Source organism: Theobroma cacao, chromosome 1, assembly GCF_053813885.1.
Source record: "Theobroma cacao isolate CCN51 chromosome 1, ASM5381388v1, whole genome shotgun sequence".
NCBI classification, from domain to species: Eukaryota; Viridiplantae; Streptophyta; class Magnoliopsida; order Malvales; family Malvaceae; genus Theobroma; species Theobroma cacao.
In genome coordinates, this window is record NC_142639.1 from 32,025,194 (window position 1) to 32,086,141 (window position 60,948).

The window sequence follows — 60,948 nt, forward strand, 5'->3', positions numbered from 1 at the left end:
TTCCCATTCACCTTTCATTTGGCATATCACTAAAGTCGAATCTCCGTAAACGTCTATCGCGTCAGCCTTCATCTCAATTGCTGCTTGTAATCCCATTACCAACGCCTCATACTCCGTCATATTGTTAGTACAATTGAAATTCAATCTTGCCGTGGCTGGATAGTACTTCCCATTTGGAGAAATCAACACTGCCCCAATTCCGTGCCCCAAAGCATTGGATGCCCCATCAAAATATACCTTCCATGGATTAAGTTCATTGGGACCAACCTCTTCTACATGCAAGACGGCCATCAAATCTTCATCTGGAAAATTGAAACTTACAGATTCATAATCTTCATTAGCTCGATCTGCAAGAAAATCGGCGATGACGCTCCCTTTGATTGATTTTTGGGACACATACACAATGTCATACTCAGACAATAGCACTTGCCATCGAGCTATTCTTCCGGACAGGCAGGGTTTTTCAAAAATATACTTGATGGGATCTAATTTCGCCACCAACCATGTTGTGTGATACAACATATACTGTCGGAGCCTCTGAGCGGTCCATGCTAGTGCACAACACATCTTTTCGAGCGCAGAATATTTGGACTCATACTCCATGAATTTCTTGCTCAAGTAATATACGGCTCGTTCTTTCTTCCCAGTTTCATCATGTTGTCCCAATACACATCCCATAGAATTCTTGTTCACAGTCAAATACAAAATGAGAGGTTTTCCGACCGTCAGTGGCACCAACACCGGTGGATTTGTGAGATATTCTTTGATTTTATCAAAGGCTATTTGACATTCTTCATTCCACTCTCCTGGGTCTCGTTTCCGAAGCAGCTTGAAGATTGGATCACATTTGCAGGTGAGCTGGGATATAAATCGAGCAATGTAATTCAGCCTCCCTAAAAATCCTCTCACTTCTTTTTGCGTTTTGGGAGGTGGTAGCTCTTGAATAGCTCGTATTTTATCCGGGTCCACTTCAATTCCTTTTTCACTGACTATGAACCCCAACAATTTCCCAGAGATTACACCGAAAGTGCATTTTGCAGGATTCAACTTGAGCTGGAACTTCCGTAATCTCTCGAACAGTTTCTTGAGATTGACAGTATGATCCCTTTCTGTATGAGATTTTGCAATCATGTCATCCACGTACACCTCTATCTCTTTATGCATCATATCGTGGAATAAAGCTACCATTGCCCTTTGGTAAGTGGCGCCTGCATTCTTCAATCCAAATGGCATTACTTTGTAACAAAACGTTCCCCACATGGTCACGAACGTTGTTTTTTCCATATCTTCGGGTGCCATCTTAATCTGATTGTAACCAGAAAAGCCATCCATGAATGAAAACAAAGCATGTTTTGCCGTGTTGTCCACAAGAGTATCAATATGTGGCAAAGGAAAGCTATCCTTCGGACTTGCTCTGTTCAAATCCCTATAATCGACGCACATTCGAACTTTTCCATCCTTCTTAGGAACTGGGACTATATTAGCTACCCATTCAGGGTACTTAGCCACCTCTAAAAATCCAGCATCGAATTGCCTTTTTACTTCCTCTTTAATCTTCAGCAACATCTCTGGCTTCATCCTTCTCAACTTCTGTTTAATAGGCTTGCAATCTGGTTCCAAAGGTAACTTGTGAACAACCATGTCAGTATTAAGACCTGGCATGTCCTGATATGACCAAGCAAACACGTCCACATATTCACGGAGCAATTCTTCCAGCTTCTGCCGTTCATCGGATGACAGCGAGGTGCCAACCTTAACCTCTTTCTTCTCTTCCCCATTTCCGAGGTTAATCATTTTTGTGAGTTCCTGATGAGGTAAAATCTCCTTCTCTTCCTGTTCCAACATTCTCGACAAATCAGGGGGTAAGCTGTAGTCATCCACCTCCTCTTCATTTTTCAATTCATCAATGTTCGGAATTATCTCAAAATCGATATTCAAATCGTTGTCTAGATTGTCTTCGTGTTCATTATTTAAAGACCTGCAAACAGGTAAAGTTGGACGGGTGTATGGGCAAGTATTTATTGGCTAACAGAATAGATGAAAGGAAATATGCAAAAAGATTGATGAATTATGAAACACATTATGCATTGTCATTTATTCAAATGATGAAGGTAACAGAAAGCCCTACTTAAGCAGGAAATTAATCTTAACACCCTTGGGCATAGGCATTTAGATAAAATTGTTCATTACATTTTGGAAGACTTAAAGATGATGGGCAGTTCCGTGGCTGTCCAATTGCTTAGCTCCTCTCCTGGCAGCACTGGATACACCACAAGGATCTTCCCATCAGGTTCTTCATATCTGATCATATGGATTGATAGCTCATCAAATATCCGTAGAACCTGATTGACCTTTGGTGGCGCTTCGGGATGAATGAAACCTGTAGAGCGAAAAGTCTCATATAGGTGTGGGATTGTCCGTTCCCCGAATTCTTCTTCCTTTCCCTCAAGTTGAGCCATCCTTTTAATCTTCTTTTGAGCTGTCAGTTTCCTTCTCTCTTCTTTGGTAGGCTTGTACCCCAAACCAAACCTTTCTTCGTTCTTCATTGGAGTAAGAGGACGGTTAATTCCTTATAAATTCTTTTCTAACCCCAAACCAGCACGGCATCCTTTACCCACAGTCTGCTTAACTCTCATTTTAGTGGCTACTGACAAACGAGGGGTCGGTATCACTTTTCTTTCTCCCACATAAGTAGCATTAACAAATTCAAAAGATCTGAAAGAGTACTCTGGGACTTCTTCTGTTGCTTCTACATAGGGAGCAGATGATGGTTGAATAGCCAGTATGTCTTCCTCCGCACATACACTGATCAGTTGGCCTTCAGCTATGAATTTAACTTTTTGATGAAGGGAAGATGGTATGGCTCCAGCCATATGAATCCATGGACGCCCCAACAAGCAATTGTATGACGGGGCAATGTCCATGACTTGAAATTGGACCTCAAAAATGCAAGGGCCAATTTTTATCGGTAGTTCAATGTCCCCTACCACCTCCCTTGTGGTCCCGTCGAAAGCCCTTACAACCATGCGGCTGGTTCTCATATATGACACATCTACTGGCAACTTGGTTAAAGTAGAGCGAGGCATGACATTTAAAGCTGAACCATTATCGACCAAAACCCTAGGTACGGCATGGTCCTTGCATTTGATGGTAATGTACAGCGCTTTGTTACTTCCTCGACCACCCGATGGTATTTCTTCATCATTAAAGGCAATGGAGTTCCCCACTGTAATGTTCCCCACGATGTGGTCTAACTTTTCCACTAATATATCTTGTGCCACATAAGCTTGGTTCAAGACTTTGAGCAGTGCGTCCCTGTGTGCTTCCGAATTCAACAGTAAGGACAGCAACGAGATGCGAGCGGGCATCTTGGTTAATTGTTCTACCACGCTGTATTCATTGTGTTTAATAAACTTGAGAAATTCACCCGCTTCTTTCTTGGTAACAGGATTTTTGACCTCATTATTCGGAGCCACTACAGATTCGTCAACTTGGTCCTTGGAAAAGGTATCTGCTTTCTTTAGGCCTCCCTCTCCCTGTGCTGGTTTCCCTTTTCCAACTCTTTCTGCTACCTCTGGGGAATAACATCGCCCACTTCGCGTTATATCCCCCACACCAGTTAGGTCTTCAAAAGATGCTTGGGGGGCGGATGAAGCTGTGCCCAAAATATTACACTCATAATTCCATGGGACAGCCTTATCGCTCTTGTAAGGGAATGGGCTGGGGACTTCGATGGTGATACCACTTCTGATCATAGTTGGGGATGTGTCATTCATCGGGCTTCTGTTTTCTTCATAGAAGATGGTGAGAGGTTTAGGTTTGTTTGCCCCGAATGAACTTGATGCCATTTCAGCTGGGGTGTCTCCATTTATGGTTCCGACCAAATTCTCTTCAGCTCCTTCATAAAACTCAATTACCGATGAATCCATCAATTCTTGCAACTTACGACGAAAGCCATCATAATTTTGAATGGAATGCCCAATTGCCCCCATATGAAATTTGCAAGAATAAGTGAGATCATGCCCCAATTCCTTTGTGTCGATGGGTTCTGGAGTGACGGCATTTATCTTGGACAACGCCTCAAACACTTTATCCATCGGCGTTTGAATCTCATCAATACCCTTTTTCACCATTCGAATCATTCCTTCATGTATGGCATTCACAGTCGGTCTTCCATGATTAGGTAATGGGTTCCCATCAACACCCGAACTGTCTTTTTTGGTAAAATTTAAAAGTCCTGCCTTAATGAGCACTTGAACTTTATGTTTTAAAGCAGTACAATTCTCGGTGGAGTGCCCTTGAATTCCAAAATGGTAATCACAATGCGCATTCGGGTCATACCATTTCGGGAAAGATGGTCGGAGTGGTTCTAAAGGGGTTCGAGCAAGGAGTCGATTTTCTATGAGTTGTGGCAGCAATGTAGTGTAAGGGACTGGAATAGGATCAAATTTTGGTCTTTCTAGGGTAGTTTTAGGTCCTCTTTGACCATTGCCAGGATTATTGGTTGAAGCTACCGGTCTTGGTGGTGGAGTTTGTGGAAGAACATTGGTTTGGAATGTTGGTTGCGGGATAGGTTGGTACACATATGGGTTTTGTGTGATGCTGCCTATGTGCGGATAGAAGGGTTGGTATGGAGGGTACGGGTAATATGGGTTAAAGTTGTGGGCTTGTTGGCTGTCGTGAGCGACTGCTTGCACATCCCCTTCTTTCTTCTTGGGCGTACTCCCTTTCTTTGAGCTGGCAACTTCATGCCCTTCAATTTTTTCGCTTTTGATAGCTCATTCTATTATTTCTCCCGATAAGACCAAATCTGCAAAATTTTTCGTGGCATTGCCGATCAAGCGCTAATAGAATGGAGCTCGGAGTGTATTTATGAACAAAACAGTCATCTCCTTATCAGTGAGAGGTGGCTGAACTTGCGCTGCTGTATCTCTCCACCTTTGGGCATATTCCTTGAAGTTCTCGCTTTGCTTCTTCTCCATAGTTTGTAATGACAACCGATCAGGGGCTAATTCAGCCACATGCTTGTACTGAGCTATGAAGGCTCTTGCTAAGTCTTTCCAAGTCTTAATACGGTTTTGATCTAGTTGTACGTACCACCGAGCAGCTGACCCAGTCAAGCTGTCTTGGAAAAAATGGATCAGTAACTTATCATCATGAGATTGTGCAGCCATCTTCCGACAATACATGGTAATATGTGCCATGGGACATTTTGTTCCGTCATATTTTTCAAATTTTGGAACCTTGAACTTGGCAGGGATCAATACATCCGGCACTAAGCATAGCTCAGTTGCGTCCATGGTACCAAACCTATCAACTCCTTCGATAGCACGAAGACGTTCTTCCAACAGATCATACTTTTTCTGGTCTTTTTCATTTTCTCCTGTTTGTGACGAGTCCTTTCTTAGTTTTTCTTGCTCTTTTGGATCGTCTAAATCTGGGACATTTATTGGTTCAGCAGGATTTATCCCAGGGTATGGCCCAAATTGCCCATGAGTCGGTTGATGGCCTAGCGGGGGTGGTGCATTGTAATAGATAGATGGCATCACTTGAGGGTGGACCCTTTGAAAGGTTTGGGCATGTGGTGGAGTGAACCCTGGGGGATAGGATGGATCATCCCTTTGGTTTCCACTGTCTTGTGCTGGTGGGTTTTCTGACGGAGCTGGCTCTTCTATCGCTCTTTTTCCTTTACTGAGACTCATCATCAATTCCATCATCTTTGCTAACTGTTCTCTCATTTCTTCCTGAGCTCTTTCCATTCTGTCTATTCGCTCTCCTTGTTCTTCTTCCATGATCCTTGCTCGCTGACGCGTATTATGAACACGTTGGTCACTTGGCTTAGGTGGTCGAGCTATTTTGGAACCTTATTATTGATCATAAACATGAATTAGATGCGTATTTGATGCATGAATGAACCCATTATCTTTATTTTTAGATGCAAATACTCATTGTCATGAAATGATGATTTATGCATGTATGAATGATTATGTACTAAAAGTATTCGTCACATGACACCCAACAACAAAGTCATCCATTGCATAAGATATTTGTCTTTGATTACAACTCAGAAGCCATCTAGAAATATTCGTCAATCTTATTATAATGGCTATACACCTCATCTAAATGCTTGATCAACTGTTGTTCTTGTTTTCCAACTGGAAAGATCTGGCTTCTTAATATGTCCGTCTCCCAAGCCATGCTTCTCGCCTTGTAAGCCACCTCCCTCATTTGCCAAACCAAGTAATCCATCTGATCGTATTTCTCTGTATAGGCTTGTCTGTAAGATTCACCCCATTTTTGAATTCTGGTGCTCTGTTGCTTGAGGCTTTCATATTCCTGTTGATAAGTCGTCATGACCCCTTCGAGCTCTTCATACTCCTGTCTTAGTATTTGGATGGACTCTTGTTGGAATCGCACTTGCCTTCTTAGCCCATCATTGTGCGTTTGAAGTTCATTGCCTCGATTTTCTTTCACCTGTATTTCCCTTTGAAGTTCACTGGTTGTGGCCGAAAACTTATCATTCAGGCTCTCATACTTCCCTTCCATTTTCTGGACTTTCTTTCTTTGCTGACTTACTTCTCTTTTCATTTTCTCACACTCTTTTTGGAGGTCTTCATACCGTTGCTTCCAACTGGCATTTTCAGCTTCGGACTTCTTTCGAGCCAACTCACTTTCGAGCAAAGCGTCTCGTGGTTCTGGATCAACTGGGCCACGTATTGCATCTTCTTTCGGATATACCACATCCTTAACTCGTTGGTCATGCCACATCTGATATCCGGTAGTCACTTCGTCGGTGTACCTCCCTTGATCCACTCGGCTGGTTTTCTTCCAAGCTTGCGCAATCTCTTCAATCCTTTTTAGAAAACCCGGCTCTCCATAAGCAAACTCCAAAGTATTAAGTCGGTGTGTCATTGGCACAAACTGCTCTGACCCAAATTGTCTTCTCACCATAATTGGGGCGTAACTGATGGCTCCCCATGGCCCCATTAACGGTACCCAAGGTTCATTTTCGCATTTGTATAAGACAGGGTGATGCGGCATCCACGGGGCTCTCCATGTTACTTCCACACTCATGAGTTTCCGAAATCTAGAGATCCATTGCTCTTTAGTCCTATTTTCTGGCCATTCACTCTCACAAAATTCTCTGATAGGGGCGGTTTGCAGATGAAATGGCTTTCTGAACTTATCGATCTTGCATTCAAAGTGGCTCACTATCCAGATGGAAAGAAGCTGTGCACATCCCACAAATCGTCCCTCACCTTTTCTTCGACAGTAATTCAGTGATCTGAGAGTTTCCGCTAGAATAGAAGGCGAAGGATTGGCCTTGTTGACGACTTGCTCGAAGAAGTCTATAATTCCGACTTCTATATGTCCCAAGATTTTAGGAAAGATGACTAGCCCATAAATTCCCAAGGCCATCACAAGTTGTGCTTGCTCAGTGTCCCGATGCTTCATGATATAGCTACGTAGAAAACTCCACGGGATGCATTCATTGTCCCCTTTTTTCCTTAGGTTATGATCGATTTCCGCCGAAGTAATACCCATCATCTTGGCTAACTTTCGCCTGTGTCCGGTCTTCTGTCCTCTCCAATATATCTTGTCCGGATTATCGAGATCGATTTGCAGGAGAGCCGAGTATTCTTCGATCGTGGGGACCATATCCACCTTATTGAACACGAAGCATCTATACGACGGATCCCAAAATTGCACAATGGCCTTCAACAAATGTTCATCTATCTGGACCTTGAGGAGTCGAGCTATGTGGCCATATTTCCTATCAAAATTTGCCTGAGTGGTAGCCCCCCACTTATCCCATATGTTGAGCAAATCGGTGAAGTCGTTCTGTTTGAGATCAAGGTGGACCCTATCAGGTAGTGATGAGAAGTGATCCTTTGACAAGCAATCTCCTTCACTTTGTTGGGTACTCGCCATATGCTGAGTCACTTGATAAATTCCATCGTAACTTGAGGATGGCCATGATGACTCCATGTATGCAACTGGATCTACTCTGTTAATGGTTGTCAGGTGACAAATACTTTTCCTATTATGATGCAAATATGCATATGACAAAAAATTCAAGTTAGCACTATAAACAAAAATTCCAAAAGATGAATGAAAGTAATTAGTAACCTGATACCTTTATTTTTTGCGGAGAAGAGTTTAGAACAAGGGGATTATGAAAATTCCTTCGTGTGTACCTAGTCAAAAGGTATATTCTCACGGGTGAAGCTCTACCTAAGCAAAGGCGACTCTCGGTATTCTACATGCTGAGTTTGGGTTGAAAATAGAGCTAAAGGTTCCCAAATCGCTCCTCACTGTCGTCCACACGGACTAGTAAGGCACCCCGATCCTCACCCATTACAGGCTTCAAACGGACTAGGTTCGATTTGAGTGGGAGTCTTCACTAGCCCGTGCGGAGGTTATCACCTCACGAGAGCGTAGCTACTTAACTCCCTCCTAATTAAGGACAAAGCCCGGGTGGAAGGCTTATGCATGAATGCAAGATGTGTAGTGTGTGAGAAGGAATATACCGACCTTGGACCAATGATTTCACATTCCCCTTATCCTAAATTTCCCACAATTATTAAAAATAGTGAAGTAATGATAACAAAATAAATGAATACATTAAACAAAAATATGCAAAATTGACGCTAGGGAAAACAGTAAATTATTTAAGGCTTTAAGATAACTTATGATTAATTAATGGCTTGACTCTCGAAGTCCCCAGTGGAGTCGCCATCTGTCGTAACGTGCGGGTTCGGGAACCCGTCCGCCAGACGCGAGCGAAAATTAAAAAATCTCAAGGTGTGGGAGTCGCCACCAATCTTTTTTTTATCTAAGGTGTGATTGGTCACCTATTAACCCGATTCTTAATCGACGGAGTCCTAAATTAATTTTAGGTCTGTCGAAAGAACGAGAACTGGTCCACGTTTTTTTTAGAGATGGGTTCGGGAGTGCGGTTACTCACGGAGAAGGGTTAGCACCTCCGTGACGCCCGTTCTACGAACGGTACCATTTAATCTTAAGTTATCTTAATATGGTCTTTTCTTAGTTTAATCCCTATTTTATTAATTATATTTTTTTATTAAATTGTCAGACTGAGTTTTTCACTTGGTCTTACGTATGCATATGATGCAAGCGTAGAATGATGTCGTGACTTGTTTATTTTAAATGATGGAGTCGGTAATCTTTTATTGGAAAATTATTCGAAGACTATCCCAACGCTTTGGTGAAGTCTCGAAATCCTCCTCACCTAGAGATATCCCCGGAAGAACTCGTCTCTACAAGCTCCTCGGGGAAATCCCATCATCGAGATTCCCGCGCCATTTGCAAAATAAGAGTGGCATGCAATGACAGTATAAAATGATGATATCTACATGCACGCGTTTATTGTTTTTAGGTGTTTAAAAAAATTTGGATTATTTATTATTTATTTATATTTATATATATTTTATTTTTTGGTTTTCTATTTAAATCCGTATTTGTTGTTGGCCAATTTTTTACTTGGTTACAAAGCTTATCTAATAAATAATTAATTAATTTTTAAACGATTGGATTATTTAGTAATATTTATTTAAATTAATTCGAATGTAACAAAATTTTCTTACCTATATTATTTTTTAGCAATAACTATTTGACTTATCGGGTATTGGAGTTTAGAGTTCAGATTTATCCCGACGTTTCGGTGAAAATCCGTCTCGAACTTTGCACCCAAAAAATTCACTTAAAAAAAAGCAACTCTTTGCCTTTCTTACGTGAAAATTTTTTTTCAATAATCATTTCATTTTTTCATTCATTTTTTTTTTATATATATATATATATTTATATTCGTATCATGTATTTTTGTATGTATATTATATTTACAACTATCTAAATATATTTATAATATAAATATTTTTTATTCACTTGTCATTGTTATTATTTACATATATATTTATTTTTATTTTTATGAATTTTTTTATTTATTTACTTATTTGATATATATGTTCTTTTAGACTATGCATTTTTACCATTATTTTTTATTACTATCATTATTTTTTTTATTTTTGATTTTTAATATTAAATATAAGTGTCCATATTATATAAATATTTCTTTCCTAAAAAAAATGCATTTTAATTAAAATGGGCTAGACCCAACACTAAGAAACCCAAGCAAAACAAAATCCAGGGTTATACCTTGTTGGGCTGCGATTGGCCCAACTCGGTGGCCCGCGGGAGCCCGAGTCTAACACCCCGGCCTGCTTCTGGAAGCCCACGAGGTAGGACCCAAAACACACCGTTTGATGCCTGCAAAGTCACTCAAAACGACGCTGTTTGGCCTGGACCTTCCAGCTTCTGCTTGCCTCTCTGAAACGACGCCGTTTTGCCCTCCTTCCCCTGGGTATAAAAGCTCTTTTTTAGCCTTTTTTATTCATTTTCTTATTTCTTTTTCTCTCTCTAGCCGCACCCTCTCCCTTCTCTCTAAAAGGTTTTCTTCCTTCTCTTTGCCGGCGCCGGCGTCTTCCTCTCTCTTCCCGTTGGCTTCTCTCTCTCTTCTCTCTCTTCTCTCTCTCCCGACGGATCTTTTCGCCTGGTGTCGGCCGATCCTTATCTTTCGTCGGCCTCTCTCTCTCTCCTCTCAGATCTCACCCCCCTCTCATTTTTTGTTTTTTTTTCTGTTTTGTTTCTTTCTTTTGTTTTTCCTTTTTTGTGGCTAACTGCTGGTAGATCTCCCCTTGTTTCCTTTTTGCAGGTTCTTTAAAGAGCCGGGTTGTCCAAAAATTTGGACAACCCGGCGAGGGGGTTCTGGCACCCCCTGGAGTTGGTGGCCAGAACCTCCATCACGTGTAATGGGTGGGGGATGGGATCCCCATTTTTTTTTAATTATTTTATTTAATTTTATTAAAATTTTTTATTTAGGTGTCTACACAACTTAACTCAATTTTTTTAATTGCGGGATAGATTTTCCCTCTAGAAGCAAGTTTGAAACTAGTAATAGGTTTAATCCTCTTTCTCTCATTTCAAAGAAGAATTTGGAAATTTAAAGTTCAAAGGTAAAAAAATAAAGCTCTTATTTATATGTAAAAATCTTATTATTTTTTAGTAAAAATATAATTGAAAATTTAAAACTGTTACTTTTGATTATAGAAATACACAAGGTTATTTTAATTGATCCTATTGGACCAAATATAGCCACCCTTACCATTGATAACTCTTTTACATTGGAACCCCACACCCCACTTGAAATATGAAAAGAGTAAAAGGAAATAGCTTCACTTATTTTTTTATCTCTATTATCGTACATACTACTCTTAACTCAAATCAAATTTTAATTTTTTTTGTTTATATCAAAAAATTCTCTTAATGAAAAATAAAAATATAATATCTAAAAAAATTATTGTAACTATTTAGTGTTGTGTTTTGTTTGATAGATGATATGTATGAAAGCAGAGCAAGTGAAAGATAGTTTATGGAGTCACAGAAGCTTAATATTTATGATGTGCATTGACATAGATTTAATACAAAGCAAAGCTTAACTTGTCAGCTTAAATCAATACAAGGCACAAGAATACATGTTAATCATTGTATAAGTTTTTCACTAGATGCATAGCTATCATAATAAGATAGGAATCTAACTGTCTTAATACAAAATGATCACATATGATCTTAAGGTTAATAGCATGCATTGATGTGGTTTTCAATGCAAGTCCTATTTCAACATTTAGAGAAATTCAAATAAACTTTTATGATTAACGATTGATTAAATGTTGTTAGTCAAAATATTACTTGTCATTCTATATCATATGATACTGACGTGACATGTTAACATAAACATGTGACATTTGTCACCTTTCATATCAATACCTCCTAAGTGTTACGTAAATATAAAATAATAAGTAATATTTTGATTAATGACAATTAATCAATTATTACTACTTAGAGCATATTTGATGCAAAATAAAAATATAGACTTAATTGAATCCAATAGTAAAATAAAGACTTATTTAAATTTTTTGAATAGTTTAAAAACTTTTTAAAAACATTATGCCTAAAGTAAACAACCTATAAAACAATTATGCAATCAAAGACAGAATTTAAGTGAAGAATTTTAGATAAAGTTTGCGAAACTAATTTATAATCATATTAATTATCAATTTCTTTAATTATAGTGTAAAACTTCTGTGATTGATGTATAAAACAATTTTACTAATATCTTTTCCTACACTATAAGAGGAAGAAACAAGGAAAAGAAGTTGTCATTTTATTGCTATTGGAATTACAAAATATATAAGAAACATATAAAAAAAATACAAGATTGGGAAGAGTTTGGAGAAAAGTTGTTATGATTTACAGAGAAGCAGAATTGGCATAGGGCTGTTATCTGAATGGCTCAACAGGCGCTGACTCTTCAAGAATGGCAGCAGCCTCAAAACATTCAGCCGCTTCTTCAAGTGACGATGCAGTGTCTTCTGCTTTGTGAAGCAGACCAAGATTATACCATGCAGATGGGTTCATCCTATCAACTCGGAGAGCATTCATCAGCATGCTTTTTATAATTGCAATGGATTGGCTCCCAAGTTGTCTGAGCACACCAGCTGCAGATGTCAAGCTTGGCACGTGATTGGGATCCATATCCAAAGCATTCCGATAAGCCTTCAGAGCTTCTTTTAGGAGCCCTTTTCTCTCATAAAGTACACCTGCAAAATAATATATATATTTTGGTTGAGGAGTGGGGAGAGAAGGAATAAGAGAAATCTAAGACATTACCCATCAGAGGAATTTGTTAAACAAAATTATGAAGAATATAAGAAGTACTATGTATTGACAATAACATAAACCAAAGGAAGAATAAACTTACCAGTTGCATGATTTCTAACAGCAGAGTAAGAACTGATGGCGGCGGATTTTGAAAGACAAATCTCAGCATCTCGCCACTGTGACAAGCTTATGTAGAGATAAGCTAGATCATGCCATATTTCCTGTTCAAAACTCCTAGAAGAATATCCACAGTCCTGTGAACAATTAATCAAAAAGATAAGCCCCTTTAAAAGTTGTTCCCTGAAAAATATTTTCTCCAGGAAAATGACACAAGAAAGTGCATCAAACACTCCAACTGCAAATGATATCATGTTCTAAGGGGAAAGAGAGCTTTTGTTAAGTTTTGAGTGGATAGTAATCACATCCAAAACTGGCAACCAAAACTTCCCTCAATCATACTCTAAAAGGCCATTTACAACCTACCATTCTCACAGTACGCCTCAAATCTGTACCATGCACAGGTACCCAAGTGATGGCAAGTCACATAGTCAAATACAAAACATTAAAAAGGATGATTTCGTGGGATAATTTCTGCAAATCTACCTTCTAACCTATCTACCTATCTAATTCCAAAAACCAATGCATGACCTAAAGTCAACTTGGTTGGAGAACCATTTCAGTTTCTTCCAAGAAAATAGAAATCAATTAAACAACATAGGTAATGAATAGGAACACTAAACAACTAACAGACCTTATGAAGCTTCTTGCCAGAACCAAAACTTTTACTCTGTACTTGAAGAACAGCAAGAAGCTGAGTATATGTCTCAATGGCACTTTTCAGCCGCCCCTGTGCAATTTGAAGTTTAGCTTTGGTGCGCAATAATTCTCCCTGATCCCATTTGCCAGTTTGATCCAAGGCAGCATTGAGAACAATTTCACCATCCATAAAACGTTTTTGTGCTGACAATATGCGAGCCAACAACAACCACCCCCTAATGTTCGAGCCACCTTCTAGTTTTAGCGAAGACTTTGCATAATAGAGTGCAGCTTCCAACTTCCTCTGCTCAGCATTTCCTAGGCTGAGATAATAAAGAAAATTTGGGTCTTTCATACTTGTAATTTTCCCAGCACTTCCCAAGGCCTGAAGGGCCTCAGACTGTCTTGCAAACCTCTCAGAATTGGATGGGGCTGACTTGGAATGTCCTAAAAGAGCCACACCCAGTAAAAAGTTACCAGTACCTTCCAACTCACTGCATTCATCGTCCAAGCTTTCAAGGGCTCTACGAGCAAAACTAATCCCTTCTTCTGCAAAATTTAGTTTTTCCCCACAAATTCTTGATGCCATTAACAAAGCTTGAACACAATCTGGATCCTCTCTACTACTCAACAATTTCCGCAATAGATTCAAAGCAACCAAATCTTCACCTGCTCCATAATAACAGAGAGCTAGAATGTGGTATCTTTCTTTGCGATTAATAATCCCTGGAAGCAGCTCTTCTATTTGGTTAGCCAAAGCCCTCAAATCCCCAGACATGGAGAGAGCAAATGACAGATGATCCAAAATTGATGGATCCCATTCAATTCTCTTCAGAGAAACTTTTCTTAATAGTATCATTAACAGGAGTATAGCTTCTTCTATGTTATTTCTAGGGACAAATGAACTATCCATTAGGGAGCGGAGGTTTGGGGGGCTTGCTTCGCCTCCACAATACAGAAGAAAAATGGCAAACTGTTTTTGAATCCTTGCGGTAGTTTCCGCATCAAGGTTCCACTGATGGAGAAGAGCCCTGCGGTAGGACAAAATTGCTTCACGTGAAGAATCACTAAATTTCCATAATTCTGGAAGCAGCTCGACAGCCTTATTAAGAGTCTCCTGCAATTTACAGTCAGCACCAAAGTTTTCAGGCAAGCCTTCTGGTAATGAAGATTCAACAATGTCCAGAATGACTTTGCAAGTTTTAGCAGCTTCTGCAAGAATGAATGGAAATATACATTAGCCATAAACTGATGATTAAATTGTTGTGTGTAGCTCTTTCTTCTTTATTTATTTTTTTGAGGAGAAAGAGTGTCATGAAGATGAGAAACATGAAGGGCATCTGATAACAATGAAACCCACCAAGAAATACTTGACAAACCCCATCCCAAATAGTAAAGAAGCTTGCCAAGAAAATAAAATAAAAAGAGCATCAAAGCTAGGATATCATAACAGTGTTCTAGTTTAAATGTTGTTGGATTCTTGGAAAGATGCCAAATGCCAAGAATGGTAACAGAGAAGGTTGAAAAGCTTTTGAACTAGAGAATTGTAACCATTAGAGGCATTTCACTTTGATAATGAAAATAAATACATATATACCACTAATAATACTAATATTATGAATTACTCACAAATACTAATGATCATGTTAGTCATACTTACCAATTATTGAAGGAAAGCATACTAATATTTATAAGATAGTAAGGGGAAGGGATATGGAAAAAAATGCAATATATCTTATTAGAAACTAGTATCCTGACAGCTTGATTCATGAAATCCCATCCAAATTAGCGACATAACTAAAGCAACTTTTTAAAGGAATTCATGACAATTAATAACATAGAAATCAGTCCCACTTAGTCATCATCAGAAGGAATAAATTTAGAATATAAAATAAAATGAAATTTAGAGTGTAAGTCTAAAAGCACTTAACTATAACTTACTACATCCATACAATTACAGAGTTGATATAAGATCTATATACTACTACATATAACAAGTACCTTTAAACCTCTGGAGATGCTGCAATGATTTTGCTTTGAGAAAGATTGCTTCTAGCAGTAAACTGACAGCATGGATAGACATTGGTGGAGGAGCATAGTCATGAGATCGTCTCTTACGACGTTCTACTCTTCTGGAAAGGGTGAGTTTCATTTTGGGAGTTATTGCAGCGATATCTATTCCTTCAAACACATGTAGTGCAGCTTCTATATTTCCTTTCTGATATTCAATTCTTCCCAGCAGTGCTCTTGCTTCCTGCAAATTGCAGACACCTTAGCCAAAAGAAAGCAAATAAAAGCGCTTATAGAATTAATGCAACTAATTTCCATACACTAGATTAGTTAAACTGGGAATGCTAGGATTGACAAGTGGCAAACAAAGAAGGAAAAGGAAATGCACAAAAAAGAATTAATAGACAGTGCAAATGACTGCAAATTCCTGACAAATATACTATGATCACTTTCTCGCAAACAGTGTTGACAAGAGTAAGGATAAGCGAGAAGCCACAGGTGGAAGGTACCATGAAAAGTAACAAATGGTCTAGTAGTGCAAGAAGCAACATTATGGCATGGACACAATAGTGAATTGTCTAAAAGAAGAAGTAGCCTTAATTAAAGCAGTGTTAACCAGTTACTCATCAAAAAGTTGTAAAAATGACAACTTCTGGCTGTAATTAGAGCAAACTGACCAAGTAGAATCTGCATAAGTTTTAGGGTTTATATTGTCAAAGAGAAAAATATATGGCTTTTAAAGTTAAACTGATAACTTCAAGCCTATACCATAGCAGAGTAAACAAGAGGCATCACCGTATCAGCATATTTTGCTGAACTAAGTTGAATAAAAATCTCAAGCAAGGTAGGATAACCAGATGTCATAGAAATATCCTTACTAAGTTGAACTTAAAATGACAAAAACTTTAATTACTAGTACAGAATAAAGATTCCTATTGATGAATGAAAAGATCGAGAAAACTCCTAAATGGAGGCTTGAATAGACATAAACAAGCCAGATTTGAAAAGTTATCAGGTTTATTCTTAAAATGGGTAGGAAATTTAGGAAAACCAATGTGCCACCACAAATTATCACTACAATAATATGGACCCCAATGACAGCAAGGACAAACAAATACTCCAGAAAGAATCAACTTGAAAGTTGGAAGAACGAAGAAGCAAACCTCATAATTCAGCGAACTACTTTCACGCAGAGACAATTCAGCTTCTTCTATATTCCTGGAATCTGGCTTTTTTTCACTGTCACTAACTTTAGAAGAATAACCACTCAATGAATAATCTTTGGTAGCAAGGGATTCGGATGAAGGTATCATCTTGTCTACTTTTGTTATTGGCTCTCCGGTGCATAAACACTTCATTATCTGTCCCAAATCCTCCCTAAGTCCACCACTTCTCGGCTTCTTAATCCTTATTTTACCCTTCATATTGTTTCACCACTCTCCAAAATCTTCAATCAAAAAGAAGAAAAAAACAGGAATAACAACAACATATTAGCACTCAAATAGAAGATCTAGATCAAAAGGATACATGTCATAACTAATAGATATACAATATGATGACCAATGCAATCATACTAATCCATAAACAGTAAAGTTCTAACTTTTGTTACATAAAACAGATTACAAGAATCAAATTTTGAGAATTCAAGACATCTGAAACTGAAATCCAACGGTAAGTTATGAATAGAATAATTTAAGAAACCAGATAAATTTTATTTTAATATAATTTGAGCTTAAAACCCAGAATTCAAAAACCCCAAAATTACTGATCAAGACCAAAAACAGACCAATATTTCACCAACCCCACTTCAAAATTCTCACCAAACATCTAATCAAGTTCCTAAATTATAAATTAAAAAAACAAAATAGACACAAATTTTACCAAGAAAAAAAATATCTATCTCAATTCAAGTAATCGAGAATCCAAAAACTCTACAGAAACTGACAGTTCAATCAAGTCCACATTAAATAAATAAAGCAAATAAAAAAGAAAAAGGAAAAAAGAGCAGCTCACCTTTTGTTTTTCCAAAGAGAAAGGGAGCAAAGAGACCACAGGACATCAACAGCAACACCACCCATCTGTTTTTGAAGATTGCCCCTTCCAATCCAAACAAAGCCCTCCTTTATTAAAAGATTGTAACTTTGAAAAATAAAAACTAATCAATCAAGCAAGCATCCAAAGCCAATGCCTTCAAGAACCTTTTGTTTTCTTCTTTTCTTTGCTTCTTTTTATCCTTTTCTATTCTTTTGAAATTTCTTTTCCTCCTTTTGGCCCCTCCTCTGTTTTTACTTATAAATAAAAATTTTGGGGTTCAAAAACAAAATAACAAAAACAAGGGATGGAATGGAATGGCATGGAATAGAATGTGAATTGGATCGTGAGAGAGCAGATTTGGAATTTCAAAGAAGAAAAAAAATATTAATAAAAATGAAAAAAAAGCATTAAATAAGGTAGGTTATTATTGTCAGAAAGCGGGATTCTGGGGTCCACTAACGACGGTGGGCGAGTCTAGTTCTGCGCCACGTGGGATGCCTTTCATATGTTTTAGTGCTGGATTTTGACGGTTATTAACGAGATTGATTGACATTTGTGTATTAACCTTTTTCTTTTATATTTTTCTTTTTTTTTCTTTGAGAGGTTCAAACAAGTAATTGGTAAGGAGTATTAATTAAGTTGATATAATACTTGAATAAGTTTTTAAATTATTTAAAAGTTTTTAAAGTAAATTTTTATTTTTTATTATTTTTAATAACTTTATATAAATTTTTATTTTTTTATTATTTTAATTAACTTCATATAATTTTTTTTAATTAAATAGACTCTTCTAATTAACTATTAATTGATTATCATTAGTTAAAATTTCACTTGTTATTTTATATTCATAAAACGTCAACATAAAAAGTGAAAATGCAATATGATCATATAATCGCGTTACAATAATATATCATGTCATCATCTATTATAACATGTCAGTATCTTGCGATACAAATAGTATGTTGATTAATAACAATTAGTCAACTATGAATTATAAAAGTTTATTTGATTTACAATAAAAGTATAATGATTTGATTGAACATAATAAATGAATAAAAATCAATTTAGATTTTTTAAAATAGTTTAAAATTTTTTTAAGTATTATGCCAATATTTAAGTTCTAAATCACAGCTTGATTTTATTAAATTTTGATCACTGTTAACTGAAAATGGATCTAGCTTCGAGTTGAAGTTGCATAATTATAAGTATAAAATTGAAGGATAAAATTGCACATATAAAAAGTAATCCTCTGTCGACATATTTTCTATTAGTTTGACACCTAGCATTCAAAACAACCAATACTAATAAACTTTTTAAATAGAAATTACGCCTCTTTGATGTTTTGGGAAATGAAATTCCAAACAATAATTAAGATTTAAATGTGAAATCTCTTCTGTAAAATATAAACGTACTTACAAATCAGATTATTATGGCTTGACCAAATTAAAATTCAACTATTACAATTTAATCAAAGAAATTAATAAATATATTATATAAGTGAGAGTGAGACACTTCATGTTTTTAATCCATGCTTAAACAAATTAGATTGTTAGTGATCATATCATGAGCAGTTCCTTTTAGCAAGAAAACAAATGCATCTAGCATGGCTGGGTTACATGCATACATATATAAGCAGTGAAGAAAAGGCAATCCCTTAATGATGACAACCATATTGCATATTCTGCAATAATGGGGTTCAAAAAGACACGGTTTTGGTTTAAGTTTAAGGAAGAGGAGGATTAATTAAAGCCTGCCTAACATCTGCCATGAGTGCTAAGGGAATTGACTGCTAGTGGGTGTTTGGTGGCTGAATTAAAGACCTTTTACAGCTGTGGGCTTAATCCTTTTATTTTCGTGGGGAGTTATTATACTTCATGAGGTTGATATTAAAGCTTGGGGAATTAATTACTAATAAATAAGTTTTGGAGCATGGGGTTGATTTTAGTTGGGCATGTGTTTTTAATGCATGACTTAGTGGATGGAACCCTGACCTGTCCGAATTCCAAATCTTTTTATACTTTTTGTTCAATTTTGACATTGATTTAGGCAGCTAATCCAACTACTTTTTATTTTTCCAAGACCAAAAAGAAAAAGAAGAAGAAGAAGAAAAAACATAGGACAATGTGAATATAAAATTATTTTATATCACTACAAGATGCTATCAGTTTTAAACTTATAAATTAGAGTTTTGAAAACAAAAGTGTCTATGTTGATATTTGATAAATTTCTTTTGTGTATCATTTTTCGTCAAGAAGGACAAATGCTTTTACTAGAAATAATTACTTTTCTGTTATTTTTTTCTTTAATAATTCATCATGTCCACGATAATATTGGCATTTAAGAAAAAATAAAAATACTATAACTAGGGTTCAATTGTTAAGATATAGGACAGATGTCTGTTTTCCACCAAAAGTCCACCTTGTTGAAAATATTGGATGCTCGCATGCGATGCTCCTCTCTCTATATATATATATATATTGTCCCATTTCATCAAAAATGGCTGTCTGCGGCCATTGTCAGTCATCAGAATATTCCTCTTTTTGGTCATTATGCCAAAATCATCATTACGACCCACAGCAATCACCTTCAGGAAGTTGAGAACTTGGTCGTCTATGTTTATTCAATGATGCATGCACCAGAGAGCTTACCAACGCAATCCCGCTCCAAAACCAGCATGGTAGATGACATGACATACTTGTTTTGTATTTTGAGGGCTTCCAGCTCTTTTTCTTTTTCTTTTTTTTATTTGAAAATACATCTATCTATTATTAAATTTTATATATTTGTGAAAATAATTCGACAGTTTCGATACATATAACAATTTTACTAGGTTCATTCCATAACGCAACAATTAGTATTACAACTGGCTGATCAAGACCAGATTACTTTGTTCAAGAAATTGATCTGCTTCTTATAAGATCAAAAAGCAGATATCCCAAGTACATGCACAAACAGAAAGAATGGCAAGGGGCAATGCATCACGTTGGTGACGTAAACATTATATATATATATATATATCCATCTTGTTCGGGTTCAATGCATCCATTGGATTATTGATCACTGATAAGTGGTAACAATTTACAAATCAAAGCTCATTATTAACCTAATTCCTTACTAGAAACAATTGTTTACCCAAAGCTAAGTCATTGGAGTTGTAATCGAGCTGAAAATGAAGGCTTTCTCCAGAGCAAAGTCAGAATGACCAAACAGGTTGGGTAGGTACAACGCAAACGAGGTCTGATAGTTTGGTTGGGCATGTGTTCTGTCTTTGAAGCTAGGAAGAAGACTTGATAGGCGTTGCACTTCATGCCTGGCCTTGTCCCATAAAAAGCATGCAAATTGCATGTCAATATAAAGATGTGCCAAAACCTTATATAGTTTTTTTAATTAACCATGTGTCAAACAAACCTTAGTATTTGGCTTCTTGCAACACTACACATCTTTCAAGGGCGCACAAATTTGACGTTCATTTTTCTTTCCTTTTCTTTATTTTTTTTAAATAAAAAAAAACCCATAAAGAAGATTTATCATTTGTCATGTTAATTATTTAATACAAGACAAACGTTGCATCCAAGTATACTGAGACCAAGGGGCGAAAAGATATGGTAACTAATTCCTCATGTGAGCTGCCTAGTCATCATGATCCAACTTTAATTAAGGCTGGCCGTTTAAGCCGTAAGCCTGTTCTGAGCAAATTCTAAACACCAGCCTTGACTACATCTTAATAAAAAAAATGAATACAACCCAATGACTAATTGATTTAATTGGTAAGATGTTTAGTCTCAATCTTAATAGTTTTGGTTTAACTTATATCATATTTATATTTTTTTTCCCTTTGTGTTAGTTAATGTTTGCAGAGTTGGCTTGTCAGCAAGATGCTCCAGCATCAAATCTTTTTAACTTTGGACAAATATCAGGACTTGATTGTTGAGACCAATGCCAGCAAGAGAGATGAGCAGCTGACCCAAAGGTTCAAGTTATTTTTTATGGAAATGTGCTTAGAATTTTATTAAATGTAATTATGAGATTTGACTGGGAAAAAAAATTCAAGAAAGAGTATAAATAGATTTTTACCATACATAATAAAAGCTACTACTGGAATAACATCTGGACAACCATATATATACCAACCTGCATGAACCACCTATCCTTGGCTTCTTTTGCTGCCCGCCTGTATTAGTATGTTCATATATATAATCTTGAGTTATCAATGTGAAATTAGTGTCTTGTATCTCATAATGACAAATCTCTTCTTATCTGTTAAGATATCCTAATTGAGATAATTAATTACATTTTATCAAATAAAAAGGGTATTTTGAAAATTTGAAAAAATTAATATAATTTTTATTTTTTCTGCAAATTGTCTAAAATATCTACTAAATTAAAATCTAATTGATAAGATATAATAAATATCTTTTAATCAGATATGACAAAGGTAACTCACAATCGGATTTATTATGGATATGGATCGCAAGTTTATTACCTGTATGATGTTTGAGTAAAGTACAATATCACCCCTTGAATTCCCATAAAAATCTATTATATTATTATTTTATATTAACTATATAAATAATGAAAAAAAAAAGTACAAGTTAAATGTCAGCCGTATAAGAGGCAAGGGAGAAGTTTGTCAAAATATTATTCTATTCTACAAAAATCAAATGCGTGATCTACGATAAAGATGTTAACGTATCGTCAGTTGGACAGCGTTGAAGGGGATGGGGCTAGTGCTGGGGCTGGGACCTCTTCATTAAATCAATAATGCTGAATTTGATTGAGACATGCCAAGTATATTGGGATTCATTTTCTCTCTCTTTTTTTTTCTTTTTTGACTTTATAATATAATGTGCATCGACTTCTCCATACCATTTTCTTCAAACCATATGTAGCCCAGTGTAACTCATCCAAGTGGATGATCCTAAATTTAAGTAAAGAAAAATAGTATATTAAATTTTTAATTAATGTAAATAGTTAGATTTTAGTATACTTTCATCGTTATCAACTTTAAAGAATTGAAAAAAAAATTTAAGACATGTTTGATTCGGGAAATAAAATGAAAAGTAAAAATAGAATAAAAATATTATTATATTATTTGGTTAATGGAATGAAATAAAATAAAAATTATTATTATAATTTATTGCAATATATAGTTGATAAAAATAATTTTAGAATAATAAAAAGACAACAATGCCTTTTAATATAATATATGATTATTTTATTTTTTAAATATTTATATTTTATTTATAATTTTATCGTAAATATTTTAAAATATTAATATTTTATTTATAATTTAAATACTATTAGGGTCAAGATATTAATAATTTTAATTAATTTTTAAATTTAAAGTATTATTTTTATAATATTTAATCAAAAACTTAAACTCTTTATTATAAGAAGATTTATTTTTATCAAAAACAAAATTTCTCTTTATATAATTTAGTCAAATTTACATCGAAAGACAAAATGAAGTGAATTTTTTCTTTTTTAATAATTTAATTTTATTTTTATTAAAACTTTAAAATTTTAATAGTTTAATAATTTATTATTAAAATATTACTATGATTTTCTATTTTTTAATTTTTCTCTATTTGCATTTTTAATTTTTTAATTTTTATTTTCATTTAATAATTTAAACATTACTATTTTAAAATAGGAATATTTTATTTAAAATTTAAATATTATTATGATTAAAATATTAATATTTTTATTTTTAATTTAAAATATTAATTTTGTAGGTTTAGGTTTAAAATTTGTTAATGTAAGGACATTTTAATCCAAAATGTTTTGGACTCTATTCTTATGAGTACGGAACAATTAATACCATAGGGGGGCGATGATAATAACCATTCCAAAATTTTACAAGGTTTCGAGAAATAATTATTTAAAATAAAAAACAAACCAAATGAAGAGAGAAAATTTTTTGAGGATTAGAGGGGAATCAAGCATGCCATTACATTTATGGAAAATTAAGGCTACCCCTAATTATAGACTGATTTTATCTTTTCTTTTTTATTTTACTTATGGTTGGAAAGAGATTGGTTGCACTTTCGCACGTTACCCTTGAAAGAAGCAAGTGATGAATCTCGAAAGCTGTACTTATCAACACTTTCTCTTTTTATAAGCAGTTATTAATTTTCCATTTGGAGTTATTTAGCTATTGTGATAAGCTTAACCACAATAACATAAAAAGGGTAACAGTTTATTGCTAATTGCATTTGCTTTTAAGTCTTTGATTTAAAGATAAATACATAATCAATATTTTTGTCATCTTAGTTTAAAAATTGAGAATTTTTGAATTGAAGATTATGAAAGGGATTAATAACTAACATTTAGTAAATTTCATCATATAACATAAAAGATTAATTCAATATTACTTTAAGCATGTAACATAGTAATCTAACATAAATTTTAATTTGAGGGTTGATATCTTCTTTTAAGTTTCAAACATAAGTCACTAAGAGAGTATTGAGTTTCAAACCTTTTCAACTTAGAATTTCATTCATACCCTATCTCAACAAATGTTGGAGTTAAACTTTTAAAAAAGTTTAATCTTTGAGGTTTTATTTTTTTTACCATCTTAAACCTAAACATCTTCTTTCTTTTTTAAACAAACACAACTTCATACAGGATATCAATGGGTACCTTATAATCGAGTACCTTACATTACTTGACTCGATTAAAGAAGATTATAATATTTTATAATCTGGTTCGAATAGTAAAACTACCATCTATCACAAGCTTGGGTAAGGTCGTTTAGTGGTATTAGGTATTTACTATGTGAATCTGGTTATAAATAGTGATTTTTTATATTAAATTTTAGTTTTATTTGTTATTTATAAATTTTTTATAATTAATGTAATATTTATTAAAATTCATTATTATAAATATGATTTTAAAGTTTAATTTATTTTTTGAACTAACTTTAATTTATTAACTTAATTTTCATTAATAATATACATACAAATTGATTTTTAAATTTATTTTAATTAGGTATTTAATAAGTAATATCCAAAATATTTAGGTATGGATTCAAGTAATAATTTAAAAAATTAATTGAATATTTATATGATTTGACATTTGAGTACTCTATCAAATAATCAAGTTTGGGTTAGAACACTTGAAAAATAATAAATACTCTATTTCTTGAAACCTCTAACCTCACGTTTGTCACTAATAATTTGAAGTCGTATTTATTGCATTAACATATTTATTTTTCTTAAGGATTAATTGTTGAAGGATTAAGTCGCTCACGGTTGACAATATAAACTAATGAGATTCTTTTTTTTAGAATTTAAATTCAATTTTTTGAATAAATACATATTGTTATTAAACTAATTACTCACATGCTTAACTATTGGAACTTTCACAATAAGGGTAAGGGAAAGAAACCCCTGAATTGTGGATATTTTTGAGACCCTCATTTATAAACCCTGAGGCAGGTTTAATTATTGACAATGGTTTAATCATTGACAATGACATGGGAGAAACTTGGGCTTGTTGACGAGGATATTTTTATTATATATATATATATATATATATTTTAAGTTCATAGAACATCTTATTGATTAACCTTGAATTAGATACGAGTTAATAAACGTATCAAAGGTTACATCATATATGACTTATGGCAGAGACATAAAGCTTGATAATAATCATATTGCGTCTTTCAAGAAATAGAAAAACGTTACAAATTAAAAAAAGAAAATAAAAATAGTTATAAAATTAGAGAAAATTACTAAGGAAATCTAAAAAACAAGTTTCTTGCATAAAAACCCTATATCAAGATTTCAAATTAGAAGTACCTCAGAGCTCATATGACATATAAAAAACACTTAGGTAGCGTTTGATATTTTACAATGCAATGCGATTACAAGTAAAATGATTGTAAGTAATATGATTGCAAGCAATGTGATTATAAAAAAAATAATATTATAGTGTTTAGTATATAAATAAAATAATGATTAATATACATGGAAGATAATATTGCAGCATTTGGTTTACAAGTTTTTTGCTAGGAAAGTAATGTTAATTTTTAAAATTACCCTTATTTATTAAATACAAGTTTAATATATTTGTATTTTTTTATTATTAATTTTTATATAATATCATCTCTTAAATATATTTTTAATATCATATATTTTATTTTCATTTTTATTATAATATTATATATTTTATTTTCATTTCTTTAATATAATTTTTTATATTATATATTTTATTTTCATTTTTTAACTAAATTATATAAAATTTAATTTTTTATATTATATTTTATTTTAATTTCTAATTCTTATATCATATATTTTATTTTAATTATAACAGTATAAAATATTTTTAATAGAGTAATAAAGTTGAAGAGTAAAAATATCTTTAATAACATTGCATAGTGTAATATAATGTGATTACAATAATGTGATTATATTGATTTTGGATTGTAATCACATTACATTTCTTAATTGTAATATGATTGCATTGTAATTTTATATTACAGTAGTCTATTACAAAACAAATACTACGATATAATTTAATTAGACACATTACAGGAAATGTGCTCTCACTTCTTTCATAACAAACATTAGCTTAGGTTCGGGCCCAAACTCAACCTACTCATTTAAGTTATTTTTATTATTAAAATATAAATAATATTTTAAATAATTATAAATATTATAATAGTCTTAGGAACTGAAATACTACAAGCGTTAGATAAACCTTTGCTTGTTTTATTTTATTATATTAAACAAGTTTTACTCAATAAGATAAATAATCTCCTTATTTATTACAAACACAAACACTGCATGGTTAAAATATATTTATTTTTAAGTACATTCAAATATTTTATAAGTAAATTTTGATAATTAGTAATTGATAAATTATGATGCACAAATTTGATCATAGGTAGCTCGTTTGTCAGCCCAATGATAAAGTGCATGTATTCTCAAGTCTAAACATTAAATTCGATTTTTTTTCAAAAATCTTAATTTATAAAAAAACCAAATAAATTTGAATTAGGCTGGTTAAGATATCTAATCTTTACATGATTTGTATATTTTAATTCTGATCAACATAGATTCCAATCCATATAAATATGCAGATAGACTTGGTAACTGAAATTTACCGTGTAATTTATTTCTGTTATACGATAACCGACGGCGCTTATAAATATTACACTGCTTGTAGAGCTTGCGAAACGAAAACCAGAAAGAACAGAAATTAGGGAAAAAGGCCCATGGATCCTATTCTTTGTGGCTAAACAGGAATCTTGCCCCCACCTTTTTTTTTTTTTTTTTTCCAAAAATTGCAAGCTTGTTGGCACGGTAATCCGCCAAAAAGGCAGGAGGAGTGATTAAAACATAAAAAACATGAGACAAGGGGGAGGGTAGTTTCGTCATTCAATCTCTTGTGGCAATCCCCGTAATTTCCATCAACCGCAGGAGCAAATTCTTAATCCCTTCCCTATAAATACATACAACCCCACCATCTTTTCATTCTCCTTGCTCCCATATAATTTTCTTTTCCCTCTCAACGTTCTCTCTCTCCTTCGTTCACTCTTTGTCTCCCTCTACTCTCTCTCTCCCCTCCTATTCATAAATCACTTTCAAACGGCAATTTTAAAAGCCAGATTCCGGCCACTGCATATCTGGTTTTTTTTTTTTTTTTTACTTTTTTTACCCCTCCTCTTTCTCTCTCTCTCTCTCTTTTTACCCTCTCCTCTTCTTAAATATTTTTACCACAGATTTTTACTTTCCTACTTTTTACTGTTTAACCTTTTAACCCTACAATATTTTTACCGCTCTTTGGTTTACCAAACAACCCCGTTTCTTGAAAGAAAGGGAGTGAAAACAGAGGGTCCCCTTTGGGGATCTGTCCTTTTTTTTTTTTTTCTTTATATTCGCGTTTTATACACAGTATATATTTGGCACTGACGTGGCATGCACCAAATAGGGCGCAACAATGAACACCAAAACGATGCGTCTCCCGCCCCGTCGGGTTTCCATGCCCAACAACAAGCGAAAAGAGAGAGACGATTTTGACCTCAAACACTTAAACCCTCCAACCACAAAATTACTTAAGCCAGCTGCCCCATTAGCCGGCTCCGACAAAGCCGCCCACCCGGTTCACTCCAACCAGCTCCTGGCTGGTTACTTGGCCCACGAGTTCCTCACTCGTGGGACGCTGTTCGGCCAACCGCAACTAACGGCCGCTGAATCCAGGAAGGGAATCAGAGAAGAAGCCGAGCCAAGCGAGAGATCTAGAGCAGGCGACGCCGAGCCGAAGCCGAAGGAGGAGAAGCATCAAAGGTACGTGGAGGTGGCGAGTCTGCTGAAGACAGATGGGGCCCACATACCGGGCATCGTCAACCCGAGCCAGCTAGCTCGCTTCCTACAGATGTGAGGTTGTTTTCTCACACGTGGAGACACCTCATTGGCCAGTGTTTTCCTTTCACTAGAAAAACAACAACGAGAAGAAAAGGAAAACGAAACAGAAAAAGGATGCTTTGTTTTTTTTTTTAGAGAGCATATTATATTTTTCTTCTCCGGCTTTCCAGTGGAGAAGTTCTCTGTGGAGTACGTAGCCTTAGCTCAATAGCTATTATTTTTTCTTTTTGTTTGTTGTTTGTTGAATGTATGCATGGGAGATGCATGCATGCATGTACATTTGATTAGCGTATGATCTGAATAATATTATAAGTATAAGAGTTCCAAATTTATTGTTTTTCTTTCCATTTGCTTGTGATAATGTTAACGTTTAAATGTCGATTTGCATGCAAATATTTCTGTAGAGGAAGAAACGAGCACAACTTCAGTGGATAGAATGTTCCTTTGAGGGAACAAGTGGGTGTTAAAGGTTGATTTGAATCTGTGAATGAAGTCACGTATCCCTTGTTTGATGAGAATAATTGGAAACCAGCTCCATGAACCTTCTGTATGTATGCTTTAAATCTTACGATGCACCCATAATGAAAGGATATCGGAATCGGAGTCAACATTGATTTCGGGTCAGTTCCAACATACAAACGATAGGATTAGGCTCCGGTTCTAAAAATTCTGGAATGAAGGCTAACAGTTTTCTGTAGCGGTTGATATTGGAAATGACTTTTGCAATGGTAAGATGAGCAAATATTAATTCATTGCTGATTATAAAAGTTTCATTTCTTTGACAAATTTGGAAGTCAATCATATTTATTTTTCCATGAGTTTACATCTTCCGTGTTTAGAGAATACAGTTTTCAACAAGTTGATGATATAAGAAACAGAAACCCATTAATAACCCTTTGACATTTGAATTTGAATTTGAATTTAAATGCCTTTTTGGCTGCTTTGTTGTACTGTCTTTAACAGTCAAACCCCACACTCCACTGGAAAATTGAAAATACTCGGGTAAAAATAACTGCCTCACTTTTTTTTTTTTTTTACTCTATGCATAGTACTTTAATTCAAAACAAATTCTAATTTTTGGATATAAAGGTACTTTAATTCAAAATAAATCCTAATTTTTGTCATTTATATCAGTAAATGTTTTATTTTTTATTTTACCAAATATTGTAATGTAATTTTAAGATTCAGTTACAGAGAATGTAACCTACTTTTCAATAAAATCTGGAATTTTTTTTTAAGCAAGGCAAAATAGGCACCGGCTTGGCAGTTATGTGATCGTGGTACCCGTTCTCAGTCAAAAGTTCCTAAATAATTGAAGAGAATTATTAATTATTAATGCTATTTTTATTTTAAATAGTCCTCTCTCTTCCTTCCGCTTACCTAACCCTAACCCTAACCCAATAACACTGAAAAAAAAAAAGAAAAAACAAATCGTTGTTTTCCCTCTCTCTCATTCGTCATTTCCTTTCCACGCCGTTTCTTTCTTCCTTTCTGTGATCTTTCCCGTTCTCTCGTTTGCTCTCCAGCCGTTTCCACGGTGGCCATACCATCGTCGGCCCCGTAATCTCGATGTGACTGAAACTACGACGTACTTTCTCTCAGTTTAATGTTTTAGAGATTTTAGCTAGGTCCGGCTTCGGATCCGAAAATTGGTTAAAAAATTTTCAGCTAATTAGGGGGATTTGCGTAGTTGCTGGTTTGGAAATTTAATTGGGAATTTTGATGGCTAAAGTTGGTAGTTTAAGTGATTTTGATTTCTTGCCAAAGATTTAATTGAGGAGTCAATCACAATTCAAAGATTACTCCTCCTTTACGTGGAGCGTCCTCTGCCAAAAAAGCTAAGAATGGTACTTGGTTCTTTACAAAATGCAAGAAATTTTTTTTTCAGAAATTCTACAAGGAAAATGGCTAAAGGCTGTGCTTTGGCGAAATAAAAGTTTAAAAAGAGCGCATTTATAAATAATTAAAAATAAATTTACTCTTAAGGGCTCTAGGAATTTAAAATAAATTTTATATATTATTTGTAAGTTTAAATATTATTATTTTATTAATAAATAAATTTTAAATTTTAAAATATTTGTTTATAAATTTTAATATATTTTCTGATTAACTATAGTGCATAAATTTTTTTAAAAATTATTTTTTAATGAAATGACAACATATGATTTATTTAACATTTCACTTGTAATTAATTATTCAATTATAATAAAAAAATTCATCATTTATAGGTGTGAGTTTTAATAATAGTTTGATCAATCTTACATATTTAAAATTGTGATTAATTAATTATAACATAACAACTACTTATCAAAAAATTATAATATAATAATTATAAAAAGTATGTTCCTGACGATGACTAAAGTTATTATATTAAAAATATATCAAATATATATATAATAAAAGAAAAATATCTCATTCAAAGGAAAAATGGAAGTTATTACTAACTCGTTTTCCTTAGATGGAAGAGAAAATGTGAGGAAAGATAAAATGAGAGAGAAAGAAAAGTAGTTTTTTCTTAATAAAATTAGAGAAAGGTAAAATTATAAAATAAAAGAGTGTTTTTTTATTTTGATGGATTAGATTTAATCTAAAAAGTAAAAAAAATGCAAATTCATTTATTTCTTTTATTTTCCTTTTACTAATTGAAGAAAAAAATGAAAAAAGAATACTATTTCCCTTCAATTTTTTTTATTTCTCTTTTTCTTCCGCCGAAAATAAATGTAGTGTTAAGGATTAAAAAAAAGAAAAAGAAGAAGATAAAATAAAAGAAAATAGAAAAGCAGACGGGTCGTTTTGGCAGGATGAAACGGCACCGTTTTAATTGGATAAGGAAAAAGGCCGCGAGATTTTGGGTCTCGTTAACTGGTCAGCTCAGGTCCCCATTGCTCATTCTTGCTTCTCTATTTTCAGGGTGATGACTTTGAGAGATCAAATTTCTTGAAATCCCTTGAAGTCCTAACACCAAGCCTCTCCAGAAATCTGAGGTAGTCAACGGTTTTTTATTTTTTAAAGTTTCCCGTTCTCTCTGCTTGTTTTTTCTATCGTAAAGTTAAATTTCATTAGATATATTCATTAAAAAGAGAATTATTGTATCTAGAAATGGGTAAACAAATGATTTTCGTATAAGCATGCTGGATGATTGATGTGGTTAAAAAGCTAAGCAATTCGTTGATGATGAATTGCCCTTTACTTATTTTGTTTTCTTATTGCTTATTGTGATAGGCTTTCTATTGGAAAGAGTATAGTATCTCAGCAGGAGTGTTGGGCATTTTCGGATTAACAAAATCAATGTACTAGAAGCAAAATTTTGTAAAATAGACTCTCCTTGGTTAGGATAGGTTCAGTATTCATTTGCCAATTTCTATCTTCCATTTGCTTGGAATTACTTTGTTGCTGAGAGAATGTTGTCCCTTCAAATTAGTATTGCTCCAAAATCCTTTTTGCCTCTTTGTGCAGTGAACATTGATCATAATTCCTGCCCCTTGCTGCCTATTTCTAATTTTATTCCCGGTACTCTTAGTCATTCATACCAAATCTTGCCCTCCTGTACACACCATAGCCGCGTTTTTAAAACTTTCCCTATCTTCGCTATTTCAAGCAGATCAGATTCCAATCCTGACCCTGACCCTGACCCTGACCCTGATCCTGATCCTGAAGCTGGCTTGAAGCCTAAATCTAAGGCTAAAACACAAAGCCGCAACAACAAATCTATATTTTCCCAGAACAAAGATGAAAATCAGGATAAAAGCTTCCCAACAACCCTTCCTAAGAAGCCAAGACGTGGCCGTAGGAGTGAAGCTGTAGCCGTTGAGCATTTTATACGCGACTCACTTGAACGGACATTTGAATCAATCCGACACCAGAGTCCGGAAGTTTTTGAGAATAAGGTAAATGTGGTGAAGGATAGACTTGACAATGATTTTGAATCTGAGAGTAGTAGCGATAAGGATCAGGATGAGGAGGGTAGTGAAGTTGGTTTTAGAAGGGGAAAGAAGATGGTGGTCGAAGAGGATGATCCAGATTGGCCTTTGGATGCAGATGTTGGATGGGGAATTAGGGCATCAGAGTACTTTGAGCAGCACCCAATTAAGAATGTAGTGGGCGAAGATGGTGTTGAGATTGACTGGGAAGGAGAGATTGATGATAGCTGGGTAAAGGAGATCAACTGTCTGGAGTGGGAGAGCTTTGCTTTCCATCCAAGCCCTCTAATTGTTCTTGTATTTGAGAGATATAATAGGTAACTCTTTTCCTCTCAAATTTGTTGTGTTACTGTCTGTCTCTTTCTAATGGTCGTAGCTCCAATTTTTGAATATTGAGGCATATGACCCAGAATCTCAGCCACTTACACAGTGCTTATGAATGCATTTGTTGCAATTAATTTTGCCTGTGTTTGGCAAGAGCATTCAGACAATAAAGTTGCTCAAGATTCATTTTGGTATTTCCTCATGATGCATGATGTTTAATGCCTAATTAAGTATTTATATTATGTTCTTATATCTTTGTACTAATTATTGATGTTTATACACCAAATATCTGTCATAAAAAATATATTTCAATATTTATCCCTATGTGTTATAAGGAAAACATCCATTCTTCATTTTGTCAACAGGGCAACCAACAATTGGAAGACTTTGAAAGAGCTGGAGAAGGCGATCCAGGTATATTGGAATGCCAAGGACCGATTACCTCCTCGGGTATAAATCTTTGCTTTATTCTTGAGTTTTAAACCTCAACTTTGACTGAGAACACTTTGTTGGTAAAAGATAAATTACACTCCACAAACTTAATGACTCTCAATTTGGTTGCACTTAAAAAACTATGCTCAGTGCATGTATTATTAATGCACTCCATTTGGTTGCATGAGAAAGCAGAGTGTGTGTTACTTTGTTAGGGACAGGTCTAAATTTTCTTGAATTTGTTTTGCCATGTTTATCTGCCAATAATAACGCCTTGAAATGTTCCTGGAGACAGGCAGTGAAGCTGGACATCAATATTGAGAGAGATTTGGCATATGCTCTTAAAGTCAGGGAATGCCCGCAGATTTTATTTTTACGCGGAAACCGGATTGTTTACAGGGAGAAAGGTAGGTTGTACGGTTACACTTTTAAGAGTTATACAAAGAATCGGTCTTTCAAATTGCTGTGAACTCCTTGTGTGATGTGTCACTTTAATGAGGGTCTTTGCAGAGTTTCGCATGGCTGATGAATTGGTCCAAATGATTGCTTATTTCTACTATAATGCTAAGAAGCCTTCCTGGATTGATGAGGCAGCTATATGTCATCCTTATTAGGTCAGGATGTGATAAACAATCTGAACCTACAGTCAACAATATGCTTTTCTCATAATCTTTTCTTGATTGTGTTAGTTTTCTGTTTTTCCTTGGGGATTATGATTTGTCATCCTTCTGACCAGGGTTTCCTACGCTTCAATGCAGGCAATCCCAAGCTTTTTCCTTGCTGAACATAATAGGACCTTATCTTATTCCCTTAATGTGCAAAGCAGAAAATGGCTTAAGGAAAACATGACAAAGTGATGAATCATCTTTTCTGAGACCAATTTGATGTATTATTGTTGAAAATTTTAGTCCTATCACCTTCTGGACAAGTGCATTGTAAATAAACTCCATGGATTACATATCTTGCCCAATTTTGCTGAATTACAATAGTGATAGTGTTGCTGCAGTAGTGTTTTTTTCTTCTTTTTAGTTTTAAGTTTTTCATGAATTGCCTTGGGAAATCAAGGGTTTCTGGAGGGATGCTTTATGTGGATCATAATGAATCGAGAACAAGTAAAAGAGACACCAGGTTCTGGCCCTTTCAGCACAAGAAGTTGATCAGAATCCAAGTAGAGTTTCCACTTTCAGGACCCAAATATCTCCCTGCAAGTTTATGCTGTGTACTGATCCAAATGAGAGATAAAACTCAATGATGTAGTTCCAACCAACATCCATGTTTTCCAGGAATATTAAATGTGAAAGAGAAATAACAGCTCCTCAAAATAAAGATGAAGATACAGATTGTTGAAGTGGGTATCAGAAACTAAACATCAGCTTCTCAACAACATTGCCTGAGGTTGACTTTCCAGTTCAAAGATGTTCACCCACAATTTTCTTCCCAACATTCTGCCTTCCAAATTGTTCATGCTTTGATAATTTTTTCCATAGTATTAAATAAATTAACTTTTTGGGCAGCCAAAATATGTCTTGCAAGGTAATATTATTCTTATTCAGACGCACCAAAATTTTGACAAAAATTTCTCCTTTCCTTTTCAGAAATATCTAAAAGTAAAGGGGTCAGGACATAAATAAAACAAATAAAGGGAAAAAAAAATTCTAGGGTGGCTCCTCTCACTTTCTTCGCTTTCCTCTGACCACGCTCGCTTCCACCCCTCAAAAATCTTTCTCTCTCTCTTTCTCATTGATTTTTCTAGGGTTTGCTGCAGATCTCGTTGAGTGCTTCATTGATCATTAATCTTCTCTCCAGAGGAAAAGGAAAAAAAATGAGAGGAATAGTGAACAAGCTCGTCTCCCGCTCTCTCTCCGTTGCCGGTAAATGGCAGCAACAGCAGCTCCGCCGTCTCAACATCCACGAATATCAGGTTTATTTACGTATACCATTTTTCCTTATATATATATATATATTTAATTCCTTACATGGCCTTATTATATATATTTTAATTTTTTCTGAGAAAAGTGAAATGGAAACTATGATCTCAAAAGCATACTTGACTAGTGATCTATAGTTTAACTGATTTTAGTTTCTGTTTGGTTCGCATGAAAATAATTTTACGAAGTTTACGGTTATTCCTTTTTTTTTTGTTTGGGAATTAAACTTTGAGTTTACTTGCATTTTACTGATTTTTGTGGATCTGTGTATCTGTTTGGGAATGTAAATTTTATGTGAGCGTACTGGTGATAGACGAAATTTTGGTTGTTTGAAAATCAGGGGGCTGAGTTGATGAGCAAATACGGAATTAACGTGCCCAAAGGAGTTGCTGTTTCTTCTGTTGATGAAGTTAAACAAGCGGTCAAGGATGCCTTCCCCAATCAAAATGAGGTAAATTCTTCAATTTCTCCGATGGGTTTTTTGTTTATATGTTTAATAACCTGATAATTCGTTATGTTAAGCACAGCAGAGTTATTGGCGTGTGTCCCTGACTATGAGAAATTGAATTCTGGAAAACTATTTTACGACATATTTTAATATGAAATGATTGAATAAGATGGGCATGGATAACTTTGATTATGGTGCAGCTGGTGGTTAAAAGTCAAATTTTGGCTGGTGGAAGAGGCTTGGGAACATTCCAAAACGGGTTTAAGGGTGGAGTTCACATCGTTAAGGCTGACCAGGTTGAAGAAATAGCTGGTATTTAAAGTTTTTTGGTTATCTTTACAGAAAACTTGACTCGACTACACATTACAAAATACATTTATGTAAGAGTGTTGTCCTGGAGTTTGACATTTATCTTAGCAAAAGATGATATTCAAAGTTATACATGTGTTTCTTCGTGTGCCATCAAACATGTTCTCTTCCTATTCATTCTTATGATTGTACGCGATTTAGTATGTAATGACTTTGCTTTTACTTTTTACCTTTTCTCAGTCAATATTGCTTTATTTGTTTTATAAGAGGTGCTTTATTTTCATTGAATGCAGGAAAGATGCTTGGGCAGATACTTGTTACCAAGCAAACGGGTCCCCAAGGCAAAGTTGTCAGCAAGGTTAGGCATGCATCATTTTTTTAACGTGGAACTTAAGCTTCAATGAATTTACACAGTCAGTTTGTAATTAAACTTTGGGGCTTCGGTCTAGTAATTGTTGGAATCTGGTTCAACTTCATTTACCTTTTACAGGTTTACCTGTGTGAAAAGTTATCACTTGTGAACGAGATGTACTTTGCTATCACTCTGGATCGTAACACTGCTGGTCCGGTATGTTTACAAACTGAGTAGGTTAACTTTAAAGCTGCTGGAAGCAACTATTTTTGCTACCCCAATTACCGGTGGTAACTATTGTTGATTTCTCAAGAAGTCAAAGGTCCTTAATTGCACAATGTTGTTCTGTTTCTCAGCTTATAATTGCCTGTAGAAAGGGAGGAACCAGCATTGAAGACCTTGCAGAGAAATATCCTGACATGATTATTAAGGTTTTGATTGTCTTTTTTCTGCTGTTTTATTATAACCAATAAGGCAGTTTCTTCTTTCCATAGTGGTCATGATATGGTTATGCAACTGATTTATCGTTTATTCTTGATAGGTACCTATTGATGTTTTCAAAGGAATTACTGATGAAGATGCTGCCAAGGTTGTGGATGGTTTGGCTCCCATGGTTGCTGATAGAACTGATTCTATTGAACAAGTGAAGAAACTATATAAGCTTTTCCATGAATGTGATTGTACATTGTTGGAAGTAAGTATGAATTTCTTTGTTTGGCTATATTTTTCCCTTTGAATATCTCATTTGTTACTAGTAGTTCTATTTATTAACTGCAAATGCATTTCTGTTTATTCTGATGCTCATCTTTTTGTGAATGGTAATTCTTTTGGTCAGATCAATCCTCTTGCTGAGACTTCTAGTAACCAATTAGTAGCTGCTGATGCAAAGTTGAACTTCGATGATAATGCTGCTTTTCGTCAAAAGCAGATATTTGCTCTCCGTGATCCATCACAAGAGGATCCTCGAGAAGTATGGATTTGTCTCCATGTTAATTTTCTTATGTTTATCAAATGATTATTCTTGGTTGTCTTGTAAATCAAAATACAACTTAAGTAAATTACACGATAATCCAATATTTGTACTCATGGCCCTATTCTGCATTGTCTTTTATTACAGGTTGCTGCTGCCAAAGCTGATTTAAATTACATTGGCCTAGATGGAGAAATTGGTTGCATGGTGAATGGTGCAGGGTTAGCAATGGCTACAATGGATATAATTAAATTGCATGGGGGAACTCCTGCCAATTTTCTGGATGTAGGTGGGAATGCTTCTGAAGGCCAGGTAATGCTGTCCTTTTCTTTTTATATTTTCATATCATTTCCTTTTTTGGTAATTTTTTGTAATGAGGCTAAGTGTGCTTGGGCACATGTTCACACAAACTTCTACGCATGCTTGTATGTTGTTTCTGCTTCTGGTCATGCATTTCTAGCATCACTTGGCTTGCTGTAGACTTGTTAGCTTTATAAAAAATTTGGCATCTGATGCTAACTTGATGCAGTAATCACCTTCAAATATATTTTTCTTTTAATTTTTAGATAATGTGGGACAGGTGGTTGAGGCATTTAAGATATTGACTTCTGATGATAAAGTGAAAGCAATTTTGGTGAACATATTTGGAGGAATAATGAAGTGTGATGTGATTGCAAGTGGAATTGTCAATGCGGCCAAACAGGTGAGAGTTGCATAAAATTGTTTCAACTTCTGTGTGGAGCTAGTTCTTTATTTACATTGGTGACCAAGAGTATGACACTTCAATTAAATTTTAATACTTGGATGAACCATCATTTTAAAACTAGTGCAGGGAAAGCCCAACAGTTTGTTTGTAACTTCAAAATTTGACAAACAAAAACAATAATAGTTTCTTTTATCCTTTTTCTTTAAAATTTGTTGAAAATTTAAGGCATTGACTTATACTGGGCCTTGTGGTATAGGTTGCCCTAAAAGTTCCTGTGGTGGTTCGTCTTGAAGGTACCAATGTTGACCAAGGGAAGAGGATTTTGAAGGTAGATATGAAATTCGATTATCTTTGGAACTCATGGGCATACATTTTCTTATATCTTGAGAATTATTGATGCCATTTTGATTTAGTTGATGATTAATAATGGTTCTGCAGGAAAGTGGAATGACACTAATAACGGCAGAAGATTTGGATGATGCTGCAGAGAAAGCAGTTAAAGCGGCAAGCAGTTGAGGAATTTAAGATATTGAGTCTCGTGTTCTTGTTTCTCAAAATCCTTCCAAAAACTGATGAGTTTTACAAATCAAGCCCCATTGAATCTTGCTAATGATAAAGCAGAGGGTTGAGGAATATTCTTTATTATACTGTCCCACAAAATTGGGTTTTCGTGGTTGATATGGTTGCATTTAGCATACAATTCAAAGTCTGAGATCAGCCTATTTCTTTCTTCTTGATTAGTTGCATGTCACTTGCACCCAGTCTCCAGTCACCAACCACCTCTCTCTTCGTTTTAAGGTCACCTAGTGGAATTTTGTTTCAACAAATAATCCATTGAGAAAAAGCAGAGTGGAGATTTGTGTGGGCATGCATGTGTGATCAATGTGAACAATTAGATGATAGTGGCATGGGTGAGCCAAACGGAACCAAACACATTACGAGGAGTTATAAGATGAATAATTTATTGTGCTTCCTTGTATTAAAAGATCATAGCTTATTGAGAATCCATGTATGACAGCTGAAGTATATGAGAGGAAAATGGTCAGACTGCTTTGGGCAAAGGTTTATTCCTTGTTTAACAAATCTGCAATCTTGTTGGAAATGCAGTAGGAGGTGGATTGTATGGTGAGCATGGGATTGATACCAATTGCAGTTGGCAGGACACTTGCGTCGCACACGAATAAACCTTCCGCTTCCCAACTTTGACCATTCTCATCTACTGCACCTTCTTCCTGGGTGGCACCTATTCTACAACTTCCCATCTGATGAGCAGAAACATACATAGTCCAGTACTCCTCCTTGGAACTAGCACCTCCTACTACTGGAACATCATCCAAAAACTCCTGCAAGCTTTCCTCTGTAAGACCTTTGCATTTGATTCTCTGCCCATCGCTACGATGGGTTCCCACTTCCACCGCCCCAGCTGCTATTATAATCCTCAAAACTTGCCTCAACCCAATCTTAAGATTCTCTTTATCCATTTCACTGAACCGATACCTGATCTTACCTTCTTCCATTACTTCCCCTGAACCCTGGTCTCTGATCAACGTGAAAAGGTGAGCCAACCTGGGATACCTCACCATTCTTTCCTTGAACTCACTTCCTGAAACCCATGGAGATAATGCTGCCACTGAGGCTGGTCCAAGTGCAGGAGTTTGGATAATTGCATGGACGTTGGTTTCTTCTGAAACGACCTTATGGAACGAAGTGATGATTCCGCCCTCGTACGTTTTGCCTTTTAGTCCTGATGCATCTTCTGGAAAGTATCCCCAACCTACTAGCACTGGATGCAAATGAAGATTCCTCCCAATATTTGGATTCTTTAACCCACTAGAGATCATCAGGGGAGGAGTCAAGAGAGACCCACAAGCTGAAACTGTTGCTTTTGCCTCAATATGCAGCTTTTTGGTCAATTTTTTGTTCCAAGATGTTGCAATCACACCCAGGCATTTCTTTCTTCTCCTTGCATCGTTATTATTCACCAATATGAACTTGTCAGCTTTGCAGGCTGTCAGGATCACAGCACCGCAGCCCACGGCATCAACCAGCCAAGTAGAATCAGTTCCTTTCTTATCTCCTGTTCTACACCCTAAATTACAAGAACCACAGTAATGATTATCTGCGGTATTCCTTGGAACTGCCTCGACTTTCAAACCAAGCTTCTCACACCCTTTTCTAAGAACTTGATTTTGGAATCCTTCCTCCGTACAATTTTCTGTAACGCCGATCCTCTTGCGCACAGCATCCATTGCAATTTCATACTCTGAGCTCCCAAAAAATGGAATCTTGTGATCCACACACCACTCTCTGAGAACATTCTTTGGTGTTTTAATTGAGGCAGACCAATTAATAGCCGAGCCTCCTCCAACTGTTGACCCAGCCATGATCATAATTTTCCCGTTCGTGGTTGTCAAAAATCCCCCGGATTCGTAAAGCTCAGACATAGAGGGACCTTCTAGAGAAGTATAGTCTTGTGGTGCAAAATAGTTGCCTTTCTCAATAACAACCACCTTCTGGCCAGAGCTTGCAAGAACTGCTGCAGCAACCCCTCCTCCGCAACCGGAACCAACTATCACTACATCACATTTGATCTTGTAAACGTTGTGCTCTGGATCCTCCATGACTTGAAGGCCTTTTTCAGTGAGAGATTGGACAAAGGTTGAGTCATCTTCATGCATCGTTTCTATGATACCCTTTTGAAGTGGTCGCCCTTGAGGATATGCCTTTTTCTGCCTGTTGTCTACTTGGTATCCTATTGCTTTCCATGCTGGGTTTCCTGAATTCTCATCGGTCTGCAACAGAGGAATTTGGAAACTTGGAAATGGTATTAGGAAGAAATAGACAACAGTAAATACATCAATACTCTATGTTAAGCAATGGATTACATCCAATTACTTCAACGCAAAGTGTTTGGATACGTGTTTCACCTAGCCCAAGAATCCCGCAGGAAACCCAATATTCCTTACCTCCTAAAATATTTGATTTACTGGTTCCATCCTGTTGGATTTTTTGGGGAAAATACTCGTAATGATCCTTCTTCTATTTGGATAAAACTATACCTCGCCTATTTAATTTAATGAACTTGAAAAGAACCACTTTTTAGTTGGTCCACATTTTCTGTCGAAAGCAGACAACAATAAGACAACATAAACGAAAGGTAAGATTGGTGGTACCATGGAGAAGAAGATGAACAAGCAGTAGGTTTTGATCAATGCAAAAACAGCCCTTAGAGGTAAAGGATGCACTTTCCACGACCACTTGATGAGGATTTTTTCTCTCCTCTCCACCGGAATTTCTGAAAACTTGTGAATGAATGGCCATTTCCAGTCACAGCAATCCCAGCCACAGAGCAGCAATGTCCCCAATCTGAAAGAGACTAGTGTCAGAACAAGTTTAGCGAAGGAGACAGCTTTGGGTTGACCCCTCTTCATCAGAAAATCTGCTACCTGTTTCCCATTCGGTAATATGTTTTCCAAGTGTCAGCGCAAAAAAGGAAGAGACAAACAACTTTGGAAGAACAAAAACAAAAAACAGAGAGAGAGAGATAAGAAGATTAGAATTGACCTCATCAGGAAACGGAGGCTCAGCCCCAGATGCTTTGTGGAAAGCGTCGAGGGCAGCGGAATTCTGCTTGTCATCAAACTTAGCATCAAGTGGCAGGGGAGGAACGAAAGTTTCACAGATGGCAGCAAGTGATTGGATCTGAGCTGAAGAGAAACCATGAGTATAGCTACTTCGTCTCCTACCCCCTTGCAGCAAAGGATGACCGCTCTCTTCTCTTTCCATTTCACTTCTCCAGAGTCCTTCCTCGTCTTCAGTCGTCAGACCTGCTTGCTTCAGTTTCAGTTGTCACAAATTGGATATTGGAATTGTGACGAGAGAGAGAACAGCTTATCAACGTTTAACACTTCATTGTCTTGTTGTAGACAATAAAGAGGTCATTTAATTGTCGGAAAGTAGCTACACCATGAAACTCATATTTTACTATTGCAATGTGCTCTGCTTTTTAATTTTTCTCTTATTGCATTTTTTCTTGTTTTTTTTTTAAATATTTGATGCTCACATATTGTATAATTTAAGTTCAGAAAAAAGATTTTAGAGAGATTTTGAGAATATTTTATTTTTTTATTTAATTAATTATTTTAATTTTTTAATATTTATCTCTCAAATTTTATGAAGTTTTATTTTTATAATTTATTAATGATGTGACATGTTGTAAATAATATGTCAATGTATCATATATAAACTCTTATTATTACTCATCATTAAAATCAAAATATGATAACTTGATTTTGTGAACATGGTGGTTGAAATGTCAAAGGAAAGAGTATAACAATACAAAATTACTTTGTCTCTAATCATTCTGTTCAACTATTCGGATTGAGGAGATTAATGAAAAAATATCTCAGAATTCTATGGCCATGGTTGCATAGCAAGACATCAATTCAATTGCTAAGTTTTGAGTCCACCAATGAACCAACAAAAGGGGCTGTCCAGCGATGCAAAGGAAGAAGCTATTTCTATTTTCAGCAGAAAGGAAATCAGAAGATGGTTTGGCAGAAGAAATTATTTACGTGCGATGTTGCCGTGCCAGATGCAGCCCAAATGAGATAATATAAATTAATTATTGGATTACTCGTGCCTGCCTTTCACTCACTTTCTTTATTTATACTTGATCGCTTTCACACTCAACTTTCTTTGGGTCTTGTACCATTATCCAAATCATATAATTGACATTTTATTTAACAAAAATAGAATATACACTGTAAGAGAAGGAGCAAGTATAAAAATGAAAGTATTTGTAAAATTTATTAATCTTCAAGTATAAAATACATATGAATATTTGACTCATTAGTTAGTGTATGATCTTCGATCTAAAAAGTAAGGTTCGAATCTCTCTTCTCCTAATTTAAAAAAAAAAAAACTTGAAGTATAAAACGTAAAATGGTAGGAGAGAAAAAAATGTGTGGATTGAGTGGTTTAGTTCGTCATACCTAAAGAACAAATAAATCAAATATTTTTAAAAAATTGACAAAAATCGCCCAAATATAAAGAAAGACCAAACTGACCAAATATAAAATTAGTTTGATCAGTTTGATTTTGGACCACTAGATAAAATTTTTTTTCACTTTTTTTTATAAATTTTATTATTAAAACTTATAAAATTTATCTATAATTATAAAATATAAATATTATGTATAATTTAAATATATGTATGTATTATACCCTAAACTTTATTATATATATGAAATTAATGACACAACTTATATGTTATAATATTTTAATTTTTATATCAAAGTTTGTATAAATAAAACTAATTATAAACAATATGTTATAAAAACTAAGATGATAACTAATAAAATTATTAAGTGTAATAATATAAATGAAATCTATTATAAGTTACGGAAATACTTATGTATAAATTAAATATATATATAATATTATTTTATTATGTATATATGAAATTAATTACACAACTTATATGCTATAATGTTTTATATTAAAGTTTGTATAAATAATAACTAATTATAAATAATATATTATAAAAACTAAGGCGATAATTAATAAGTTTGTAAAGTGTAATCATATAAATAAAGTTTATTATAAGTTATAGTAATGCTTATGTATAAATTAAATATATATATATATATAATGTTTATAAAATTATATATATATTCATAACATTTTATATTACGAAACATTATTAAGGTGTAATAATTATGACATATTAATTTGTAGGATATTTACTATTATATATTACAATATTAACGTATAAGTTATATAATTTAAAATATATAATTTGTAATTTCATATTTGTATAGATTTATAAATAAATAAATAAATATATATAAAAATAAATATATATAACTAAAATTAAATTGTTATGATTATAATTTGTATATGTACATATAATAAACTAATATATTTTAAGTATATTATTAATAAAGTTTATTATCAATTCTTCTTAATATATATAAAAAAAATATTTTATATAATATATGTATATAATTAATTTGGTATTTTGAGTTGATTGGTCTAAAAATTTTAAAATTGAGAACGGACTAAAAAACTAATTGAATCAAACATTTTGGACCAATTGATCCAATGGATCAGTTAGACCGAATTGTTCTACCTAAATCATATTTGGTTAGACAAGTAATTGATTTGGTTTGGTTTTGCTCATTTCTATAAAATGGTACTTTTTCAAAAATAAATTTAAAATGGTAAATGGTGTTTAGATTGAAAAGAAATTCATAATCTCCTATCACTTTGAGGCAATCATCAATCTCATCAAAGCCTTTCCAATGAGTCCATCATCTTTCTTGTCCATGACAAAGTAATTTTAGAGTGGGATGCAATCACTAACCTCTTGGGACCCAAATAAGTAGATGACGAAAACATTTGTAATGCATGTTTGATGGCTATTAATTAACTTGGTAAATTTGACTCTTACACGTCAAGTGGACCAAAGAACAAATCCGTCCATGCAAGTTCTATCCTTGAGCTGTTAACATTACGATCATTTCCACAATTGAATGGTCCAAGCAGCCAGCCAATCTCGCCAACCATTCCGTCACCTTGAACTATGCCTTCACCCAAAAAAAGATATCCCATTTCACGTTTTGGCATTAATTATGAGCAAACCAAATGGACCAACGGGAGGCACCACATCCCAAAGATTCCACTGAATCGGGACAAATCCATGGCAACCAATTAGTTAGAAGAAAAACGACCCAAGATGAGCACATGGGACTTTCACGTGCGCAGCGCAGCTAACTTTGGGATGGTGAATCCAAGCCAACCCAGCTCTTCTTCCATCCACAAGTGTGTATTTGTAATTATTACGTCTACGAAGGTCGGTTTCACAGAGACCTGATGTACTGTTGAATCTTTTCGATAACAAGAAACGTCAGACACAACACAATCTCATATTAAAAATATAAAAAAAATCATTTAAATAATGAGAAGAATAAATTCACCACGTACAATTTTTTAGATTTGAGTGGATTTAAAATTAATTAAAGTTAATATTTAATTATTTAGGATGGCATTTGGCTATGTGTAGGTGCAGGCAATTTAAAAAATAATTATGTTTAAATAAAGATTTATTTAAATTTTCTTAAATAATTTGAAAATTCTTTTAATTATTATGTCAAAAAAATATCTTTATTTTTGCGTTGGAATGGTTAAGTAGGTATCTCTCTATGAGTGATTCCAAACCAACCATGCATGTATTATGAGTAAAATTGATAATATATCGATGTCTAACATCCCATCAAATACTTTATAATTTAATATACCCTAGAATCGGATAAAATTAGTTTTTTATTTCCTATTTTATAATGAATAATATATAATAATTTGATTTAAGATCAACTACAAATACATGATTATGACGTAGACGATGCAAACAAGGTGGAGAATCTTCGGACCATGCATAGTCACTTGTACAAGTTCGTTCAAAAAGAGGCAACTTAAAACTCATCCTGATAATGTTTGCAGATTAGACTAAGCAAGGTTATTTATGGTCTTAAACAAGCACTAATTAAGAGCTTGGTATAGATCAAGATCTAATTAGCTTTTTTTTGATCTCATATGGCTTTCACAAAGACAATGTTGTTGCATTTATGCTACTTTATATCGATGACCTTATTCTCATGCCAAATGATTTATCATTTTGATCACAGTTATGGGTCATGTTCTCTCATAAGGACATGGGGCATTGAATTACAATTACTTAATAAAAATGGAAGCCATCCCTCATTCCCAACACCTCTTCTAAACCATTCTGTGGTTCCAGATTTGATTGCAATTTATCATCTCATATTTGTGTCACCAGTCAGAGATCAACAAGGTCCATCATAATTGATTAACCAGTGTGAAACAGGCATGAAGATGAAAATTGAAATCCTAACCAAAAGCCTAGAGTTGATTTGTTAGGATCTTTGAACTGCCTTTAGTGGCCAAAATAGTTGTCACTTGTCAGCCTACTAGAAGAAAAACTCATGAAAATAAAAATAAAAACAAATCCTTTAGAATGTGAAAAACAGACCATGGTGAATTACTCCTAAGGATAATTGCATTACATTATTCCTTATTTTTGAGATTGGCTTGAGTATCACTGGGCAAGAAACCTTGGGATTTACTATTGATGGAACTAGCAAGTTGTCCCATTTGAATTTCAAAATTGCAAATTGATGTTGCTTGATTCTGAATGATGGCGTCATTCTTTGTCATGTAGGTCTCAATCTTTGTTATGACGGCATCAATCTTTGTCATGAATTGCATAAACATCTCCTCCATATTATGCTTTTTCTCAAGAACATGAGGTCTTGCTTGTGATGGAAAGCCCCGAGGATTGTTTGGCCTTGGATTTAAAGGTACTGGGTTATTATTCCATGACAAGTTTGGGTCATTCCTCCAATCAAGATAATAGATATTAGAATATGGGTTATTCTGCTGCCTGTTGAAATTCCCAACAAACTGGACTGATTCAGAATTGGATGGACATTGATCACTGGAATGGTTATCTCTACACAAATCACAAGTTATGAAGGAGTTTTGGACAACATTAACTCCTATTGTGTCAAATCTTTTTGTCAATACAGTCAAAGCATTAAGTGCATCAATCTCATGAATACCAACAGCTTTTTTAGAATTGGATCTTTTTGAAGACCATTGGTAATTATTGAATGTCATCTCTTCCAACAAATTATAAGCTTCATCAGGATTTTTACCTATCAATGCCCCACCAATAGTGACATCAATGGTAGATTTGATTGAACTAATCAACCCATTATAAAATATCTGAACTTGAAGTCATTGAGGGAGCCCATGATGTGGACATCTTCTAAGCAAATCTTTGAATTGTTCCCAAGCCTCATATAAGGATTCACTATCAAATTGTGTGAATGAAATTATATCATTCCTCAACTTTGCAATCTTTGCAGGTGGAAAGAATTTTGTCGAGAATTTTTGAGCCAAGTCCTCCCATGTAGTAATAGATTCAGTGGACAATGAATTCAACCAACTCTTTGCCTTATCCCTTAACGAAAAGGAAAAAGTCTAAGCTTGATAGCATCTTCAGTCATCCCATTATATTTGAAAGTATTACAGATTTCCAAGAAATTAATCAAATGGGAATTAGGATCATCACTAGGTAACCCCCCAAACTGAACAGAAGACTGAATCATTTGAATGTAAGCAGGCTTGATCTCAAAATTGTTTGCTTTGATAGCAGGTCTTCTAATACTTCGGTGTAAGCCTTGCAAGAGGGGAACAACATACTCCAGCAAAGCTTTGTTCTCTTCAAGAATCTGAATCCCAGCATTGTTACCATGATTATTATTATCTTCAGCCATTGTTTGGTTTAGAGTTTGAACTTACAAATTTTCCCTCGAAGTCTTCTAAAAGTTCTTTCTATCTCTAGATAAAAAAAAAAATAAGATTCGAATTCTCCTTCGTATACAACAACCAAAGATGCCTGAAAGCAAGAAAAATAAATAAATAAAGTAAAGTAAAGTCTGAATTAAAACTAAATTTGATTGGTATTATTATTAGTAAAAATTCTAAAAAACAATTTTTCAACAACGATGTCAAAAATTTATCAGTTAAAACTTTACCTATATAAGCATACGTATCGAAAAGATAATATATTAGCAAGTAAGATATCGATCTCTCAGAGAATTGTCTTAAAAATTTAGTAAATACTAAAATTAAAACAATTTAGTTTTATTCAAACAATAAAAAATTTAATAACTAATTAAGCTAAAACTACTCAACTAAACTAATTAACACTAATAAATAAAGCAAAAAGATAATTGAATAAAGATCAAATTTGAAAAAAGTCTAAGATTACAATATTCTTCACATTTCATTTAAATCTTACCTCTTTCTTAATTAATCTAATGAATTGAATTACTAACCTGAAGTCTTGAATTATTTATAGTGCTTTCCTAAGTCTCTTATAAAAATATCTACTTTAATCAAAACACTATATTCCTATATGAATTGAAATAAAATAGACTCATTAAGTTTAAGCTTTAATCTGATTACATATGACATATAGGTATATTTTTATCCTACAAACAAATCAATTTATTCATCTAATCAAATAAATATGATCATATGCTATTTCAATTTTAGTCTACACTAGACACCCTTTTTTCAAATTTGTTAAAATTTCTAGATCAATTTAATTGGTGGTTAGTCAATTAAAAAGCATTAAGAACAAATTGAAATAAAAAATTCTATCCCATTGAAAATAAGTTAGAAAGAGATTATAAATTTAAACTAAATATGAGTTCATTATAATCCTAGAAAAATAGCTAGACATAGTTGTAGAAGTAAACAAAAACATATGAAACTTAGCCATCAAGAGTAATAAGAATAATAAAAGTTAAGGAAAAAGAAAATAAACTAATTTTGCAACCTTTATCTTCAATCTTCAGCTTTAACTTTTAATTTCTTGAATATCTCCCAAGATTTTTCCTCACTGTGTGTAGCTAATTTATTCTTAAGTTAACTATTTATAACTTGAAAACTTAACCTAGTTTTACCTAAATTAAACTACTTAGGCCTAAAAACTCTTAATTCGTGCTTAAAATAAATATTGAGCCTAATAGGGATCGTAGTCAGCCCGTAACCTGCATTTTTTGGCCTGGTTTCTTCAAGTTTTCCAGCTCGGCCCCACAGCACTGCCCATGTAAGTCGCGGCACTCCCTTGGCTTCATGCCTTTTTCTTGTCAACTACTACACTTCGTCAACTTCCAATGCAATTTTCTCCATCTTCAATGCTGAACTGGGCAAAGTGATCTTCATTAAAGTTGTAGCTCTATCTCTTAAATTTTTAATGATTTAAGAATTGCAACATTTAGAGTTTAAGAGTGAAAATTATGCTCAAAATACCATAACATGTACGAACAGACCTTAAACTCCTTAAACACTTTTCTTCACTCAATTAAGCGTTTTTCTTTTAGAATCCTACAGCATAAAAACTGAAAAATAATAACTAAACTAAGCTAAATAAAAATAAAATTAGCATAAAATAAAATAACTTAATAAAAATAAACTAATTTAAAAAATAGCTAAAAATAATTAAATTATAATCTAAACTCAAGAATTTAGCTAACTTTTAAGAACAATTGAAGATTCTATTTCATAGAATTATCATTTATGTTTGCAGATTAAATTAAACAAGGTTATTTATGGGCTTAAACAAGCACTAATTAAGAGCTTGGTATACAGGTTTAATCTGCGCTTCTTGATCTCATATGGCTTTCACAAAGACAATGTTATTGCATTTATGCTACTTTATATGGATGACCTTATTCTCATACCAAATGATTTGTCATTTTTATCATAGTTATGGGTCATGTTCTCTCATAAGGACATGGGGCATTGAATTACAATTACCTAATAAAAATGGAAGTCATCCCTCATTCCCAACACCTCTTCTAAACCATTGTCTGGTTCCAGATTTGATTACAATTCATCATCCCATGTTTGTGTCACCATCTTGCGAAGGCATAATGGAGGGACAGCCTTGTTGAACATCAAGCATGTTGAAGATGATAAAGATCAGACGTAGACTTACTTTGGGATCTAAGGTGGAAATTAGCTGCCCCTGCACAGCCAACATGCTTGGATACGTGAACAAGTGTAAGGGAAAGAGTTTACTACAGCTTCTTTCTCTTTGCTTCTATCCTTGCAATATTACTGACAATAGCTTTTAGTTGGCAGGTGAAATATTGCAAATTTACAACCAAATTAACCGAAAGGCCTGCCATGCATTTTAATCAGGATCCATGTTTTCCATGAAGAGTAGTAATGCGGAGTTTGGGAAGAAAACTAAACTAATATTAAAATTTTGGTAAAAATTCAATATTCAGATTCCAAAAAGATATAGAATTATAAATTGCATGTTAAATTCTAAATTGCAGAATAACTGCACAACTAAAGGAGTTCCTGACGTAACCAATAAAGAAGTCGGTCCAGTGCTCTTCAGCATGCTGCTTGTCTAACCAAAAATTAAGCAGATGAGGATGAGACATTGAGATCAGCCTTGAGGAAATAGAGCTGCCGTTGCAAATGCAGAACCTGTCATGGTACCGAATAGGACAGTCAGAGATCAACAAGGTCCATCATAACTGATTAACCAGTGTGAAACAGGCATGAAGATGAAAATTGAATTCTTAACCAAAAGCCTAAAGACTATTTGTTAGGATCCTTGAACTGCCTTTAGTGGCCAAAATAGTTGGTCACTTGTCAGCCTACTAGAAGAAAAACTGATGAGAATAAAATTAAAAACAAATCCACTAGAACGTGAAAACAGACCATGGCGCCATGATCCCCAATTTTGCTAGACTATTATGTTCTAAAGTTGAAGAAATTTAAAATGATGATGAAACCCAAAGACATTGGAAAATGATTAAAAGAAAAATGGATATAATCAATACATAAAAGGAAATACCAAGAATTTGAGGGAAACAAAAAAAGAAAAGGAACCAGACATCACCTCCTCTCGAAGCAAAGTCGGGAGACTGGCAACCAATGTAAGACCCTTCATCTGTGCCTGTAGCTTCTCCTCTTTAAGGCCCAACCAGGTATCTTGAGGCAGGGCAAAAAGAAGTACTGTCAGACCATCCCCCATTGATGGATGCATGCCACAACAATTATTTTGGTCAAAATCACACAAACAACTGGGCTCTATTTGAGATGATGGGATAAGCATATCAACCCTTTGTTCGGTGCCATTACTAATTACCGTGCCTGAAACCATTGTGACAGGCTCCTTACTGTCAGTTTTTATAAGTTTCACATTTGTTCCTTTACAGCATAATCCATTTGATGACCCGATTTTCCCCGTTAGAAGTTCTGCTCCTTGACAACATACATTAGCAGCAATGTCAGCTAACCTATCTTCATAACCCAAAGATGCCACGTTGTTGCACAACGAGCTCTCAAATGCCAAATATCTCGTCACATGTCTGAATAGTTCAGTCTCTCGTATTTGTTTCAATACTTCTTCCTGAAATTTCAAATTAGTATCTCTTTCTATTATTTTTCTCTTCAAGTCATACGAAAATATCAGACTAAGATTTGAACAAATGAAGCTCTAAATTGAAAATTCGTTCTTTTTTAAAAGGAGGAATTAACAGCAAAGATAAGTGGTAGAGCAGAGAAAGATGAACAAGTATGCCATAGGAAACCTTGAGTGCAAGCCTTCGTTTCTCCTCTTCACCTAACATAGTACTGCCATCATCCTGTCTCCGAACCTCTGCCACCCACTTGATGAGTTCTCGCAAATTGGGAGGTGCTGATTTGAATACAAGGCATAATACATCATCAACATCTTTTACATACCCGGAAGTGAAGAGAAGGGGAACATCTTCTGTCAAGTACTTTGCAACAAAGTTCCAATCCTTGTGTCTACAGCTCTACATTTGATCCACAATAGCATGCAATACTAATTATCACCTCTTTGAACAACTAAGTTATGACAAATATAAAGAAAGAAACTAAAGAATAAACAAATCAAAATTTGAAACGTATCTAGAGACTGGAAGCAGGAACACAATTATCAACAGCAAAGAATATTTTTGTTTATTTTTCAGAGAGGATACTTATCGTACTATAAGACCTAAAATCGTAATGCCAACATTCCCATATTTAGTTCAAGATTTTAAATTCCCCTACATGTGGCCGGTTCAAATTTGCATAAATTCATATTAAAGAGTTTATTAAAAAATGTCACTTAATAATATTAAATCAAATTTCACCACTTGTTACTATATATACTCATTCCAACTATCATTGTATAGTACACTGACCTTTGAGGAGAAAAAGGGGTATGAAAAGATTTCTATCAAGTAACAACAAGATGGAATTAGATGAGACTAGCTGGCAATGATAAATTAAAGTACCACAGTATAAAGTACGGATGCCGCTTTATGAAGCTTTGAAATAACCATGAACCTGAAGAAAGCAAGCACGAGTTCTGGTTAAAAAAATAAGAAAACTAAATTGCAACAGCAAGATAGTAATAATAAGCTGGCGAGTTTGAGAACTCACAAGCTACAGCTTACAACAATCCAATGGACCAATCAAGGATTGATTGTTAAATGTACTTAGAAGTTCCAAACAAAATATAAATTAAAGTTGGGCATGCTTTCATGAGAGCAAAAACACAAGTAACACAAGTAACAAACATATAGAGCCTAACTTGATGAAGAGGAAAGACTAGATTACCCTCTACGATGTCCGGTTGCTTCGTCGACAGTGTTCATAGCCTCCCAAAGAAGGGAAAGAGGAACCCAGTGAGGAGGGTATTTAAATCTAGCAACGTCCAAAATCAGAACCATATCTTTTCCAGCATGGTAACCCCCAATTGGCGAAAAATGACCACTTCCTGTCTGCAACCAACTATCATTTTTAAACTTGTAAGCACAAAATAAATAAATAATTTGAAGAAAAGAAGTTATATAAAATGAAATGTGAGTCAAGAAGTTACCTGCTTGAAAACTCCTCTGTGGTATGAGACGATCAAATGGCAATCCTCGGAGGAAGTACACGAAATTACGCGTTGCCGAAAATCGTCCAAACTAGATTGGTTGGTCCTGAAAGTTTCAACATCAGCACCGTTGCAAACAGCCAAGCAAGCAACTTTACCAAAAGTGATGCCTTGATCTTTGATTTTCTCCAGAGGCTCGCAGCAATCTAACATCGAATCATCGAACCATCTCCAAGGCCCTGTTTAAATTGAAAAAAAAATTAATTTCGCTTGGCAATTTAATTAAATTGAAACAAAAAAAAAGGCATTTACCTTTCCAGGTTCTTCCAGGATCGATAGCGAGGGCGTTTAAGACCATGGCGAGAGTGGCGAGTCCGCAATACGCAGGCTCCGATTGCGTTTGGTAGTATGATATAAGTTTGAAAAAGCCTTCCATCGTTCCTCCAGCAAGAGCTTCCGTGAACAGTTGCTGCAAATAATTCCAATAGACATTTTTTTAACTAAAATAAATATTTAAATGATTAGAGAAAGAGAAAGACAGAAATTAGGGCCTTCTTTCTGCTTGCCTTGCCCTCCGGAGAAGCGAACTCGATTGCAGGAGGAGAGGGAAGAGTTCTTCTGTAAAGACCCGCCAACGCCATTGCCGGCTTCTTTTTTCAACTTCTTGAGAAATGTTTTTTCCCTTAACTGTTAGTCTGCAGACTTCGTATCAGGTAACCGGTACAATACGGCCATGGCACATGTTAAGAAACAACCCAAGCCAGCCACGTGTCTTATCGGCGTTGAATGAACGCAAAACTTATACTTGAGTCAACTCCATTGCCATTAATTCTACAATTTGCAGTCTTTTTTCTACGAAGTTCGGGTTGAATATTAATGGCGAAATGGAGAAGAATGTTAGGATCCAAAATAAGGGTCAAATAACTGTTTATTATAAATTTGTTCTCTAAAGTTAAACAATTATCATCGCTTAGACTGCTTTATATATATATATATATATATAGAAAGAGTGAGTTGGGAGTTGATTTTGCCTAATTTAAATCAAGATAAAGCATGTGAGGTTTGAAAGACTTGAATTTGTACCAGCTGACATACTATATAGTTATTGAATACACTCATAAGTCAAATTAATTTATTAAAAAATATTACAATTAAATCAATAAATCATGACAACAATAGGTGAATCAAAAGTGTTGGAACAAAATTAATGACACGAAAAATAATTTTTGTTTTGCAATTTTAGAACAGTTCAAAAGATTTTGGTAATTAAATATTGATTGAATAAGATTATTTAGTAAATAATTAATTTTTAAAAAAAATTATTGAGTTTGTTTTGTCTGATTTTTTTTTTAACTTAAAAGCTATTATGAAACTCTCATGAAAAATAATAACTTTTAAAATTAAATTAAAATTATTTAATAATTTTTTTTATAAGTTATAATTTTGATTAAAATTATCGTAAAAATAGTATTTCTTTTTTGAGAGAGTAATATTGTAATTATTTTTAATAAATGATGATATTTTTGAAACAAAAATGAAAATTTTCTTGTATTTTTAAAAGAAGAGAGGAAAATACTCCTTACGAGAGTTTTTCTTGAAACTTTTTTTTTCAAAATTTTATTCTTTAAAAAAAGTTACTTTTTTTTAAGAGTTTTTTAAAATTTATATTTGATCTGACTTTTATTTTTAAAAAATAGATAAGTTAAAAAAAGATTAGACAAAACAAGCACTCTATTGTGTCCTGAAAATAAAAAAAGTAAAATATTTTAATTTTTTAAATTTTAATTGAAATTATAAAAAAAAATTATTAATTTTTAATTGAATACTTTATTTTAAAAGTGTAAATTTCGTCAACAAAAATTATAAAAAATTAAACATTTTTTTAATTAATTTAAAAAACTATTATTATATTTTTTAAAAAAATAAAAAGCACCCTTTCTCTTTTTTTTATCAATGCTTCTCTGCTCCTCGAGAATTTTAGGGAGCTCCATTGAGGCTCTCCGAGGGAACTCTGGTGCTCCCTACACGGAGAGTTTTTTTTTTAATTAATAAAAAATTTAATAAAATAATATAATAATAATTTTAAAAATTAATTAAAGATAAAATTATTTTTTTATTCTTATAAGGTCATCAAGTTTCTCGAAATTCTAACGATTGACTAATGATTAAACACGAAAAATATTTTTTAAGACAGAATGTTTATTTCAACAATTGATAAGTTTTCGTATAATTTCGATCAAAACTTAAAAAATAAAAACATTTTACCCAAATAAAAATAAATTATCTACCTAAACATATGATAAATGCATGCACCACAGAATCCAGCATGACTAAAAGTAATGAGACATGGGACTTTACAGTACCAAGACTTGCAGATTGGAAGGAAAATTGCCTTTAATCAAATTACAATGCACATGTTTGCAGCATCCATAGCACTCCTAAAACATCAAATGATCCACTTTAAAGTGCACTTACCATAATTAGAAGTTTTCTACCAACAAGTTAGCACAACAACTGATCCAGTTTCAAACTTAAATCTCGTTTCCAGGAGAAAATCCACCACTCCTCAACAGGAGAGATTACTACCTGTGAATGACATTTCTTTCCACTTTGCCACCAGGTATCGATCCCTAGAAACTCCCCTTGCCTCTTAGTAAAGATACTTCAGTCAAAAGGCCGCACACTTGCAATTGCTTGCTTTCCCCTGTAAAAGAAGGCTGACAAATTTCCATGGTGCTATCTAGCTTTTCTCATTCTTGGAACAAGGGGATTATTTGCTCTTTGTTAGCAATATGAGCTATGGAGAAAAATGAGAATAAAAAGGACAAGGAAGCCGGAGGGGATGATGGTATAATAGGCTAGCATAAAGGTGCACCTAGATCCTCATCTACCTTATTCTCTTGGCACTTCTTGAGAAGATGGAGCTGCCGTCGTAGGTGCAAAACCTGCCATACCAAAATTTGCTAGTAGTTAGATATCTTTGAAAGACAGATTCATACATGCTGGACATTGTTTTTTCTCTAGCATATATTGCAGGTACTTCTCAGTCAAACTGAGAATTGGAAAAAGCCTACAGAAGGCAACTCAGACACTCAGTTATTTATCATTCCTCGAGCAGGTCATGTTCTCGCTCAAAAGTCAAAAGAATGACAATGGCAACCAAAACTTATTTCTTTACCATGCCCCATTGAGTATTTTATCTTATGAATTAATCCACAAAAGGTTACCCAAAAAAAAGAAAACCCAGAAAGACCACTATAATTTTTTTACCTCTTCCTGAAGCAAAGTGGGAAGATTCTTAGTCGAGACAAGGGAATTTATTTCATACAAAAGCTTCTCATCTTTGATACCAGACCATGTCTCTGGAGGCAAGGCCAGCAGCAGAGCTGTTAGAACATCATTGCCAGCTGGGTAAATCCCAATGCAACAAGTTGCACTAAAGCCACAACAATTCAGATTTTTAGGGCCTGAAGGAACCAGCACATCAACCCCCTGCTCAGAGCTACCATTTACCACTGTCCCAGACACCAAGGTAATACGCTTATCACCATTAGCCTTCAGGGTAGTAACACAAGTTTCCCGACAGCAATAACTCTCTGGGGAACCAAACTTCCCAGCCAAAAGTTCTGCCCCTTGACAACAAACTCCTGCAGCAATGTCAGGCAGATTATTTTCATGACTTAAAGCCAGTATGTTTCTGCAACACGAATTCACTGATGATAAAAATGATGCAACATGCTTAAAAAGGCCAGTTTCCTGTACTTGTCTCAACACCTCTTCCTGGAAGGGCAAAAGCAAATTGTAATGTTAAACTTTAGAGAGTACTAAGGCAAGCTGCACAAACAGTATCTTGCAAACTAAAAGGAAAAGGAAAACAAGAACAATTAGTGAAGTTCTACAGCACCTTTAGAGCAAGCCTTCCTTTCTCCTCTTGGCTAAGATTTTGACCACCATCCTCTCTTCTCCTAACTTCTGCAATCCACTTGATGAACTCTCCAAAATTTGATGGGAGTGATGAGAAAACAGCTAAGAGAACTTTATGTACGTCTTTCAAATCCTCTGACTTCATAAGATTAGGAACATCATCCATTAAATACTTTGCAACTCTGACCCAACTTTCATGCTTACAGCTCTGTTCAACAAATAGACATACTCAGAAAGGCGACAGAAACAGTTCAAAATTTCAGCCCTAATATATTAAAGCATACAGAGCAAACCCACAGACATGACTGATATGCACCAATATAGGACTAAACACACTTCAAAACACAAAACAAGGAAACTGTAAAGAAATCCAAAACGGTCATTCTAGCACTACAACACAGCACCCAACAGATGCATCCAGAAGAGATGCAACATTACCAAATAAACATGTAAACAATTGTTATTACCAGAGTTACCAGAATGTACCCAACCCCTTACAATTTACAATCTGGAACAGTGAAACATGTGATCCTATCACAAATATATAGAAAAAAAATTGAAAGAAGAGATCTCTGGACAGAAAAGACAGAGGAACCAACCTGCTAGCAACAGGTGTGAGGGAAGACAAGTGGTGCAAAGTAACCTTGAGATTAAAAGGCTTTTTAACTTTTCAACCAACGGTAAACTAAAAGAAGCTTTATGTTTTTAACTTTTCAATTAAAGGTTAATTAAGAAATTTTAAGGTTTTAAACTTTTTATTGCTGATGATATTAACTCTAATATTCCAACAACCCACCTGCCCAGCCCATATATACACACCAGAAACAAACAAAAGGAGATTTGAAAACAAAGATCGGAAAGCATGAACAATTGTAGAATAACAGCATCTCTGCAGTGCAATTTATAACGTCAAGATATCAAAATACCAGGGTGTAAAGCAATCCTGGATCTCTATGAGGTCTGGAAATAAGCATGAACCTGGAAAAAATATATCAACTATACATGAGAATCAGCAATTAACAAGTCTTTGTATCCCAATAATGCTGAAGAAAAAATGAAAGAAAGAATCAAAATGTTTAACAAACCAAAGAGTTTGGACAGTACTACAGTTGCAGAATCTCTCATTCTCAATTTTCTACAATATATAGGCAAGCATGTACTCAAGCTGAAAAAGCTCAACTATGTAGCCACCACACCTGTATCTAATTGTAATATGTAACCACCCATGCTTCACAGAATCACAAATATACTAGATCTTGTAAACTACTTAATCCACTAGTCGAGCTTCCACATGTTTGCATGTAACTTAGAGCCTGTTTGACCTAACTTTTTTTTTACTTAAAAGATATTATTAAGCTCTTATGAAAAATAATAGCTTTTAAAATTAAACTAAAACTATTTGGTAAACTGTTTAACAAATCAAATTATATAAGCTCTAATTTCAGTTAAAATTACCATAAAGGGTATTCATGTTATCTTTAATCACCTAATAAGCTACAATGTAATGCTTCAAGTTTGTATATAATTTCAGATGTTAAAATCGAAAAAATCAATAAAAAAAAAGAATAATTTTCAAACTTGTATAGTAACAATAGTATTAGATTTTTGTTGATCTAACACGCAATCGGACCATGATGTTTCAATTCCCAAAAAAGAAGAGAAAAAAGGAAACGATGTATTTAATATTAAAATCTTTTTTGGTAAAAAAGAGAGAAAATCTTTAAATAATATTTGAATACAGTTTTGAATTTTAGATTTTTTTTTCTCTTAATTTTTATAAGAACAAAAAAATTCTAGATTTGGATATTCTATTATTAGATCTTTTGTTTTTTTATTAGTTTTTGTAGAAAGAAGTGGAAAAGAGGGAAATCGTGATTTATGTTGAAGAATGGTAATTTGTAAAGGGAAAGAGAGGAGAGGAAAATTAATTAAGAGAGGGGTATTTTCTGCAAATTAATGTGTTTTTAAAAGAAGAGAAGAAAAAGCTCCTCCCTGGAGCTTTTTTTTAAAAATTTTGTTCTTAAAAAAAAAGCTAGACCAAACATGCACTTAACCACCACACCAAAAAAAAGAGGAAAGAAAAAACCTTCCAAAATAGCCACCTGTTAAGAACATTTTGCTTAGATAACATTGAGCAACTAATGAGGCAAGCAGGTATGAATGCATACCCTCTACATTGCCCTGTTGCTTCATCAACATTGCCCATGGCTTCCCAAAGAAGTGTCACAGGAACCCAATGAGGAGGATACTTAAAACGAGCAACATCTAAAATCAGGGCCATGTCCCTTCCAGCATGATAACCACCAATAGGAGAAAAATGACCAGTGCCTGTCTGCAAAACATATAACGCCAATAGGATCCACCACTTAGAAGATATAGAAAAGGGTGCAAAACTACTTGAATTTTACTATTGGCAATTTGGCACTAGTCAATGAATAGAATAGTCCACAAAAGCATGTGTAATGGATTCTGATCAAAAGCAATGGCATCATTACTTCAAAGATGGATGACTTAAAAAGCATAAATGATGTACAGACATCTGAGGATGACAATTCGAAATTGCATAGCTATTAGACGATTAAAGAGGGACCTATGTATGCAACAAGATTTAAAAAATGTAGAATCATAATCACAATTATTTACTAAGTACAAATGCAAAATAAATGTCAATGGCAGCTGATCTCACAATGAAGATGAAATTCCTGTTTTGCTTTCATAGCACTTTTACATGTTCGAGCTCTCATTGCCATCACGTCACCCATTGTCACAGCATGGAAAAATATATCATGGATCAAAACGAAGCCTTTTATTATTACATCCCATGCTGAAATTACATGAACTGATCTGTTAAATAATATTATACTAAAGAAAAAAGCTGGAAAATATCCTGAATATGAACATTGAATCTTACCTGTTTAAAAGTTGCCCTATGATATGATGAAATCATATGACAATCATCAGAAGTGGAACATCTCACGACAAAGTTACGGAAGTCATCCAAGGTGCTTTGATTCGAGCGGAAAGCTTCAACTTTTGCTCCAGCACAATGAGCCAAACATACAAGCTTCCCAAATGATATCCCTTTTTCTTTAACCTTTTCCAAAGGCTCACAACAGTCAAGCATAGATTCATCAAACCACCTCCAAGGTCCTACAAAAGAAACTTATAACTGATTGGTATCTACTTTTAGATGACAGAAAATGAATTCAGCTAATCCTGTATCAAAATAAAATAAAAAACGCAGTATGATTATATGACACAAATCACCGAAACATTACTCCCATCACAGGAGATTGGGTTCAGACTAATCAAAATATTAGCAAATATAAATGTGAATTAGGCCATATTTAATACCAAACACAGCTAAACCAGCATCAAACATATGGATGACAAAATATTAAATCATTTTGAAAGTTACAAAAGGTGCCATTCCCTCTCTTGCTTGTAAACATATTCTCTTACTGACAATAAACATTATACTGAAAATTCTCTTACAGGTAGAGAGATCGGTAAATTGATGATTGAAATAATTTATAAACAACTCTTTTTAGTGCACAGACGAGCTTAAAAAGATGTCCACTTAATTCTAGAAGTCAACTTTCCATTTTCTTCCAGGGTCAATAGCTAGGGCATTCAAGACCATGGAAAGGCTGGCAAGTCCACAGTAAGCCGGCTCTGACTGTGTCTGAAAGTAAGATATCAACCTATAAAATCCTTCCATCGTCCCGTTTTGAATCGCTTCAATGAACAGTTGCTGCATTTCCAATACATTACAAGCAACTGTAATGTTAATCATAATCATCACAAAAAAGTTCCCAATTAAAAAAATAATTGCATGTTACAATTCCATTTATTCTTTAACTGAATACTCTCAACTATATTACTTAAGTGGAAGTTAACAAAGGCACATTGTGCAATTTCACCCCAAAAATTAACAATTATTTCTTTGGCGGTTGACCAAATATCCCAACTATCCGAAAGGTCAAAAAAATGAGAAGCAGTGATTACCTTTCCATCGGAGGAAGCGAAATCGACGGCAGGAGGAGAAGGAAGGACTCGTTTATACAAACCAGCCATCGCCATCTTCATTTTGCTGGTTTTTCTTGATTTATACTAGTTCTCTTTTTTTTTTTTTTTTGGGTTCTGGTTAGGTTTATTCGAAAAGGAAACTGAAGATTTTGTGCAATCAAAGCTCAATCAAAGTTGGGTTTCTGAGCTAGGTCTTCGCGAATTCAAAGCACCGCCTGATACGCCATTACGCTTGTCTTGATCAGATTCAGGGAGGCAACAAACCGAAAAAAAAAAGAGAGAGAGAGGCGGGACAAAATCGACGTTACGCCGCGCCCGCCTAAACTTAAGGATAGGGAAAGCTATTTATTGGGGATTTCAAAGTAATTACGGCGTTTCTTTGCATCAATCTCAACGTTGTAGTTTTTTATTCAAAAGTCAACGTTAGTGTTGAATGTAGAAACTGATGGTAAATTGCTAAACTTGTGGCCGGCCTCGGCCTATATCTTCGGATTGGACTTCGGCTTCAAATGTGGGTTGGACCTTTAACATGAGATTTACTAGTTTCAATTTTTATCTTTTTATTTTTGTGATAATTTTATTTCTTTTTTTTCATAATATTTAAAAAATTTTATTTTTTTATTCCTTAAAAAAATTTATTAACTACTAAAAAAAATTCAAATAAATCATTATTTTTTTATGACTTTCAATAAATTTTTTTTATTTTTATATTTTGAACAAAATAAATTCCAATTTGATGAATTAACTAATGACAATTAGTCAATCTAGTTTACTTGATAATAAGTATTTATTTAAATTTTTTTAAATAGTTTAAAAAATTTTCCAAGTATTAAGATTTTTTATTATTATTTTTAAACTGATGAAGTGTTCTACATTGTTTAGGACATTGAGTACATGAGTATTTTTAATAATAAGCGTATAAGATAATAATAGTTTAATAAGATTAATTGAGTAATACAATTTTAAACAAAACCTTGATACTGACCTTAAATCATATTATTCAAACAATTATTATTGAGATATGTATAGATTTGGACCAGTTTCCTCAACTTTATTCGAGGAAGTTAACTTAAATCCCATTCCTAGTGTTAATTTTCTACCACGATTTTACAAATAAGGGATTTACTTATCTTTCCTAATACGAAAGGAAAAACTCTTCATACTCTATAACTCTTATTTTTGCCTG

The 60,948-nt window shown here is 34.2% G+C and overlaps 7 protein-coding genes and 1 non-coding gene across 8 annotated transcripts; 4 read left to right on the forward strand and 4 right to left on the reverse strand.

Moving 5' to 3' along the window:
- Window positions 1-12,218: 12,218 nt before the first annotated feature.
- Window positions 12,219-17,901, reverse strand: NPGR2 (no pollen germination related 2). Its single transcript, XM_007050154.3, has 6 exons — window positions 17,518-17,901; window positions 16,668-16,951; window positions 15,496-15,748; window positions 13,490-14,706; window positions 12,839-12,992; window positions 12,219-12,677 (listed from the first exon to the last, which is right to left on the reverse strand). The coding sequence occupies exons 2-6, from the start codon at window positions 16,926-16,928 to the stop codon at window positions 12,358-12,360; spliced, it is 2,205 nt and encodes a 734-aa protein (XP_007050216.3). The 5' UTR covers window positions 16,929-16,951; window positions 17,518-17,901; the 3' UTR covers window positions 12,219-12,357.
- Window positions 17,902-27,028: 9,127 nt separating this feature from the next.
- On the forward strand, window positions 27,029-28,236 carry LOC18613095 (uncharacterized). Its single transcript, XM_007050155.3, has one exon. The coding sequence runs from the start codon at window positions 27,484-27,486 to the stop codon at window positions 27,922-27,924; it is 441 nt and encodes a 146-aa protein (XP_007050217.3). The 5' UTR covers window positions 27,029-27,483; the 3' UTR covers window positions 27,925-28,236.
- Window positions 28,237-31,160: 2,924 nt separating this feature from the next.
- On the forward strand, window positions 31,161-33,589 carry MRL7 (polyadenylate-binding protein 2-binding protein). Its single transcript, XM_007050156.3, has 5 exons — window positions 31,161-32,145; window positions 32,518-32,602; window positions 32,880-32,991; window positions 33,095-33,198; window positions 33,343-33,589. The coding sequence occupies exons 1-4, from the start codon at window positions 31,310-31,312 to the stop codon at window positions 33,196-33,198; spliced, it is 1,137 nt and encodes a 378-aa protein (XP_007050218.3). The 5' UTR covers window positions 31,161-31,309; the 3' UTR covers window positions 33,343-33,589.
- Window positions 33,590-34,241: 652 nt separating this feature from the next.
- LOC18613097 (ATP citrate lyase (ACL) family protein) lies at window positions 34,242-38,019 on the forward strand. Its single transcript, XM_007050157.3, has 12 exons — window positions 34,242-34,505; window positions 34,853-34,963; window positions 35,161-35,272; window positions 35,563-35,627; window positions 35,760-35,837; window positions 35,978-36,052; window positions 36,163-36,315; window positions 36,457-36,591; window positions 36,739-36,903; window positions 37,172-37,294; window positions 37,554-37,625; window positions 37,736-38,019. The coding sequence occupies exons 1-12, from the start codon at window positions 34,407-34,409 to the stop codon at window positions 37,811-37,813; spliced, it is 1,266 nt and encodes a 421-aa protein (XP_007050219.3). The 5' UTR covers window positions 34,242-34,406; the 3' UTR covers window positions 37,814-38,019.
- A 223-nt stretch (window positions 38,020-38,242) lies between these two features.
- LOC18613098 (long-chain-alcohol oxidase FAO2-like) lies at window positions 38,243-41,218 on the reverse strand. Its single transcript, XM_007050158.3, has 3 exons — window positions 40,862-41,218; window positions 40,471-40,743; window positions 38,243-40,089 (listed from the first exon to the last, which is right to left on the reverse strand). The coding sequence occupies exons 1-3, from the start codon at window positions 41,081-41,083 to the stop codon at window positions 38,362-38,364; spliced, it is 2,223 nt and encodes a 740-aa protein (XP_007050220.3). The 5' UTR covers window positions 41,084-41,218; the 3' UTR covers window positions 38,243-38,361.
- A 4,909-nt stretch (window positions 41,219-46,127) lies between these two features.
- On the forward strand, window positions 46,128-46,234 carry LOC148764737 (small nucleolar RNA R71). The gene has a single exon (XR_016024387.1). It is a non-coding gene; the product is annotated as a small nucleolar RNA R71 (small nucleolar RNA).
- A 2,900-nt stretch (window positions 46,235-49,134) lies between these two features.
- Window positions 49,135-52,765, reverse strand: LOC18613100 (glutathione gamma-glutamylcysteinyltransferase 3-like). Its single transcript, XM_007050160.3, has 8 exons — window positions 52,376-52,765; window positions 52,122-52,278; window positions 51,810-52,048; window positions 51,548-51,711; window positions 51,223-51,274; window positions 50,509-50,736; window positions 49,815-50,327; window positions 49,135-49,396 (listed from the first exon to the last, which is right to left on the reverse strand). Exons 1-8 carry the CDS (start codon window positions 52,448-52,450, stop codon window positions 49,328-49,330), a joined length of 1,497 nt encoding a protein of 498 aa, XP_007050222.3. The 5' UTR covers window positions 52,451-52,765; the 3' UTR covers window positions 49,135-49,327.
- A 1,397-nt stretch (window positions 52,766-54,162) lies between these two features.
- On the reverse strand, window positions 54,163-60,122 carry LOC18613101 (glutathione gamma-glutamylcysteinyltransferase 1-like). Its single transcript, XM_007050161.3, has 8 exons — window positions 59,742-60,122; window positions 59,331-59,487; window positions 58,645-58,883; window positions 57,902-58,065; window positions 56,660-56,711; window positions 55,714-55,941; window positions 55,080-55,589; window positions 54,163-54,754 (listed from the first exon to the last, which is right to left on the reverse strand). Exons 1-8 carry the CDS (start codon window positions 59,820-59,822, stop codon window positions 54,668-54,670), a joined length of 1,518 nt encoding a protein of 505 aa, XP_007050223.3. The 5' UTR covers window positions 59,823-60,122; the 3' UTR covers window positions 54,163-54,667.
- Between the last annotated feature and the right edge of the window lie 826 nt (window positions 60,123-60,948).

Coding starts and splice junctions, on each gene's coding strand:
- LOC18613098 (XM_007050158.3), bottom strand. CDS start 41,083: ATGGAAAGAGAAGAGAGCGGTCATCCTTTGCTGCAAGGGGGTAGGAGA. Junction 40,744..40,861: donor AGCCTCCGTTTCCTGATGAG/GTCAATTCTAAT, acceptor AATGGGAAACAG/GTAGCAGATTTTCTGATGAA. Junction 40,090..40,470: donor TGTTCATCTTCTTCTCCATG/GTACCACCAATC, acceptor CCTCTGTTGCAG/ACCGATGAGAATTCAGGAAA.
- LOC18613095 (XM_007050155.3), top strand. CDS start 27,484: ATGAACACCAAAACGATGCGTCTCCCGCCCCGTCGGGTTTCCATGCCC.
- MRL7 (XM_007050156.3), top strand. CDS start 31,310: ATGTTGTCCCTTCAAATTAGTATTGCTCCAAAATCCTTTTTGCCTCTT. Junction 32,146..32,517: donor GTATTTGAGAGATATAATAG/GTAACTCTTTTC, acceptor TTTTGTCAACAG/GGCAACCAACAATTGGAAGA. Junction 32,992..33,094: donor GATTGTTTACAGGGAGAAAG/GTAGGTTGTACG, acceptor GGGTCTTTGCAG/AGTTTCGCATGGCTGATGAA.
- NPGR2 (XM_007050154.3), bottom strand. CDS start 16,928: ATGAAGGGTAAAATAAGGATTAAGAAGCCGAGAAGTGGTGGACTTAGG. Junction 14,707..15,495: donor GCATCTCCAGAGGTTTAAAG/GTACTTGTTATA, acceptor TCATTCTTGCAG/AAGCTGCTAAAACTTGCAAA. Junction 12,678..12,838: donor TGTTAGAAATCATGCAACTG/GTAAGTTTATTC, acceptor ATTATTTTGCAG/GTGTACTTTATGAGAGAAAA.
- LOC18613100 (XM_007050160.3), bottom strand. CDS start 52,450: ATGGCGTTGGCGGGTCTTTACAGAAGAACTCTTCCCTCTCCTCCTGCA. Junction 51,275..51,547: donor GCAACCGGACATCGTAGAGG/GTAATCTAGTCT, acceptor TGCTTTCTTCAG/GTTCATGGTTATTTCAAAGC. Junction 50,737..51,222: donor CATCCGTACTTTATACTGTG/GTACTTTAATTT, acceptor GATCAAATGTAG/AGCTGTAGACACAAGGATTG.
- LOC18613097 (XM_007050157.3), top strand. CDS start 34,407: ATGAGAGGAATAGTGAACAAGCTCGTCTCCCGCTCTCTCTCCGTTGCC. Junction 35,273..35,562: donor CCAGGTTGAAGAAATAGCTG/GTATTTAAAGTT, acceptor CATTGAATGCAG/GAAAGATGCTTGGGCAGATA. Junction 35,838..35,977: donor ATCGTAACACTGCTGGTCCG/GTATGTTTACAA, acceptor TCTGTTTCTCAG/CTTATAATTGCCTGTAGAAA.
- LOC18613101 (XM_007050161.3), bottom strand. CDS start 59,822: ATGAAGATGGCGATGGCTGGTTTGTATAAACGAGTCCTTCCTTCTCCT. Junction 59,488..59,741: donor TCGCTTCCTCCGATGGAAAG/GTAATCACTGCT, acceptor TTGGAAATGCAG/CAACTGTTCATTGAAGCGAT. Junction 56,712..57,901: donor GCAACAGGGCAATGTAGAGG/GTATGCATTCAT, acceptor TATTTTTTCCAG/GTTCATGCTTATTTCCAGAC.